At 33.3% G+C, this 72089-nt stretch overlaps 2 protein-coding genes across 3 annotated transcripts; both read right to left on the bottom strand.

Annotated features, from left to right (window-relative positions):
* Window positions 1-13735: 13735 nt before the first annotated feature.
* On the bottom strand, window positions 13736-28529 carry LOC128242375 (15-hydroxyprostaglandin dehydrogenase [NAD(+)]-like). 2 transcript variants are annotated; one of them, XM_052959507.1, is made up of 7 exons: window positions 28305-28529; window positions 18688-18811; window positions 16344-16456; window positions 15768-15864; window positions 15526-15602; window positions 15138-15301; window positions 13736-14925 (listed from the first exon to the last, which is right to left on the bottom strand). In XM_052959507.1, exons 1-7 carry the CDS (start codon window positions 28431-28433, stop codon window positions 14802-14804), a joined length of 828 nt encoding a protein of 275 aa, XP_052815467.1. In that variant the 5' UTR covers window positions 28434-28529; the 3' UTR covers window positions 13736-14801. The 2 variants fall into 2 exon arrangements, with proteins under 2 accessions (XP_052815467.1, XP_052815468.1); XM_052959508.1 differs by lacking the exon at window positions 28305-28529 and adding an exon at window positions 20494-21050.
* Window positions 28530-32359: 3830 nt separating this feature from the next.
* On the bottom strand, window positions 32360-63059 carry LOC128242376 (15-hydroxyprostaglandin dehydrogenase [NAD(+)]-like). The gene is made up of 8 exons (XM_052959509.1): window positions 62540-63059; window positions 62085-62286; window positions 37780-37903; window positions 35531-35643; window positions 35091-35187; window positions 34845-34921; window positions 34398-34561; window positions 32360-34182 (listed from the first exon to the last, which is right to left on the bottom strand). The coding sequence occupies exons 2-8, from the start codon at window positions 62175-62177 to the stop codon at window positions 34059-34061; spliced, it is 792 nt and encodes a 263-aa protein (XP_052815469.1). The 5' UTR covers window positions 62178-62286; window positions 62540-63059; the 3' UTR covers window positions 32360-34058.
* Between the last annotated feature and the right edge of the window lie 9030 nt (window positions 63060-72089).

The following is a 72089-nucleotide window of genomic DNA, read 5'->3' as shown; positions in this document are numbered from 1 at the left end:
TAAGATTAACGGCCAACACGCCCAATTCATATCGGTTTTAAGCACCAATGTTATTCCCACATATACGCCGAAATGCACCTGGAGTAGACGGACAATTACGACAATAATATTATCTCCTCAATTATTTCTGTACACCCTTTTTAATATGTATTCTCAAAAGTATCCGGTTCTGTGTTTCCTATCTACCTACAGCACCAAGCTCATGTAAAGTACACTAAAAAGCAAATTCTTATTTCGCTGTTTTGTGTGAATGAGATGTCAAGTGTAGGTCATAAAACTCTAGTGGTTCCTGTGTCTTTGCCAATTCAATTCATTTCATCCCGAGGTGACTGTCTATAAGCCGTTTAACAACTGTTGTTAAATTAGTTCTGAGTTTTATTCTTATTCAAAGCAATATTTTGATTTTTAAAGTGACACTCTTATTCAAAATCAATACAAACACATGTTTAACAAACATCAATTTTGACTGATAAACCTTGAACTACTTACAAAATAATGCATTTATGGAAACAATTAATTACTGATAACAAGATTGTAACCGTGTATTCAGTATCACAAAGCGCAAAAAATATTAAATGATTGGTGAATGCTAAAAGATTTACTGTGATCTGTTTTAGCCTCATAAGGTAGAAATACCGTGTTTTATGGTCATTTCTTTCAAATTAAACTCGATAACCTTTATAAGAACTATTGCTTTCGACATTCGTTCATCCTTTTTGGAATAATAAAACAATATTATTAATTGTGGTAAATGTTATCTGGGAGTAAGAGTGCATCTTTAATTGTATGCACCATCAAAAAGAAACTACGTTCGATTATACAATAAACGTTGATTTTTTACCTAAAGATCACTATTAATTAAGCTTTCGGGGCGTGAAAAAACAAAAGACCGACTAAAGATGATTGGTTTGGAAAGGCCAAATATTATTGTTTCCAAAGTTCATGTTTGATTCAGTTTTGAGGAATAATCTTTTAGGAGTAAAACATACATCCTTTAAGACATGTTAAGGGAACATAAGGAGCTGACCAAATTGTACGAAAAAAAATGATCTGAATTCGGATCAGGAAGCATTTGCTTTAAATATCGTCGACAATATAACATAAATACTTCTGCGTTCAAAAGCCCCAGATTACCCAATGAACTATCTATTGTTGTTTTTGATGATATCGTTAAAAAAGAAAGATAATCAATAGGAAAAAAGATAAAAAGGGGATTTGATTCATTTCCAAGTAACAATAATGCAATTATCTTGCATAAGATAGCTCCAATTATCACAAAGCCACCGCTATACAACAACATATGGCGACCAAATCCGCCGTCATAAACATCGTAAAGACGGCTTGCGGTCGTCATACCATTCCAGAACTTCGGGAGTTTAAGCTCATAACACCCAAAATGAGTTTTAAAGATGTAGAGATAATGTTTTTTGTGCGAGTCGGGGTTTATATCGGACATGTCAACATCCGACATGGGGCCATGGACCCGTTTGAATGAAGAACAGCTGTAGGACATTCCTGTCGTTCAGTTAACCGGGAAATTCTCCGGCTTTTGGTTCTTTAGAGTAAGGTATATACAATGAAACAAAATGTTTCTGGTTAATAGTATACAATGCAAATTTTCCCAAACATAAGATTAACTTAACTTAGAGAATGGTATAGAAATGTTTTTTTTAAGTGCTGACACAGGTCAATATTGTCACTTTTAATTATTAATATAGTTTGCTTTCGGAAGGTATGTTACGAATGACAATGAAACTCGGCTAGCTTACCTGGGAGAGCGCCGGTCAATCAATTTAAGGGTTTGTTTATCTGGAAAAGCATAGTTACCGAATATTAATATAACTGAAATACTGTTGAAAAAGGACAAACACAAGGCAATCAAACCTGTACCAAACTAAAAACCAAAAACCAAAAAAAATTAAAAAAATCCCTACCTACGCTACCTATTTTTTTTGGGCCATATTACCCTAATCACAAAAAAAAAAATTATGCCTAAGTATAAATAAGTGCAAAACATTTTTATTGTGCTATGTTTTGCAGCTAAACTCGAAGCTTCTGATTTGCCTTTAAAGCATGTTGCAATAAATGTTTCGATACGTATGCTGAAGTTTACGATCTGAACTTAAAATATTGTGGAGAAGGAGACATTAAAGATAAACAAAATGCAACAATCTCTTTCGCCTGTCTTAAAATGATCAAGTTTTAGGTTTTGACAGACGCGTCCTGGTTACGCAGATACTCCAGATCTATCAACGCGAAACGAAAGCGTCTGACTGAAGATATTCCTAATTGAATATGTCATTTTCCGCGATTTTTATGAGAACAATTTTCTTGAAACGGAAGGCTTTCGATCCTTTTCTTTCAGACCGAGGCGTACAAATACGAATGAATCAAACGCAAATAGTTATACTTATTAATGAAAAGTGCAAGTAGAAGCGGGCCAAGAAATTATTTGTCAATGGACAGCAGTCGATTGTATAAAACTGATCAATTCGTGGCATTGGTTTAAGTTAGCCAAAATAAATCTCATAATTTGCCCATCACCATTACAGACGGAGAAAATGTTTGTTCAATTGATAATTATAAACCTCTAAATTTTATATTTTCTATGAGTCATTTCTGTCTAAATTTATGATACCATTGTACTAAAATACTCATTCCCTGCACACTTCATATAAAATGAACCATCTTTGTTTCTCCAAACACAGTATTACCTTTAAACTGTTCCTGTCACGTGACATTACACGGACATAAGAAAACGTTATTGCTGCCGTATTTTTCAGACAGTTTTATTCAATAGCTCGTCTAACCTCCTACTCACCTGCACGTGTACAGCTAATTTATTTTTAAAAAATGTCTTTGGGTCTTTACGTCGCTATTATTTCTACACGAGTCATGTCATGTGAGTTTTGTCTTTTGCATTTTCTAAGATCCCAAATACTTAATTATATTAGCAGTATTTTGTAAAGTTTGATGTTTCATGTAATGACTCGGTGGAATATAATACCATGTATTGAAAATATAAGTAACAGTGATTTAATTTATTGAAGTTGTCTTGTTTTAATAACTAACAGGACGGTTATGATATAAGTATTTGTATATGGTATACAAGTTATATGAATAAAATAACAAACAAACTGTTGATGTGATCGGTATTCGAACATGTTACATGTTGACAAAATTTTAGAAGTCCTGCACGCTAACCAGTTGGCTACAAACGATTACTTCATAATGCGTGCTTTGTACTGATTGAAATAACTGAATAGAATAAGTCTTCCAAATGTTCACGAAAGTGACCGGAAATGCACGGAAACAATGTATAATACATTCATGCATAAAGGTCACAATCGGGTTATATTGGCAGGCAATACCAAAACATTATCTAATCATTTATAAATTTCCAAATGAACAAATTATATATCTTTACGACCCTGTACCCGCGGCGATTTAAGTTTTACAGAATGCTCAAGATATAGTCATTGTATTAACATTGTCGAATTCAATCGAAAATATTTGTTATAATTCATTTCATTTAAGATTTTCAAGTGCGGTACGTGATTGATGAAATTGAGATAGCAACATATTGAAAATAATATAAATAAATAAATAAAGAACAGTATTACAATATTACTAGAAGTTATTCGATGAATGTTGAAGAACTGAATAAATAATATAAACTACGATACAGAAGCATGTAGGTTTTCTTTTTCAATTGGGTGTATTTATACAGATGACATTTCCATGGACATTGAATTAAAAATCTGCTATTTAAACTTACAATATGCGTACTTTGACAATATCTTCGGGTTAGAGATCTTTGAGGAAATTGAACAGGACATCGCGTTGCTGGATTTCGAGCCTTATGGTCTGTGTTCTCTTTCCTCTTTTTTTGTCTCCCCATTTTTGCCCCGTTCTCTATTCACTCCTATTCACTTTTATCGCAGCTTACTACTCTCTCTTTATTCTACATATATATCCCATATCCCTCCAATCTTTATCATTCATCGTGCTGTCGATGTGATAAATTTTGTGTCGGTTTTACCAATAACATTTAATAACAACTAGGGGCATACAGTAGGTAATGCAACTCCATCACGCTTAATAATTGTATTGTTTTACTTTTATATTGACCGATTTAAACCACTATTTCTTTGTTTTTAAAGGTAGGAATTCGGTCTATGATTTTACTTCAATAATATTCAAAATAGACAATTATAAACTTAGTCAGAATGCTCACAATAAGTGAATAGCGTTTTGCATTAAAACAGAAGTTAGAACGCAATACGCCTGTCTGAACGAACTTTCTATATCACTTGCTTAAAAGCATTTTCAAAAATCTTTTCCAATACAAGGAAAAAAAAATAAAAACTTACACATATTGAGATAATCTTATATAAAAAAATATAATGCGGGCTCTTGGGGCAAATGCGGCTGTGCTTAGGAAACATTTTTATATTTTATGTAAAACGACACACATCTGCCAATTTCTTTTCAGGAAATATACAGATAAATTCAATCTTCATCATATCTCTAAATCTATGAAACTTTTCCCCCACAGATGAATATATATTTGCAAAAAAGTCTATAAAAATATTATTTCACATATGACAGCTAGTGGATATGGTTTGATTCTTCTCAGTTTTCAAAGAAGAAATATAATTCGACAATTTGGAATGCCAACAATGACAGAATGGAAATGAGGCGCAACATATTCGCAAGTCAGCTTAATGAGCATAAATGAACTATTCGCTCACGTCAAATTTAAGCAGAAAAGCTGATTAGAATAAATAGAGGCAGTCAGGAAAATATTTATCTTCATTGAATTGCACGGAAATAAAAGCTCTATGACGCCAACCTCATGTCTACAGGATTTAAGTTTTACAATGCTGTAAATGCTGTAAAAGAAAAGTCATTTTCAAAAAGGGACATGTCATTTCAAACTCGACTGTCGATCAAAACCAACAGAAGAACTCCATATGCATTTTATTGCATTGCTCGTAATTGGTAAAACAAAAACAAAAACCATGATTGCACGAATATATATGTGTGAAAAATTGTATATGTTGTTGCGAAAATGAAATAACAGACCACTTAAAGAGTATTAATTCGTCTACTTCGACTCCCCATAATAAGCACAATCGAAGTAATGGGATAATAAATGCCAATCTGCACTTACATATACCGCTTACTTGGAATGTCAGGTAGCTGGACAAATAGTATATTGCCTAGATACGGCAACTTCTAGTATTCGATTATTTTTATTTTCGCCTAATTATTTTATGATCATCAACGCGCTTGCACAAAATGTCCAAAGTCATAAAAGAGGGATGTAAACATTGTTTTGTATTGGCATCATTTATCATCATTCATTCATAATTGTTTTGATAAAAATTTGCATGTCCATTGGAATATAACGCTTGTTTATGTTATAGGTTCTAAAGTACCTGAATGCATTGTTGGAATACATTATAATTTATGATGATTTATTTACTAAGCTATAGTTTTTTGCATCATGCTTATGCAAAACAAATCGTTAAGTGAAGCAAATACATATATTATTTCACTTAGTGTTGGCACATATGCGACTGAGTTTGCCAGCGCGCATGCGTGAGCCAGTTGATAACTCATTTATTAAAACCAATTAATGAATCAATGGTCATTAGACGGTTGCTTTCGTCAGAGGTTTATATTTTTTGTAAATTTGAATTAGCCCTGTTATATTGATTTGGAAGCAAGAGCGTAAATAATAATTATATGAAACAACGGTACAACATCTCATAGCTGCGGAGAAGGCAGTGATAATTCGACTATCATCTCTTCTGCATTTATTATCAAGGAAATGATGAAAAAACGATTCCCAAGTCAGCATGAAATGGTTTTCTGTTTTAAATCAACGGAAGATAAAGGCGTTACATTCAATCCAAAATGTCATTTAGTTTTCTATTTCTGTAAAACCAATGCATTAAGCGTATCTTAATGCAGAAAAAAAGAGTAATGAGTGCTATAGGATAATTATAGCTACCGTCCAACTTTTGAAACGCAACCCTAATCTTTTGACTAAATTTAAGATCGAATTTGACAGCAGGATTTGAATTACTGCTCTTATCAGCAATTGTGTCTTGACTACCCGGTATAAAGAGAACCTTTTTGAAGCGAAATAAACATGCTCATTTATTCATACAAAACGAACTCTTTGAACCAGTTTACCACATTTGAAGATTATATTTTAAAGTGATTGAAACAAAATATTGCCATAGAATTATTGATACCTACAGATGATTTTTGTTATAAAGATTTTTCATTTATAGCAAAACTATGTGAATGTATCGTTGTTTAAATATCAACAACTAATGACATGAGTATTATTGACATCAAGCTAAAATGAATTCATGCAGTATTCAAACAACCATTTGCGTGAATGAAATGCGTGTTTTTTTAGCTTTATATTGGAACCAATTTAAATAACGATTCACGTACAATAAGAACTCCATTTGAAGCAAAGAAAATAAATCGAAAATATCCCTGTGAATCAAGTTTAAGGAAAACTAATTTAAACAAAAAGAAAAATAAATATATAAATAGATAGACACTTACTAATCATATATCCATCAGTAGGGATTGAAAATCGGACCAAAGTCATAATCGATCATCAAAAATAATCGGACGAGCCATTTCGATCAATCATATTATATTATTATATAATCGAAACGGAACAAGTGAATATATTACAAATATATCCCAAACTATATTGGTTTGTACATACATGTCTTTAAATGAATAAACATATTACATTCAGTTATGTTTTATATGCTGTTTTGTGATACATTCCAGGTTACAATTGATAATTTAGTAAAATGTTTTTAGGCGATAACTTAATTCTAAAATAATTGAGAATAAATTGCCGTATAACCCCGTATAAGTCCGTACCGTTTCCCGTTATAAAGAAATTCAGTACATACACAACACGGTTAATTCCCTTTGCCGTACATTAGCAATTATCGATAATGGAATAATAAAATCGAATATCGCCGACCTCGGACACAAATAATCGACTTTCGACAATACTCGATCATAGTTTAATCCCTATCCATCAGTATGTTACATAAATACAAATGACTTTTCTACACCGAACAAGATGTTTAACGTGTTTTATTTAAATATCAAAATGAATTCAAAAAAAAAAGATCTCAAATTTGTATAATACACACGCATTGTATTGAAAACATTTTAATATAATTTTATTTTATTAGAATAATTAATTCTTTTGAAATGACAATATTAAAGTTAGTCACCCATAAAAGTACTGTCCAGGAGAAAGTGTTGAATTTAGTAGCTTGTATGACCTTGACCTAATTGAATGTCCAACATCCAACAGATATAAAGCCTAAGTTCATCGGCATGGTGTTGTGTTTGGCATGCCTTAACTTTCCTCTTTAGCAAGTCCAGCCCATTTTCTATCGGATTCAAATCTGGCCTTTTTGCCGGAAAATCTAGAACATGTAATTTGTGGTTTGTTGCCAGCATATTCTGAGTTATCCGTGCAACATGACACTGCGCATTGTCTTGCAGTAGCATTATGCTTCGATTAACATGAATGTGCGGTACAATTTGAATGTCGGTCTGATACCTCACTGCGTTTAAATTACCACTGATAGGAAAAATTGGAGTCTTGCTGTGCATTAAAATTCCTTCTCAGACTATCACGAGACAAGCGCCGAAATAAACTGCGTTAACCAGACAAAATTTTCTGTTTCGTTCTCTTTTCCATCAGCTCCATCTGTTTTTTTCACAAAAACGAAATTAGTACAGATTGCTAATGCTCACAGTAAATACAGGTACCTTCCGTGGTAGACGGGCGCAAATACCAATAGCTCGAAGCCCATCCACGCAACCTTAACTTTAATGATACTTATGCATCATTGGTTAAAACAATACACTTTTTATATTATTTCCCACGTTATATCGGAATGTATTTATTCATTTACAAAATTGGGCATACCTGCAAAATTGGGATACCTGCAACAATCGTGTCATCCTAACCATTTTTTTGGGTTAAAATTTCAACATGTTTTGCGCCGAAATGAAATTTAGCGCTATACTCATAGCCCTCGTCTTTCTCGTGGCAAAAAAAGGAAATCGCAGCTTTCGTCTCGCATTGTCAACATCGATAGTAGAGTAATATTTTCTTTAGAAAAGCTTCGATATATTCAGTGGTTTTCCTAAAAATGAATTCCATAAAATGGACGTTTGGAAATTTTGTTCAGTGTATAAGCATGTGTCAATGCAGTACAATAGCACCTTCATCTAGAATGTCATGTACTAATCCCTGTTTATGAAAATCAGTAAAATATTAGTTTCAGGAAACTCAAAACATTCATTCAATACTATTATTGTAAATGCTTCGTACAGATAGTACATCTACAGTAGATCCGCTAAAAAGCATCGCTGTTTGTATGTTTTTGAATGTATTGTAATTTGTTTTATGTTATGTGTGAAAGATATTAAATGAGTGTGCTAGATATTTAACCTTGAATCACAGAGACCCTGAATACCGTGAATTATTGACACTTGACACTTATGCAAGTGAAATTTTTACATATGATAAGTAAAATACCAATTATGTATTAAAGGTGGCTATATTAACCATGTGAATCTAATAAAATACGGGAATAACCTAGTATTAAGAAAACCATCTATCACATTAAAATCTCATTTATTCCTGCGTGTTTCAGTTTCGCTACACGATGTTACCTTGCTTTTCAGCTAAGTAATGAAGCTAATGCTGTGATATAATTCAAATCGAATTACAGGGTAGAGATACCGAACAATCTGCCACCACGTGCACCTGACGAATTCTCCTGATTTTCGTTTAAGATTTTTTTTCTTTTTTAAAAACCATGTTTGCAATGACTCTTTCTAACTCAATTTTAGTTGGAATGAAAAGCAATAATACTACTCAGAAAAAAATGACTTCACATGTCACGTGTTTGTTGGGGTTACACCGATGAAAGGTTCAAAATGAAAATAGTGTGTTGTTTTGAGTTTATTTATACCCGCACTTGGGTTCGGCCCACTCGGTGAGTGCCCCAGTAAGAATGATAGTCATATAAGCTTCTAGAGCACAATGATAGCACGGATAGAATGATACCTTGGTACGAGCCTACCGGGTACTTGAATGTTTAATTGGTGCGGCGAGAAATCCAACCTGCGACCCCTGATTTGACAGTCAAGTATGTTACAAATCCACATCCAATCTTTAAAACCCCTCCAGTTACCAACACAACAATACCGCTTAATTCCATCAGCCAGTGCACAACATATAATTCAGATCTTCTCAAACCCATCACTTTCTAAAGCATTGGTTGGTTGCGTTATGTTCATATTATCCTTCTTCAGTTTTATTTTCTTTCAGAAATAACTTATATGCCTAAACCTTATCATGTAGCTGATGATTGAGCGCCTGCATGCTTTAGTTTAGGAAGGTTACCCCTTTTTATGTCCATATTTTGTAATGGTGATGTCATTTCAGATGAAATCCTATTTTGGTTATGAGATATTTTTGTATTGTTAAGTTCATTTGCTCTAGACCTATACATAAGGAACTGTTTGAACAAATGAACAGCGGCTTCGAGTACGACTTTGTTTTCATTTAATGCATTTAGTGATAGACATCTGACGCTTATTATTGCAAAGTTTAGAAAAATAAACAATTTAGTTAAAAACAAACTAGATCTAATTGAATAAAGATAATTTTGAGCCAAATTATTTGATTAGATTCAATCTGTTTTGTGCTTATCTAAAACACACGTTGTATATACGAATCAGTACGTAGTATCGCTTATATCTGTATTTAAGATATAACATTTATCGTGATCAAATACTTGAAAAGGTCTGGCTTAGATAAGGTATTTACTGACTATTTTTAAATTCTTATATTAAATCATTTCATTTTTCTCGTTAGCCATTGATGCTGCCAACATTAATATATTTAGAAATATGTTCATCTTACTTCATTTAAAAAGTGTTCTAACACCGAAGGTATTTATCTATAATTAACTAGTTGAAGTTGTGGCTAAAATTCGTTGACATCCGATTCTATGTTTTGAGTATCTATAGAACAAGCGATTAAAAACTAAACGTTTTGATATTGTATCAATATTTCAAATTGTTTAAATTTCGATGAGTAGATATCCTTTTCAGGAGACTCATCCTAAAAAAAACACATATACGAACAATTTTTGAAATTGTGCAAAGGAAAATAAACGGAAATAGTCATAACCATAAAAATATGAATGCATTATCAAATAATAAGAAATATTTTTGTATTGTTTCAAGCTATTCACTAGTCTAAACAACAAATACACATTAACTTTATGCTGTTTATGACTTTATAATGGCAACATACAACATTGTAATAATGAAAAACACAATACAACATGGAAATATAAAACATTTATTACGATTTTGAATTCAAGAACGTTTGATTTAAATGTATTTATTTCAGGAAAATATACTAGTGCCAACACATATTTCATTCTTATTATATTAAATGAGTTTGATCGGATGCTAAAAGCTTATAAAGATCATCTTCTTTCGTTGTCTCTGGGCAATTACGTTTGTTAGTAATATGCCAAAATAACGGCCAAATGATATTCACCAACGGCACCTGCACCTTGTCTGTACCGATTCAACATGAACGGTTCTATAAAGTCCATAACTATTTGTCTGTATTCACATATTCAATACCAGTAGCATAGGGACCAACCGTGCTCCTTTAGACAACAAAGTCACTACAAATCCACGGGCATGTTCTTTGTAGACCTTTATTTAGGTGGTTCAAAGGAAATCTCCTATAACGTTTAATACGGAAAAAGTATTCGCATTTTGTAAACATCCTGTTTGGAAATAGAAAATACATCATAAAAACTGCAGTAGTGAAACAGTTTCTGGAATTATTCCCTCTAAATCAGGTAATAGAACCAACACAGAATTGTATACTTCCGATCTGTTACTTCAAGAGGTAACGCTATGATCTAACAAAGATCACAAAAGATTACAAGCAAAGTATTTGTGGCATTGAATCTTAGATACAGGCATTTAAACCATTCCTGACATATCGTACACAAAACTTCAATTTGAATTACTTTCTAAAATGTTCAAGTAGATTTTAACAAAATGACAATAATTAAAACAAAAAACAAAAAATTCGTTTGGAATGGATGGAATGCCATCATTATATATATTGTCACCTGAGTCCAAGTACTCAATATCTGCTTCTATTTTTATATGCAGTTATTGAGTTATTGTACTAGGGTTCCGATATGTATAACATACATTGTCCTGTTGAATGTCATCAATGGATAACGATTCATTTATTGTGCATGCATTTAACACAAATATAATTATATGGACATGATAATGCATAACACGTTTTTATTATACTCTTTCCACATGTTTATAGAGTTTTATCAGTGAAACAAAAATGGTGTTTCACTGATACAATTTTTTTCGCTTTTTTTAAGGAATTAGCCTGCTATCTTTTTCAAATCAACGTCAAAGTGCAGGGGGGCATGTTTTGGTGCTTCAAATCATCTTAAAAGTTCATTGGGGCGATATTTGATGAATAATACAATGTTAACCTCAAAAGCGAACCAAATGTACAGGGGCAAGCCAGTAGAAAGAGGCAATCCCAATGTTCAGTTGGCCATGTCAAATATTCATTAAATATATACTAACAAACAGTGATATTTACCGCATCAAATATGCACTGCATCCTCCCCCCTCAATAAAATGTATTTATATTAGACTAAATTTGCATTTGCTACCTCTGTCAGAAGGGCTTAATCAAATATACATTCAATCCCTGAGGCCCCACGAGTTACCAACGCACTTTTACCATATGACTCCATTTCAGCGCACGACATAAAACCGAAAACGTTTCGATTCCGTTCAGACTAAAGGCATCCTCTGAAACACATTTTTTTCTATATTCCGATATTATCAACCAGACATCTGATATTCCTAGATATGCTTAAATAACAGTTTTTACTGAAATGTAATTAATAGGCACTCACAAACACCATTTCTAGGAAAGTCGTTTTTGTAGGTTTAAGTTGTGCAGCTCTCTTTAGTATAAGAGTGCTGACCCAAGTTTAGATAGAGTATTGATAAAACGCTTAAATTCTCATGTACTTTTGAAACAGCTTTATATCAATGTTTGCACGGATAGTGAGCGTTTGTTTTATGGTAGATAAACGGTGTTTATGAGTAAATTTCTAAAATGGTTTGTCTGCCTTCATTTATTTTTGTATTGTGACTGGTTAACTATCTATAAGCCATTTCTTCTTCTTCTAAACATAGTCTTCGTTAAATTTTGAATTCCAGGCATGTCCATTTCATTTCTTATTATTCTTGCAGCTTTTTTATACTTCCAATATCATTATTTAACTGACTGGCGGCTTTTATGAATTCGTAGTATGATAAAAAAAGCAGGCAGCGCATATTATAATTGTCAAAATCTTTTTGATTTCGAGGCAATATTAAGAATCCAAGCCGTAAATACCATTATTCTGTTTTATTTTCTCGAAAAGGTTTGTTTGATATTGCTGTTTTGTGAAGTTGTGTGTCACCAGTCTTTTACGAAATTTACGAAATTTGGCCCTTAAAAGGCATGAGTAACACAACTCCCCAATACAACATACGCATATTACATTCAATTTTAACATCAATCAAATCATCGTTATAAATGAAAGGTTGCCGTTTTGGAATGTCCACATATTCACTTCATTGGGTTTATGAGTTTCATGAATATTCTTAATATCATAATTGCATGGTTCTAGATGTTGTCAATTCGTAAATTACTAGAATCAAAATTACAAATCGACGAGTAATATTAAAAGGGAACACCAGTTATTGTATTTTCATTATTTATCTTTTAAGTGTTTCGCAATTTCAGGGTCTCTCTGGCAGCCCAAAACCCATGTTACAACATTGAATCGAGAACGCCTCAACGGTCTCTGATTCGTTTAAACCGGCCCACATTTACTTCATTGAGCAGGTACAATTCCTAGCGACAGCATCGACTATACTTCAAGGACGCCGTCAGAAGACTGTACATGATGTACACGAGCCAAACAACCTTGTAAACATCAGCGCCGACTTATGTATTCGTAAGGGTGATCCACAAATTGGCGGTCAACACATACTTAAGCAGAAGGGCATTAAATACTTGATCTGCCTACTGTAGTAACATTGAAAACATCGGGCGCTTTTAAGTCTCTCCCGTTGGACTGACCAGCCAACGTTTTGAATAAGTTTCAAATGTTAATTTAATAGACTGAGTAACAAAAGTCTCTTTGAGCTAATTATGCCGTATTCATACTTATCAGAGTTGTATTGAAGAAGAAGAAGAAGAAGAAGAAGAAGAAGAAGAAGAAGAAGAAGAAGAAGAAGAAGAAGAAGAAGAAGAAGAAGAAGAAGAAGAAGGAGAAGAAGAAGAAGAAGAAGAAGAAGAAGAAGAAGGAGAAGGAGGAGGAGGAGGAGGAGGAGGAGGAGGAGAAGAAGAAGAAGAAGAAGAAGAAGAAGAAGAAGAAGAAGAAGAAGAAGAAGAAGAAGAAGAAGAAGAAGAAGAAGAAGAAGAAAAAGAAGAAGAAGAAGAAGAAGAAGAAGAAGAAGAAGAAGAAGAAGAAGAAGAAGAAGAAAAGAAGAAGAAAAAGAAGAAGAATAAGAAGAGCGTATACACCTAGCTGTAATTCATAGTTGTTGTTATAAGTACATACCAGCTACAACATACAGTTGTGATAATCCTTTTAGTGCCAAAATTACACTGTTCTATTTTATATCTATTGCAATATATAAAGCAACGGCTATGATTGTTGACTGCTGTGTTTAATTCTATCTTAACCTGTGATATGAAAGGCAATTCTAATATATGCATAACGGCAGTTACAGTTCTAAATACAGTTAAGCAGCAGTTGTAAAGTACAGCTTTATGTACAAATGTTCAGCTGTTAAAGTAGATATGTTTGATATGCACCATATAGTTGTTTAATGTACAGCCATTTGGAAATCCCAATGCAGAGAATATTATTTGCGTGGACTATGGTTGTTATCAAATGTTATACAAATCAAAGCACTGAGAGTGCATATCGTGTTGTGAATATGGCAAAACATAAATATTGATAAAAAGTCATATAGTTAAACATGCTTTTTAAAACGAAACAATAACAACTTCACAAGAAATGTGAACGGTTAATAGCTGAAATGAATATGTTTCCATTATCATTTCACAGTGAGATACACGAATGCTACTTATGTAATGCTGTATTAGTAATTTTGTTATAAAATGTGACCAATTGGTATAATATATATTCTTTTTTCTAAAAGAAAGAAAATATTAATACTGACAAACCGATTTGGTCGCTACATTGAACCACACCTGAACAATGATACTGCTACTGAAAGCTATGTGGTTTGAACTGAGGCTAGTCGGTTAGAAACCCCTGAGAACAACACCACCATTTTGTGCATTAACTCATTGTCACAACAAATGCAAATCTGATTTTGATCATTCCGATAGGTATGATAGCAAGAACATTTTACTCATTGTAGATTGTTCGCTGTCATTCCCTTCGATTTTTAGAAGTGTCTAAGTAATGCTTTGTCCTACGCAAAGATCTCCCTTGACGATCCAAGAAGATGTATCAAAAAGGAAAGTCACCGTTAAATTGAGCTTGATACATTATGAGGAAACAATACAAATTTCCTTTCAGAGTTGGCACGAATCCTTGTGTCAGTACCGACTATACATCTTGTACAGCTAGAGTACTATATTGGATTCCGGTTTTCTTAGCACACCGCAAAATGATTCCGTTTTTTGTTTCGTCTTTGACTAAATCCAAAAAAGCCGCTGCAACCTCTTCAACGCTGAAATGAAAAGAATAAGAAGCTTGTAATTCTGAGAAAATCCAAAATAATTTTGAAATATATCGTAATAACACGTATGCACATGACATACATCTTATGTTAATCAATTTATATGCAATAAAAGGGTGTCACTCCGTCTGAATACATTTATATTATTCCATGTTATCAGTAAAATTTAAAGAATGTTTATACAAATCGGTCCCTGCCATCACCTCATAACACCGATATGGTCTACAAATGCCTTCACCGCCGCCAGGTTTGAACCGGAAATCTGCGAGGCGTCACCGGAAGCCATGTTCCTGAACATCGGCGTGTCCACGAATGCGGGACACAGGACATTCAGACGGATACGGGACTTTTGAACTTCAGGTGATATCTAGAACATGATCATTATTCACCTAAATACAGCTTCGTATCATATATACATGGTAAACATACCATATCAATTGAAAGTCGAACCGCATATATATATCATAATGAAAAAAGACTGTGATTAGCTTGGTTAAAACATTTTTCGTATAGAACTTATCTCATGAAATGATCAAATTATAACATAAGTATGTGATCTATTAAGTGAAAAGGTAGGTACACTTTACTCACTGCTAGAGATCGTGTCGCATGAATAATACCGGCTTTCGATGCACCGTAAACGGGGGAAAAGGGATTTGGATTTACCCCTGAAAAGAGAAGGTCAAAATCAAAAGGATTTATGAAACATCAAAAGGGCAAAGAAATAATAATGCTCAGATTTTTACGCCTTATTGTCTTCTGTTTGAATGTACTAGATGTATATAAGATCACACATTTTAGGTATGCGAGTCAACTGTTCTCGTTTTGCTTACCTGCCATACTTGCCATGTTGATGATGACACCGCCGCTGCCACCTTCCGCCTCACTCATATATCTCAGTGCAAGTCGTGTGCCCCGTAATGTCCCCTTCTAAATGCAAGAAAAAGAAGAGTTTCAACGGCATTTAAAAGGCGTATTTAAATAATAGTTTTCATAATAATTGAACTACCAGCTACTGTAAGTTTTTCATTTGTGCCAAGAAGAGTTACCACCTTTTTTTGTAACAGGTACACCTTGTTGGCGTAATGATTCTTATATGAATATCATGTGGACCATGTACCTACGACAAACAGGCAATCAAATGTTAATGAAGATTGATTATTGGCAGTTGCTCAGGCAATTACACTGTCATCTTAAAATAGTGTAGTCAATGGTCACAGTAATTAAATTCCTCTACTCGAACCCTCATATAAAAAGATTAGTGTTATCCGTAATAAAATATATGCAAAAAGCTACAGAAACATGCTCAGTAGCAAAAAGTTTAAACATAAACCCGGTTTAGTGGCAATGGGCATATAAGGTTGACATTCTGTTTGCTAATATATTTAAGGAACTGGAAATTTCCTCACCAGGTTGATGTCGATAACTGCTTCCCACTTATCGTCCGTTTCCCCACCGACACCAGCATTGTTAACTACAATATCAAGGCCACCAAGCACCTCCCGCGTACGTCGGAAAGCCTCTGCAAAAGTGTAGACAATTTCCCTTACATAAATAACGGAATGTTACCTCTCGTTCAATATTGTATTATCCTGCACCGCTGTTATTCCCCCAAGTATGACGAAATGCAACTAGAATTAGAGGTCAATTACAGCAAGTGTCCCTGTTTTTTTCAATAATGTCTTATTCTTTCTATCACAATTGTTTTGATGCGAATGAGATCTCAATATATGTATGTATTGCATTTTCCATCCTATTAATTCATTACTAGTGATTTGCATGTAGCTTTGATGCTCTTTGAGGCTCTGTGCCGTATGCATTCAGGCTTGAGAACCGCAAATCGAAATCAGGTTTAGTCAGATCTACTTTTTGGCATGACATTTTGAAACAATTAATGCAGTGGGGTCACAAAAGGAGTCGTATGGTGTTATAGAAAGCAATATTCATGCAATCTGAATAATCTTAAATATTTATTGGCGAGGAACCAAAGGATAAAGAAAAATACGCAGAAAAAGGAAATTTGACGACTTACTTCAACTACACAAACAATCAAAACATTCTCAGCCGATTTCGAATTTCATTTAATTAATTTAACACCAGCAATAATCATGCGAAATGAAATAATTGTTTATGTATATCCTAGTACATATAGGTTTATCAATTACTGTTATGAAAATTGTAGTTAAACGTCAAGTAACGTTACCTGTTCGTAGGTAATGACGGGCACTTATCGGTTACAGTTTAGGGCTACTGAATACTTTTTTCTTGATTCTTTTTTATTGCATGTGAACATAATTGTAAAAAGAAAAATGAATGCTTGTCGCGCCAACAGTCTTTCAGCGCTTTAAAGATGCAATCTCACAGGTTGAACGTTTTAACAACTTTTGTTTGTCTTGGAACGAGCAGTTTTTTGCGTAAATATCTGAAAACCAGTGAAAAAAGTATGATGACAAAAGATCAGATCGCAGATGTTCATATTTCCTCTCCAAATGATGTTTTATGCATTTTTTTAAAACCGTTAGTAACGGTTTAACTACAAAACATTAAATTTGGAATGGAAATATGAATATCTGCGATCTGATTTTTTGTCATCAGTATTTCATTACTTGTTTGCAGATAATAAGGCAAAAATTTGCTAATTCCAAGACAACAAATAAAAACGTTGGAAAAACGGTAAATGTGTGAGAGTGCAGCTTTAAGTGTTTCCATTCTTACTTAGTAGGTAGTTCATTTTCCATCCAAATAATATATAAATAGTGACTTCCGTGTAGTTTCATTGCTAGTTGCTAATGAGTTTTTTTCTCGAGGTTTGTTAAAAACTGTCTTTAAACTGTTTAGAAACTGTTGTTATATTGTGAAAGATATTGTATTTAATAATAATAACAATAATAATAATAATAATAATAATAATAATAATAATAATAATAATAATAATAATATGATGATAATTGTTCTTAAATCTCAGCACGTACTTTAATTTCAGATAAAAAGACAACAACTATGTTACGATGCGAATTATTTTGAACGACCATTTTTTAAAAATCATTTAAAGATGTCATCCATATCATTTAATATGTAAGTGTGGGCTTTTAACAATAAGTTTGAAAATTTAAAAATGTTCATTCAAAAACCATTTGCAACAAAACCAATTTGATGACTTCTTCAAACAGCTGCAACACAGATTTCTTTTTGCCAATATTTTCCGCTTTATTCAAAGTCGCCAATTTGCATTGGAATTAGTTTTGCAATAACCGTTTCGATACACTTACTGAAGTTTACGATCTGATATTATCATATTGTCGGGAAAGAGACAGTTAAGATAAGCAAAATGCTACAATCTGGTTCGTCTATCTTAGAAATATCATGTTTTAGATTTGACAGACGCGTCATGGTTACGTTAATGTTATACATCTATCAACACGAGCAAAAGCGTCTGACAGATGATATTTCTAATAGAGAATGTCATTTCCCACCATTTTATGGGAACGATTTTCTTGAAACGGGACCATTTCAATCGTTTTCTATCAGACCGAGGCATTTGATAATTATCTTTGACGGATAGAAACAAATACGAAAGAGTCAAACGCAAATATTTGGTGGAAAAGCTTCACAATAAATTGGGCAAGTAGAAGCGGGTACGGAGTATGCGATTACAGAGCGTTTTGATAAAGTAACTGTTGGTTACATCATTTCTTCAGTGTAGAAATTGGCAAGATAATATCCATATTAATTTTCCTTAATATATGCTATCACCTTCAAACTGTTCCGGTGAGGTAACATTGCACGGACAGAAGATGACGTTACTGCTGCCGTACTTTTCCACAAGATCCTTCTCAGTAGCACGTCCAGCTTCCTCGTTGTAATCTACGATACTCACCTGAAATTACATGTGGAATGCTAATTTGTTAGAAAGCATAACAATACACGAATTTTACATGCGTTACACGTGTCAAAATGTAAATAATATGTAGGTCTACATTATTATCAACGATACTAGCCAATAATGACAAAAATGAAATTTGTTAACATGTATATTAGATTATAATTCCCGGAAGACATTAAACCTGTCTTTCTCTGATCTTACTACAAACATACAATACATTCGATTCTTCAGACCCACAACATTCAAGAAACGCACATTCCACGCACATGGCTAAAACGTCATGGGTCATACAGAGAATGACATACACATGGCGACAGGGAAATACATGCAGTGGACTTATCCACAACAGAGGTACCACAATATCATAAAACATGAAAGTGTTGGTCAAAGTGTTCTAGATAACGACATTAACATGAATTTAACACATATAAACCAATAAACAACGATGAGGATCATATTGTATTTAAAGGACCGGCTAGCTAAGGAGTAAGTGACTAAAAATGTGATACTACTGAAGACAAAAACTACAAAAGCACAGGTAATTCCAACACGAGGTATGAATGTCAAAACAAATCAAATGATCTAATGGATGGACCTTTGTGTATTCCCTATTGTATTGGTCATTTCCAATAAACATTAAAACTATGGAGGCAGTTGCTGGTGATTTTTTGTCTGTTGTCTTTAACTTTATTAAATCCCGATTTATGTTTCATTTAGTGACGAACTCGAGGAATGTCTGATGGAGAAGATTGTTAAAGTATTGATGGCTCTGTTATGATTTTATATATCTGAGGTGCAAAAGTTCATAGGCATAAAAAAACGAATATTTGGAAAAAAAGGAAAACTTTTAAAACGCAACTGAAATCCATCAACTTAATTCAAGATCAATTTTGACAAAATTTATCAAATGAAGGATTAGATTTACAACTCTTATCAGTCATATTGTCTCTATCGACGTATTTAAGCAGGCCAAGTTTGGAGCAAAATAAATTTGTTATCAAACGAGATGTTTAAACCATCTTAAATTATTGACACAATAATTTTTGAATTAAGATTTGTTTTGCTAGCTAAATGCATGCCTTTTTATGAAATTGGTTTCTGTAATAAAAACACGTTTGAAAAGAAGGTTTCAGTGTTAAACTATCAACAACTAATGACATGAGTATTGTAAACATCAACATAAATATTTTATGTAGTATTCAAACGACTTTAAGTGAATACAGTGTTCGATTATTTAATTTGCCATTTGTTTATTTAAACCCGACGAAAATATTTGCACATTGCATATGAGCTATATTTTAAGCCAAAAATCAATCCAAACTATCATTGATAAAACACATTTGGTAAAAATATAATTACCGCAGAAATAAAACAAAAAAGGTAAAATTAAAAGGTAGCACTTATAAATCATACTTTAATTAGTATACTCAAATCTGCCAATATATATATAAAAAACGCACTCTTTACATACATATATACTAAAACAGTAATCCAATTAGAACCAAGAACGATGAATACATCCAACATTTAAAAAATGTTTGGTTTTAATTGACAAATGATAAGCAAACACTCTAAAATCTCCAAGCTACCGCCAGTATATGTGTTTTCTTTCGTTCTTTTTTCAAAACAAAATGGCTTATATTAAACCGTACACAAAGCAGTACAAAATAGCTCACCTTTGCACTTCCAGCCAGAAGGGCCTCCACAAATCCCTGTCCTATTCCCGAGGCTCCTCCGGTAACCAACGCAACTTTATCAGTTATATTCATGCTTAGATATCACCGAAAAAAACAAACTGCAAGTATCCTTTGTTTGATATTATTCAATTGCAGTAAAATATTACATTCAGAAAGTTTAACACATGCACCACTCTTTTTGTATATGTTTCTTATGAACTGAACATCTTCAGTAGATCTGGTCAAAAGCACGCACTTGTAATGTTAAAAGTGTTGATTTGGCTACCAGTTAATATCCCCTCAAAATATTGAAAAAAATACACATTCCAATTTCTTCAGAGATTTTCACAACTCCACAAGCTTTCACCTAGTGTTTGAACGGACTCATAACGGACTTTTATCTTCAATCAGCAGAAAAATATATATTTCAGTAGACACAGTAATTATGAAGGTTAAACATAACAAATACTTTCCCCATTTAAAAGCACTTTACAGAAATCATATATAAAATATTTTAAATTCCGACCTTGTGTCTCAGAATCAAGATACTAAAAGAAAATATTAAAGCAAACTAGATAGCATCCTATCGAATTATTGGCTATCGCTTCCCATCTTTCCGCCCCTCAACTAGCACTATTGGTTGCCGGCAGATCCTCAGCTGTAGGTTAATAAACCTTTTACTCATCTTGTCTTTTAATAAAGATCTACATTTATATAACATTTACCATTGCAAACGAATAAAATCAAAAATCATAAAGTGTTATATAAACAATCGATTAGGTGATGTTCTATGCGAAATGAACATGTTAAGATGTTATTTAAAGTTATCATAACAAGGACTTCCTCAAACTTTCGTTTGAGTGTTTGAACAAAGCGAAAACGGACTTTCTCTTCAATCAGCAGAATGAGATTCCTTCAGCATGAAGTAGGTAGGATATAAATCCGATATACTTTCTCCAAAAGCATTTTGGTTTCTGCATATTTTTTTCAAGTACGTACTTATGAATGGATACAACATTGACAATCCCTGAAGAAATAATAAAACAAACGAAAGCCTTGATTGCAGGCCTATGGCTACGGCCGAACATAACTAAACAAGATATACACAACGTCGCAACACGGCAAAGAAAGACCGTACATGCATCATCAAAGCATATCAATAAACATAATCATCTGGCAAATACAAGATGAATGAAGTACAATGTGATGGAATACGTGAGTATCCGACGATAGTCTAAAAGAAATATTAAGACACGTTTAAGGAACGATTGAAGCTAACAAGTGATGATACTTTACTATAAAGAAGAAACGGCAACATGGAAGAAAAAACAACAACACACTTTCAACGTGATTTTTTGATTGTTGCACATTCTTATCAAAGAAAATATTTTGCTACCTTACAAATATCGATCGACATATATTTAGGCAGTCCCTCCTTAAGGTAACACTGACCTTCGCACCTTCTGCCAAAAGGGTTGTAGCAAACTGTTGCCCCATTCCTGCGGTTCCGCCAGTAATTAGCGCAACTTTACCACTTAGTTCCATATTTTAATACGTACTTAACACAGAAAAATATATAAATATATACTCGTATCTTAACTATATCAAACTCCTCACTAGTTTTAATCACCTGCGTTTGCACTGATTTTAATCCTTGTACTATATGTATTGTCGTACAATGGTATCTTTCGAACTATAAATCAAGACCTCCCTCGGTTCATTGATAAGTATACGTTCAGTTGCTTCACATTGTTAGAATGCAATGTCATTATCAATGGTCATGTGAGATCTACATGGTCAATGTTTGTTTGAATAACCTTACACTGGAGACTGGTATTGACGAAGTAAGTTATTATATCCTTGCTTTTGTCCATATGTTTTAACATTTTTTCATTTCTTTAAGCTTATTCTGTAGGATTATAGTGGAATGGAATTTTACATATTGAACATAATAGTTTTGTGAAATGCAATGCCTAATGTTCTTTAAATGGCATAACATTCATATTTGACAACATTTAAAATATGTTAATAGAACATTAGTAAGATAGATTGCTATTTTTCCCATTTGAATAAAATACAACCAGAAATAGGCTAAACAGTATTACGCAAAACATCAACATCATTAAAATCAAAACCATTTCTCACTTTCACCAAACGACGTTTTGCAGCGAAGTAGCAAATCTAATGTCGTGATAGAAGTAATATGAAACTGCTGGATACAGATACCGTCGAACAATCTGCCACCACGTGTATCCTTGATTGTATGCGGAATTTGATAGCGCTTTGGATTTTAGAGTTCATTATTTTTCTTCAAAACAATCGTTTAATTTGTTTTCTTGAAATATTATGAAATTGTAGTTTAAATGAAAGCAAAATATAACTAAAAAATAATGGGTTTATTTGGACCACCTATCAATTACCGTTTCGTGATTGTTGTTGTGACATGGATGCCTTGTTTTAATTATCATCCCTGTTTATAAGTTGCAATAAGATATGCTGACATGTAAGGTCTAAACTTTCTAGACATATAAATGTCTTGAAATGTGCAAGATGACCAGATGTAAATAGGACATGAAACTACCAAATTGACCATTAATACAATACAATGTGTTAACATGAGAAGAAAAAACATACTAGTTATATATTTGGCATGAAATTTCCAAACTGACCAGACAAATATAGGACATGACAATACAAAACCGGGGTGACATACAATACCATGTGGTGACATGAAAGGTCCAAACTGACCAGACATATAAACGACATGACACTTCTAAACCGGCGTGATATACATTACAATGTGGTGACATGAAAGGTCCAAACTGACCAGACATATATCGAACCAAACTAGCCAGATATATAAAACCCTTTAGTGACATGTAATGTCCAAACTGACAAGGCTTGTATATGACATATGAGGACCAAACTGACCAGATATAATACCTTATGGTAACATGAAATGTCCAAACTGACCAGATATTATACCTTATGTTAACATGAAATGTCCAAACTGACCGGATATAGACGGGAAATAAAGGAACAAACTGTCCAATTTTCTAAGTTTCTAACGACAACTTACCATTTTTACAAGCTTCTTTCTCATTACGCATGGAATTAAAATGTTCGATGTCTGAACTTATAAAACGTGGTTGAGTCCCTTTAAACCAACCCTAATAACAACTGTTTTAAAATTACGATAAAAACATCTGAAAAAGTACTACTAGTATTTTGCAATATAATTTAAGTGTGATGATATTGAATAACAAAATACAAAAGCAAAAGTAATCAAAGCACCTGGTACGAATGTCTAAACAAATTAAATGATCTAAATATGTGTTTCCTATTGTATTGTTCATCGTCAAGTAACATTATCACTATGGAAGCCTTTGCTTCCGTTGAAGCCGACCTGCTGACTTATTTTATCTTTATCAACGCATGGCCTCTTCCATAACCAGTATTTTGGATTGCCCATCACGACTTAAACTGTATTTAAATGTGAAAAAGGACACAAGTGATAAGTAACTTCAATTCCCCGTTAAATTTTGAAATGCCTATAAGAATGAATTTTAAATTTGAAGCTTTAATTCCACTGGAGTTAATTAAACTCAAAACTGGATCTTATAATTGACGTGTAATAAAATGCCTTACTTTATTTTGCTATAGATACAAGTATATTAATTAAATTTTATTATATGTAATATGCTTAATGCATAATTTGATGAAGGAGTCGATGAAAGTGTGCTGGAATAGACTATTAAACTACATATGGTTCTTTCATTCACCGTAAGTGCAAAAGTACATAATCATAAAACAACCAAATATTTTGAAAATAGGAAAACATTTTAAAACGCAACTGAAATCCATAGACTAAATTCAATATCAATTTTGACAGAATTTATCAAATGAAGGATTAGTATTACTACTCTTATCAGAAATATTGTCTTTATTGACGTGTTTAAGCAAGGTATTTCTGTAGCAATATAAATATGTTATCAAACGAAATAGTAAAACCATTTTTTTCCATAAAAGAACACATTGAAAAAGACCAAGTGTTATCATACCTTCTGAAATGAGAATTGTGAACATCAAGACAAAATGTTTTTTGTAGTATTCAAACGACCCCGTAAATAGTACAATGTATGATTATTGACATGCACAATCAAATACAAAACATTCTTTACAAACTTATTTTAGAACAGTCATCCAAATGAAAGCGATGATTAAATTCAACATTAAAAATCTCATGTTTGGTCTTGATTGACATTGATAGAAAAGTGATAAGTAAAACGCTCTCAAATATCCAAACAACCAGTATCTGTGTTTAATCTTTTTAACACAACGAAATAACTTAAATAAAAGCATACACAAATACAATACAATATAGCTCACCTTTGCACCTCCAGCCAGAAGGGCCTCCACAAATCCCTGTCCTATTTCCGAGGCCCCTCCGGTAACCAACGCAACTATATCAGTTATTTGCATGGTTAGATTTCCACGAACAATTCAGAGGAACCTCAGACTGATTTAATTGTAGGAAAATATTACATTCACAAGTTAAACACGTACAACACTCTTAATGATAAAATGGTTCTTATAGACAATCCGGTGTATAACCCGATAAAAAGCACGAACTTGTAAAGTTTAAAAGTTCCCAACGAAATATTGAAAAAAGACAACCGATTTCTTCAAATAGAGCTTTTCACAAATCCACAAGCTTTCCTCTAGTGTTTGAACAGATTGATAACGGACTTTTCTCTTCAATCTGCAGAAAATATATATCTGCGGTAAAGAGAAGTCATTATATAGGTTATATATAACACACGACCTCCCCATTACAGGGTGCTTTACAGAAATTATATTTAAAATATTTGAAAATCCATCCTTGTATCTCAGAATCAAGATTTTAATAAAACATATTAAAGTAAACTAGATCACATCCAATCGAATTATTTGCTTTCGCCTCTCATTTTTCCGCCCCTCACCCAGCTCTATTGGTTGCATGCAGCTCCTCAGCTGTAGGTAAATAAAGGTTTTACTTATCTTGTCTAATATCTATATTTATATTACATAAATCATTGCAAACGAATAAAATCAAACATATTTTTTTTGGAAAAAAACAAGGGCGACTTTACTACTTAATTCCAAATTCTAATACGTCCCTAACATATGCTAGATATATACTCGTATCTAAATGGTATTAAACTCCTGACTTGTTTAAATCAGCTTTGTTTACATTAATTTTTATCCTAACTTGTACTCTATGTATTGTGGTACAATGGTTCGTTTGAACTAAAAATCAAGACATCTGTTCACAGATACATATACATTCAGTTGCTTCACATTGTAAGAATGCAGTTTCATTACCAGTGGTCATAAAATATCTATATGGTCAAGGTATGTTTAAATTACCTTTCAATGGAGACTGACAAAAGTTAGAATAGTCCTGCTTTTGTCCATAAGTGTGATCAATTTTTCATTTCCTTAACAGCAGTGCCATCTGATATCCTGAATTGACCATGTAATGCCTAATTATGTTTAACAGGTATAACATTGAATTAGACAACCTTCAAAAAATGTAAATAGAGTAAGACTGCTATATTTCCAATTTGAATTAATGTAAATAGAAATAAGCTAAACAGAATTTAACAAAACATCCACAACATTAAAATCAGAACTAATCTCAATTTAATCAAACGATGTTTCACAGCGTAGTTATGAAGCTAATGTTTTATATGATTGAAATTACTGGGTACAGATACCGTCGAAGTATCTCTCACCACGTGTGTCCTTATGTTTCTGCAAAGTTTGATATCGTTTTAGATTTTAGAGGTTATTTTTCAATTTGTTTTTAAGGAATCTTTTTACCCTGTATTATAAATGAAAATATAACTCCGAAGGAATGGCTTTGAATTGAACCACCTCCTATTGTCTACCGTTACGTGACTTTCTTTGTGACATGGTTGCTTTACTTTGTATCTTCCCTACGCATAAGATACAATAACATATGGTGACATCAAAGAACCAAACTTACTAGACATATATATGATGTGAAATACCCTAGCTGGCAATACATAAATAGGACACGAAACTACCAAACAAATCAAATATATAATATCTTATATATAATTCAATATGTTGACATGAAAGAACTGATCAGACACATAATAAAAAGACAGCAAAAGACGCCGTAATTAGTCTTACAGCCAATGTTATTGTTTGTGAAACTGTGTAGGAAATCATTTCAGGATGGAATTGTTAAAAAAAGAAAACAGAAAAGGACACACACTAATAAGATCTATGTATAAGAAATATCGTTTGATTATACAGTTGAAGAATGCACATTATGGCTTCACGTAATTACAATAAATGATTGAATAATGCAATTATCGAGCTTTGTTCAAAGGTGACATTTTGTCATCAATTTTTAAATAAACAATTACGGTCACTGCATTAGGGACACGTGTACGAAATTATTAATCTGTGTTACGACTTATTAGCTCTTTTTCAATTCATACATTTACGTTATCACCGTTAAATTGGCTTATAACTGTAATTGCAGCAATGGCTATTCTTTGTTAGATTGTATTTACTTAAACATTATAGAGTAAAGCACTTTATACATCGAACATGTCATTAATAATATTCTTGCATTGGACATATTATTTTCAAGTACAGCAACGTAATGCAATCATTGATTTTTTGTTGTACTAGTGCGATGCAATCCAGTATTCATTTATCAATATGAAACGGCTTAACAGCTCTTTGCAAATGTTTTCTTTGGTTTAAAATGTCTCTTATCAATGGAATATGACACGGGTTAAAACTGATTAATGGCAATGCCAAATAGTCAGGAAAGTAATAAACAAGGCCAGATAAACATGAATAGCAAAACAATATTCGAAAAAGCATTTGAAATGATTTTATTGATAACTGTTCTTTACAATACAATTGCATTTGAGAAACAAGCCTAATTTAGTAGCATTATCTCAAAATTATATGAAACTATAATGTATATTGTATGGAATAAAAAGTGGATATTATATAATTCTTAATGAACTATGCGTTTTAAAAATAAGTCTCTGGCACTGCAAATACCACTTGAATGATTTAAAGAAGGCTTCTTCATTCACATAACCTTGAACTTCAACTGTAGCAAAACTCTAAAGCAATACAAGTGATATTGCCGGGTCAAACCCATTAGACAAGGGCCATCCCAGTAGACAAGGGCCATCCCAGTAGACAAGGCCTTAGAGCAATTACAGTAGATCGTTTCGCAAATTATAGCGTATAATATTAGTAAACATTGAAAATGATTTATCTGGCTATTGTTTGTATTCTGTCAGCAGGCCACGGACAACTTTAATCAAAAAGTTGGAAAGAGTACATTTACGATATCTCTAATGTATTGTTGTCTTTAGCGGTACAATTTTCGTTTAAAGTGATTTAACGTTTCAGCTATAAAGTGATTACTCTTTTCTGCGTTATGTTACGTAATATGATAAACTGTTTGCGGTTACGGTCGGGTCGTTCGAATTATGTTTGAGCAAGAATTACTGCAAGTGTTTTTTTCAAATGAAACAAATAAGCTTTTAACAATTCAGGAAATAAATGATGAACTACCGGTGTAAATAAAATGAATGAAATGCGTGATTAATGTCATTACCGGGATTATGAAGGCAGTTTATCTTATGAAAGTACGAGTTAAGTACTTCAGACTCCACACACTTTAACCAGCCATCAAGTCAGATATTGACATCAATCACGCATGACTTAAATAAACCGCCAATGTATTTTATACTGAATCAACCAACCTTTGCTCCCTCTGTCAGTAATGCATCGGCAAATCCACGACCCATTCCCGAGGCCCCGCCAGTTACCAAAGCAACTTTATAACTTAAATCCATTCTGTGGCACACAAGAAATAACCGAATATCATCCATGAACGTCCTAAAGCAATGATTTGATAGATAACATTTTATCGGCGTTGTATCCTGTTATGATCGTTGTCTCATTTCCACCAATTCATTCCTTTCCAAATCTACTTCACTCAATACCTTTAAGTTATCGTTTAGTTGACACTTAAAGAACTACCTACAAACTTTAGTTTATTTAAGTATCCTCATTTCAAAGATTCCTTTGTGATGATTTTTATTCAGATGTATTCGGATTTGGTCCTTAAACAAATCATATTTTCAAGTTAAGTCGCTTTTGACCTATAAATCAAAAACTACTTTAACGGATAAACAGCGCTTTCACGTTTATTGTTCGAATATAATGAATATTAAAAATGACATTTGATATTTAGCATTGCAATGTTTTGAATAGTTTACAATTTGGGTTAACACATACGCCTCCCACTCAAATCAATTATTTACAGGAGCTGGTGAATTCGCTTTATCAACGAGTAATTTGAAAGGTTTCTATTTTTATGTGTTAAATTAAACACCCACATTTTGTATAAGACTCGGGAGGTAGCGTCTCGGATATTTGTATTTTTAATATATAATTACAGCTGAGCAAATTCGTTATAAATCACTTTTCATCAATCCACTGTTTGCGTTTACTGTTTTAGTCGCTCGAATGCGTAGTATTTTGTTTAACGTTCTGATTATCAACCTATAACACATACAACAAGATTTATTTATAAAACAAACGTTTTGATATAAAATTAACAATTTCAAGTTAGTGAAGTTTAAGTATAGCTTATCACAAACTGTTTTCTACGAGACCACATGTATACACATACGTACATTTAAAATAAATGCAACAAAGTAAATGTCCAACCGAAAAAGTTACAATTCAGTGTTTACTAAAAGCAAATTCCAAAACTTGTACGATTATCGTGTATTCCAGTATTAACCACCAGACATTTGATATTTGTATCGTAGTTTACGCTACAGTTTTCTTCTGTATAATTTAAGGAACCAGTTCTTGTGAAATCGCGGTTTCAAGCAAAAGTTGGGCGGCTAATTTCAATAAAAGAGAGATTGACTTGGTTATGATCAAATATTAAAAAAAAACATTCAATTTATAATGTACATATATCAAATCATGAACATTTGGCGTGCTAATTATGGTTTATTTCAATGTCAAATTGTTTGACACGTGGAAGAGCTGAGCTTATGAACACATTACTAAAAAGGTGTTGTCTGTCTATGTTGTTTTTGTTAACCTTTACACTACTTATTACTGTCCGTGAAATGTCCATTTCTACTCGCTTTGAATGTTGCATAAGTTCAGTATCACGTTTAAACCAAATTTTAAGATGCCTTTGCTGGCATCGAATCTTCATAATCTTAAATATGAGCTAGCTGCTTTGACCTCCACCGAATTGTCTTCGAATTAAAAAACAAACAAACAAGGTGTAAGTGAATTTACCTGTCAATTTGACAATACAATGTGGAAGTGAACAATACACACCAATTAACAATACACTGTAAACTACCATGACGAGACTATTAGTTTTGAAGTTTGTATACTTTCAATATCATATTTCACTGCCTGTCATTATTATTATTAGTAGTATCAAAAATTCAAATTTGCACGTGCTAGGCTCGCTTTTTATGATCTGTAATATACTGGGCTAGTCGCTTTCATCGCATTGCCTGTAAAAATAAAGTAAACGTGAATTTATCTGGTAGTTTAATAATACAATGCTCACTACCAAGACGAGGCCAGCAGTCAATATTTGAATCATGTGCTTTGATCAAAGCCACGAAACCACACCACAACGCCGCACGACAACAACCACATTTACATACGTATTTATATATTTATATCAATAAAAGTTACCGACATCAATAGGTCATTTGAAAAAAATCACATAGTTGTTAAACGAATTAATGAGAGTTTATGTTCATACTTGTCCAAACAGTTATCAGTATAAGAGCAAAAACATGTGTAAAATACTTGAACTCGACACATAAAGGGTTCTCAAAGATGGAGTAGATTATGTTAAATACATGAACAATTAAGGGTTCTCAGGGAATGGGTAAATTATGTAAAATACGTGATCTTGAACTACAAGATTTATCAAAAATGGGGTGTATTATGTAAATTCGTGAACTCGAACTACCAAGCCATGATATGCCTCAAATCAAATTTTCCTGCATGTTTCATTAAAAAGTCCTCGAACGGTATAAGGGAAAATTAAATTGCAAACATGAAAATATGTCATAATGGGGTTAGTATTGTGAACAGGTAACAAATTAAAAAACCCACCTGTAAGAGTTGCATTAACATGTTTTTGTGTACCAGTAGTATCGTCGAAGGGCCGTTACTTATACTAACTGTGTCGACAAACCTGAATTAATTCTTCTTTTTTTGAACTCATATCATAGTTTAAATGAAAGTATCATGAATAATTCACTTCATATTTGCACGGTTTCCGATGTTATCAATGTGCAACTAGACTATTACAAAAAACGTTTCGAGCTTTTAACAATTTGGTAGCTTTGTTATTTAGTTAAGCAACAGTATTACACGGTTTAAGTTTCTCTTTGGTCCTAGCATTGTGCATCAAGACAAGTTGTTTCTTCTGATTTACATACTACCTGACTTGTATTTTCCAATGTATTATTAGTGTAGATTGTTTTTTGTTCTAAATTTAATTAAGTTAGGCATTTAGAACACGCATTTTCCTTTGAATTCCACCCACTATTATACAATTGGCTTCAGAATCTATAAGATACAAGAAGAATTTGGGCAGAATGTTTCAAACCATTATAATTCATTATTAAGGATAACACCTTGTCATCGTAAATCTTGACGCACAGTATATTCTTCATGGCCACGTTGACGCGAACAGGAATAAGAATATAATTTTAAATTGTTCTTTTATTCAATAACGGCATCCTAGTTATATCTTGAATCAAGTTTAGAATTGACACAGTACGGGCTAAGACCCGTAACAATTCGTGCTACCTTAAGGAAGTTTTACGAGTGTTTATTTTTCATATCTAGTGCTTATTATCTCAATAACGAAAGGCGACAGCTCATATCATCAACAATTTCAGTTCATATTCAGTGTACATTATCACCATCACGGAGAGTGACAATGAATAAATTCACCATTTGCATATTATAAGGAGACAGTACATATCGTTACCATCACGGAAGGCAATCGTCCATGTTGTCAACATCAAGGAAGTCGACAGTGCATATTGTCACCATTGCGGAATGCGACAGCGCATGGTATCATCATCATGGCAAGCGATAGTTCATAATTATCATAATCACGGAGGGTAATATCTATATACTATATATCTTTCTGCAAAATCAATACTCAATGTGTTCATAGTGTATGATGAACGTAAGCATATAATGTATATTTTACTTTCAGAAATAAAAACTATTTAGTGGCATACGAGGGTCCTTAAAAAAACTCTGTTATAATATATGTATATAACATGTTAAACTTCGCCATTTTACTCAAAGTTCTATCAGAAAATGCCAGCGCTCATAAGTTTCGTTTTGGCTTCACACTGCCTTATGGCTAATCACAAAGTTGCGTATTTATAAATGCTAAAATTGACACGAAGTTACTGCAACTCCCAGTCACCTTGAGACATGTTTAAATTTGAACAATAGCCCCACGGAAGAAAATGTAACTCAAATCGTGGTCACAGTATATATTTATCATACACTATATTCAATGCCCGTGGTCATTGCTCAACTATGATTATTTATGTTTTAGTTTATTTTATATCTTAAAAGATTCACTCCGTGAATGCCTCGAAGTTATTTGTTCTTTTTCAAGAAGAAAGTGATATCATACATAATAGACCCTAGATTACATTGACATTTTTTTAAGATCAAAGCTGGGTCAATTTTACATTTTTTAATGATTGTTAATCACATTTGGTACAACATGTATTTTCTTAAATTATAAAAAAAGAAAATGGTGTATTGAGATATGTTTAATTGATTCGTTTCGCCATTAACAATAAATTAATTCGATGCAAGAACCAAAACCTTTCCATAATTAATAAAACTTATAGAATAAATTATGTTTGAACATGTTCGTTGTGTGTCTTTATGCTATTGGAAAGGCATACAAGTTAGAAAATGCAGGTAATTATCAACTAAGTAAACATTACCTCAATACCAACATGCAGAAACAACCCAATACATTTACACTATAATTAAAATATCATATAGTTAAATAACAATTGATTTGAGCACCTAATGAGACCAGAAAGGTTCTAGTTGATTCAGAAATTTTCCTCAGTTTTTGTTTATCAATTAGATACCTGAGTTCTGTCAATGTGATTGGGCGCTTATAAATCCATATACAGCTGGCAAACATTTATAAACCAAGAGAAAGTTGATGATTGATGTTCGAAGGCATATAATGAAAAAACATACAAGCACATAAAAAGGAAACTTGTTCTTTAAAAGTGTTTAGTAAACACATGATTAACATTTGTATGTATAAATTGTTGAAGAAGTAGTTTGTAGGTTGGCCAAATCATCCTATATAATCTCAATGTTCGGTATAACGCTGAATACTCAGTAAGCATAACAACAACAGCATTGACTTGACGTTCAGTAAGAGCTCTTCATCATGATTATGCGATTCAAGTCCTTATTTGCATTAAAAAATGTCATAGAAGTTTGATTACAAAGCCGTCATACGGAATAAGATAAATTACGTTATTCAAAACATGCACATATCTCATCAAGAAGCCGGTACTTTGTGAACAGGTAGCATACAAACTTTTAAGTTTAAGACGCCAAAGTACAGCTAAATCTAGAAATGTATCGCTGTTTAAGAAGATATATTTGTTTTGCATAATACAATTGTTAAATGTATAGATTATAGTCCCTTTGAATCCCGTTGCACAGAACCTACTTTGCGCGGACAATGGCTGTAACTAAATGTTATATATATATCAAAGCACTGAAAGTCTCTTCGGTCTGCAAGGAGGGCGAAGATAATAAGTATTGATAGATATGTTAAATAATAAAGCATGCTTATAAAACAAAACAATAAAAACTGTACTAGTAATGTCAACAGTCAAAAGCTGAAATGAATATGTTTTTAATTTTCAGTTCACAGACAGATATATGAATGTTATTTTTGTAATGCTGTCTTAGTAATTTTGACATGATATTCGACCATTTTAATACATAAATTGGTCCCACAGAAAGGTGATAAAACACAATGAATACTGTCCGATCTGCACGCTTCATCGATTCACACTTGATACTGTTACAGAAAGCTTAGATGGTTTAAACTGAGGCAATTAGGTAATTTATAGACACCTGAGAACAATACCACCATTTTAGGCATGAACTGATTGTCGCCCCAAATGCCAATCTTATTTGGGTAATATCGAAAGGCCTGTTACCAAGAGCAATTCACTCATTGTAGATCGTTAGATATCATTCCTTTTGTTTTTCACTAGTCACTAACTACTGCATTGGCCTACGCAGTCAGCTACCTTGACGATCCGTGAAGATGTATCAAGAGGAGAGTTACCGCTAAATGGACTTTGATACATAATAGGGAAACAATTTAAATTTTCTCTCAGATTTGGCACGATTCCTGGCGTCCGTATCGATTATACATCCTGTACAGCTAGAGTACTATATTGGATTCCAGTTTTCTTAGCACACCGCAAAATGATTCCGTTTTTTGTTTCGTCTTTGACTAAATCAAGAAAAGCAGCTGCAACCTCTTCCACGCTAAAATGAAAAAACAACAAAAAAACTTGTATATCTGGGAAAAACCAAAATTGTTTTGAAATATCGTAATAATACGTTTGCACATGGCATAACTCATATGTTAAGCAATTTTATGCAATAAATGGGTGTCACTCCGTCTGAGTACATTTAATATATTATTCCATTATTTCAGAGAAATTAAAATAATGTTTATACTAATCGGCCCCTGCCGTCACCTCATAACACCGATATGGTCCACAAATGCCTTCACCGCCGCCTGGTTTGAACCGGAAGTCTGCGAGGCGTCACCGGAAGCCATATTCCTGAACATCGGCGTGTCCACGAATGCGGGACACAATACATTTAGACGGATACCGGACTTTTGAACATCAGGTGATATCTAGAACATGATCAATATTCACCTAAATATAGCCTTGTACTATATGTACTCACGGTATACATACCATGTCATATATAAACCGTAGGTGGGTTGAGTATTTTTGACATTATTTAGCCCCATATGGCTGCTTATACTATTTCAAAACATCAGAATTATAATGTAAACAGACTGTTTTTTGTTTGGCTAATATATTTTTTTTGTATCAAACTCATCTCTAGAAATGATAAAATTATGATGTAAGTATGTGAACTAATCAGTGAAAAGATCGAGACATTTTACTAACTGCTAGAGATCTTGTCGCATGAATAATACCAGCTTTCGATGCCCCGTAAACGGGGGAAAACGGATTTGGATTTACCCCTGAAAAGAGTAAAAATAGGAAATCATTATTGTTTTTAAGGAACATCGAAAGTACAAATATATAATAATGCTTTGATTCTTACGCTTTGTTGTCTTCTGCTTTAATGTACTAGATGCAAATTAAATCGCAATCTTAAGTTAACGAGTTAACTGTTCTCGTTTTGCTTACCCGCCATACTGGCCATGTTGATGATGACACCGCCGCTGCCAGCTCCCGCCTCACTCATATATCTCAGTGCAAGTCGTGTGCCCCGTAACGTCCCCTTCTACAAGAAAGAAAATATTGCTTCAATGGCATTAAAAAGTGGTATTACAATTTTCATAATAATTGAAATATCGCTACTGCAAGTTTCCATATGGCCCAAGAAGAATTATCACCTTTTTGTACTAGATACATCTTATTGTCGTTATGACTCTTATATGAAATCCATGTGGACCATGTACCTACGACAAACAGGCAATTTTATTATCATTCTAAAATAGTTTAGTCAATGGACATAGTTATTAAATTACACTACTCGAACATTCATATAAAAAAGATAAGTGTTGGCCGTATTAATGTTGACATTCTGTTTGCTAATATATTTAAGGAACTGTAAATTTCCTCACCAGGTTGATGTCGATAACTGCTTCCCACTTATCGTCCGTTTCCCCACCGACACCAGCATTGTTAACCACAATATCCGGGCCACCAAGCACCTCCCGCGTACGTCGGAATGCTTCTGCAAAAGTGTAGACAATTTCCTTTACATAAATAACGGAACGTTACCCACCAAGACTCGTCCAATAGTGTGATCCTGCACCGCTCTTATTCCCCAAAATTTGCCGAAATGCAACTGGAATAGAAGGACAGCAAGTGTATCAACTCTCAACAATTAAAGCGGTAATGCCTTTTTGATTTTTTTCTCAATAATGTCTTGGTTTTTTTATCACAATTGTTTTAATGCTTCATGTAAATGAGATCTCGAGAGTATGTATTGCAGTTTCTATCCTATTTATTAATTACAAGTTGCATATAGCTGTGCCGTATGCATACAGACTTCAGAATCGCAAATCGAAATCAATTAAAGTCAGATCTACTTTTTGGCATGATATTTCAAAACAATTTATGCGACGGGGTAGCAAAATGGGACGTATTGTGTTATGCGTTTTAAAATAGTTATTAAAAGACCATACCATTTTAAAATGTTCATAATATTTGCAACGTTAATGTGAATTTGAATTGAAAGAAGTCCGAAGAATCTTAAATAGATATTGGCGAGGATCAAAGAGATAAAGATAATTTCGCGGAAAAGGGAAATTTGATGATTAAGAGACCGTGTCTTTCTTCACCTACACAAACAATCAAAACGTTCTATCGGGTTTAATTAAATTAACTTTACACTAGCAATAATCATGCGTGATAAAGGAAATGTTTATTCAATGTATATCCTAGTACATATAAGTTTATCAATTACTGTTTTTACTGTTATGACACTAGCCAATTGTATTAAAAATATCAATTAACATTACCTGTTCTTATATAATAAGATGCACTTATCGGTTACAATTTGGCTACTCAAAATTTTTCTTGAGTCTTTTTTAGATTGCATTTGTATATAATTTTAAAAATGACAAAGATTAATGCTTGTCGCGCCAACAGTCTTTCAACGCTTTCAGCGCTTTCATTCTTACTTAGTAGGTTGTTTATGTGCCATCCGACTAATTAACTAAAACATAATAGTGATTTCCATGTAGTTTTATTGCTAATGTGTTTTATCTGGAGGTTTGATTTATATTAACTGTCTTTAAACCTTTAAGAAACTGATGTAATATTTATTCTGAGTGTTGTTCTCATCAAAGAAAATTGTGAAAGATATTGTAATGTGTTTATTATCTAGAATGAAAGTGAGCAGATATACAATAATGTAATATAATTAAGACTATTTGGGGCAACAATCAATAAACAGTCAAAATACCGCCAAAATTATATAATAATAATAATAATAATAATAATAATAATAATAATAATAATAATAATAATTATAATTATAAAAATAATGATAATAATTGTTCTAAAACCGATGCATGTACTCAAATATCAGATATACAGACTAACGCTATATAACTATGCGGATTATTATGCAACGACTATTTTTTAAACCACATAAAGATGTCATCCATTCATTTAATATGTAAGTGCGGGCTTTTAACAATACGTTGGATATCTTAAAATATTTTTTATTCATTCAAAAACCAACTGCAACAAAAACAACTTTGCCGACTTCTTTAAACAGCTGCGAAACATATTCCTTTTGTCAATATTTTCAGCTTTACTCAAAGTTGCTGATTTGCATCGAGATTAGTTTTGCAATAACCGTTTCGATACACTTACTTAAATTTACGATCTGATATTATCATATTGTCGGAAAAATGACAGTCAAGATAAACAAAAAGCTACAATCAGGATTGTCTATCTTAGAACTAACGTGTTTTAGATTTGTCAGACGAGTCATGGTAATGTTATGTAAATGTTCTACATCTATCAACACGAGCAAAAGGGTGACTGATGATATTTCTAATAGAGAATGTCATTTCCCACCAATTTTATGAGAACAATTTTCTTGAAACAGAACATTTCGATCGCTTTCTATCAGACCGAGGCATTTGACATTTATCTCTGATGGATGGAAACAAGTACGATAGAGTCAAACGCAAATAGTTGGTGGAAAAGCTTCACAATAACATTGGCAGGAAGAAGCGGGTACGGAGTATGCGATTACAGAGCGTATTGATACAATATAACTATTGGTTTCAGCCTTTTATCAGATTAGCAATTGTCAAGATAATCTCCATCTTTCCGTAATATATGTTTTTACCTTCAAACTGTTCCTGTGAGGTAACATTACACGGACAGAAGATGACGTTACTGCTGCCGTACTTTTCCGCAAGATCCTTTTCAGTTGAGCGCCCAGCCTCCTCGTTGTAATCTACGATACTCACCTGAAATTACAATAACAACTGTAAAGCTGATTTATTAAAAACATTACATTTCACAATTATCATATGCGTATCATGTGTCAAACGTGTACATACTATGTTTGAAAACATTGTTATCAATGACACAAGCCTGCAACGATAACAATGACACCTGTAAAAATAAAGATTGGTTTATATTTTACGGAAGTCATTAAACTTATCTTTATTGGATATAGCTACAAAGATACAATACATTTTGGATCCTTCAGACCCAAAACATTAAAGAAATGCACCTTCCTTAGTGCAACACTCTGAACAATCTTCATGGGTCATACAGAGAATGACATACAATTAGCAAAACGGAAATATATGCAGTGGACTTATCCATAGAGGTACCAATAAACAATAAACAACAATGAGGATCATATGGTATTAACAGGACCGGCTTCAAAGTGTATATGGACCTAGGCGTTTGCCACCATCTCTCTTATGGAACGTGTGGGTATCTATCGAGCGGTCAAAGGTCATTTTATTAATGCATAACTAAGTATGTGGACAATATTATCACCACTTCTTTAGGACAAATCGATGGCAAGGTCTAAACGGTGAAAAGGGAAGAATATCATGCCAATATTTCAAACTTTTAACGACGACATACCATTCTAAAAAGCAGCCTATGATAGACCTATGGAAGCCATTGCTTACGTTCAAAGCCGATCTGCTGATTTTTTTCTTTTAAACAACGCATGCCCTCTTCCATAACACATATTTTGGATTGCCCATCACGACATAAAGTGTATTGAGATGTCAAAAATGTCAAAAATGATAAGTAACTTCAATTTCCAGTTACATTTTGAAAAGCCTGTAAGATTGAATTTAAATTTGAAGCTTTTATTCCACTGGAGTTAATCTAACTCTAATCTAATGCAGAAGTTATAAAGGCATAAAAAAGAATATTAGGAAAATACGAAAACATTTTAAAACGCAACTGGAAGTCATCAACTTTGAGAAAAAAATGTCAAATGAAGGATTATACTTACTACTCTTATCAGTTAGATAGTCTCTATCGACGTGTTTTAGCAGGCCATGTTGAAAATGAATTTGTTATCATGTGAAGTGTTTAAACCATTTGAAATGCGTTATGTATCATTATTTACACAATAGATTTTGAATAAGGATTTGTTTTGCTAGTTTACAAATGCAAGACTGTATTATTATGAAAAGGAATTTGGTTTCTGTAATAAAACACGTTTAAAAAGGTTTCCGTGTTCAACTATCAACAACTAGTGACATGAGTATTTTGAACATCAACGTAAAAAACATTTATGTAGTATTCAAACGACTTTTAGTAAATACAGTGTTTGATTATTTAATTTGCCATCTGCTTATTTAAACCCGACGAAAATTTTTGCACGTTGCATATGAGCAATATTTTATGCCAAATAAATCAATCCAAACTATCTTTTAGAAAACTTATTTGGTAAAAATATAATTACCGCAGCAATAAAATAAAAAAGGAAGCAATTAAAATCATACTTGAATTAGTATCCTCAAATCTGCTACAAAAATTAAAAACGCACTCTTACATATATATATATAAATATATATACTAAAACAGTAATCCAATTAGGAGCAGGAACGATGAATACATCCAACATTTGAAAAAATGTTCGGTTTTAATTGACAAATGATAAGCAAAACACTCTCAAATCTCCAGGCTACCGTCAGAATGTGTGTTTTCTTTCTTTCTTTTTTTCAAAACGAAATGTCTTATATTAAACCGTACACAAATGCAGTACACAATAGCTCACCTTTGCACCTCCAGCCAGAAGGGCCTCCACAAACCCCTGTCCTATTCCCGAGGCTCCTCCGGTAACCAACGCAACTTTATCAGTTATATTCATGCTTAGATATCAACGACAAAAACCTGCAAGTATCCTTTGTTTGATATTATTCAACTGGAGTAAAATATTACTTTCATAAAGTTTAACACATACACCACTCTTTTTGTATATGTTTCTTTTTAACTGAACATCTCCAGTAGATCTGCTCAAAAGCTCGCACTTGTAATGTTTAAAGGGTTGATTTGGCTACCAGTTAATATCCCCACGTAATATTGAAAAATACAAGTTGCAATTTCTTCAAACAGAGGTTTTCACAACTCCACAAGCTTTCACCTAGTGTTTGAACAGACTGATAACAGACTTCTCTCTTCAATCAGCAGAAAAATATATCTCTTCAGTAAAGACACAGTAATAATGTAGGTTATACAGAACAAATAATTTCTCCATTTAAGAGCACTTTACAGAAATCATATTTAAAATATTTTAAAATCCGACCTTGTATCTCAGAATCAAGATACTAAAAGAAAATATTAAAGCAAACAAGATCACATCCAATCGAATTATTGGTTTTCGCTTCTCAATTTCCCGCCCCTCAACTAGCACTATTGGTTGCCGGCAGCTCCTCAGTTGTAGGTAAATAAACCTTTTACTCATCTTGTCTTTTAATAAAGATCTACATTTATATAACATTAACCATTGCAAACGAATAAAGCTAAAAATCAAAAAGTGTTATATAAACAATCGTTAAGCGAAAAGAATGTTTTAAGATGTTATTTAAAGTTATCATAACAAGGACTTGGGGAGTTTTTGAACAAAGTGATAACGGACTTTCTCTTCAATCAGCAGAATAAGATTCCTTCAGTATAAAGTAGGTAGGATAAAAACAAATATACTTTCTCCAAAAGCATATTGGTTTCTGCATATTTTTATCAAGTACGTACTAATGAATGGAAACTACATTGACAATCCCTAAAGAAATAATAAAACAAACGAAAGCCTTGATTGCAGGCATAAGGCTACGGCTTAACAGAACTAAACAAGATACACACAGCGTTGCAACACGGCAAAAAAAGACCGCATATGCATCATCAAAGCATATCAATAAACACAATCATCTGGTCAATACATGTTGAATGAAGAACAATGTGATGGAATACGTGAGTATCCGACGATAGTCCAAAAGTAGTATTAGGACACGTTGAAGGAACGATTGAAGCTGACAAGTGATGATCCTTTACTACAAAGAAGAAACGGCAACATGCAAGAAAAAAACACGTTCAACGTGATTATTTGATTGTTGCACATTCTTACCAAGCAAAATATTTTACTACCTACATACCGCTTGACATATATTTAGGCAGTCCCTCCTTAAGGTAACACTGACCTTCGCACCTTCTGCCAAAAGGCTTGTAGCAAACTGTTGCCCCATTCCTGCGGCTCCGCCAGTAATTAGCGCAACTTTACCACTTAGTTCCATATTTTAATACGTCCCTAACACAGAAAAATATATAAATATATACTCGTATCTCAACTATATCAAACTCCTCACTAGTTTAAATCACCTGCGTTTACACTGATTTTAATCCTTGTACTATATGTATTGTCGTACAATGGTATCTTTCGAACTATAAATCAAGACCTCGGTTCATTGATAAATACGTTCAGTTGCTTCACATTGTTAGAATGCAATGTCATTATCAATGGTCATGTGAGATCTACATGGTCGATGTTTGTTTGAATAACCTTACAATGGAGACTGACACTGATGAAGATATTCTATCCTTGCTTTTGTCCATAAGGTTTAATAATTTTTCATTTCTTTTAGCGTATACTGTAGGATTATTGTAGAATGGAATATTTAAATTTTAGCAATGTTCTTAACAGCGGTACTATCTGATATCCTGAACTTGAACATTATAGTTTTGTGAAATGCAATGCCTAATGTTCTTTAAATGGCAAAACATTGATATTTGACAACAATTGGAACACGAAAATAATGTAAATAGAACATTAGTAAGATAGATTGCTATGTTTCCCAGTTAAATAAAATACAACCAGAAATAGGCTAAACAGTATTACGCAAAACATCCAGAGCATTAAAATCAAAACCATTTCCCACTTTTACCAATCGACGTTTTGCAGCGAAGTAGCAAATCTAATGTCGTGATAGGATTAATATGAAAATGCTGGGTACAGATACCGTCGAACTATCTGCCACCACGTGTATCATTGATTTTAAGCGGAATTTGATAGCGCTTTGGTTTTAAGAGTTCATAAATTTTCTTCATAATAATCGTTTAATTTGTTTTCTAGAAATATTATTGAATTGTATTTTAATAAAGCAATATATAATTAAGAAAGAATGGGGTTATTTGGACCACCTCCTGTTCATTACCGTTTCGTGATTTTTGTTGTGACAGGGATGCTTTGTTGTTTATTATCATCCCTGTTCATATGTTGCAATAAGATATGCTGACATGTAAGGTCTAAACTTACTGGACATATTTATGATATGAAATGTCCAAGAAGACAAGATATAAATAGGACACGAAACTACCAAGTTGACTATTTATACAATACAATATGTTAACATGATAAGAAAAATACTTAGCAGATATATATTTGGTATTAAATTTCCAAACTGACCAAACATATATAGAACATGACACTACAAAACCGGCGATATTTACAATACATTGTGGTGAAATGAAAGGTCCAAACTGACCAGACATATAAATGACCAACTAGCCAGATATTTAAAACCCTTTAGTGACATGAAATGTCCAAACTGACCAGGCTTGTATATGACATATACGGACGAAACTGACCAGATATATACCTAATGATAACATAAAATGTCCAAACTGACCGGACATATACAGGAAATAAAGGATCAAACTGTCCAATGTTATAAGTTTCTAACGACGACTTACCAATTTTACAAGCTACTCTCACATTACGCATGGAATTAAAATGTTCGATGTCTGAACCTAAAAAAACGAGGTTGAGCCCTTTTAAACCAATCCAAATAACAACTGTTTGGAATTTAAGATAAAAAAAAAATCTGATAAAGTACTACTAGTATGTTGCAATATGATTTAAGTATGATAATATTGAAGAATAAAATACAAAAGCAAAGGTAATCAAATCACATGTTACGAAGGTCCAAAAAATCAAATGATCTGCATTTGTGTATTTTCTATTGTATTGTTCATCGTTAAGTAACATAAGAACTATGGAAGCCCATGCTAACGTTTAAAGCCAATCTGCTGTTCTTAAAACAAATTTTAGGTGTAAGACCGCAATCATGCAATGCTGCAGTTTATGGTGAATTGGCAAGATTCCCACTAAGTTTGTTTAGGAAAATACGAATTATCAAGTACTGGTTCAAGGTTAAACGTTATCCTGAGTCTCTTATGTATAAGGTTATGTTAATGGTGAATATATAAACACTTGGACAGTTAATCTGAAACAGTTGTTGAACGAGCTTTTATTTGCTTATTTATTTACATGTGATAATGTAACAAATATACAGATAGAAGCTCTCGTTACAAGAATATATGATACTTACTTACAACAATGGTATACAACTGTTAGAAATTCAGACAAGCTACAGTGTTATGTTAATTTAAACAAGATTTTGCAATTAAAAAATATTTATTTTGTATTAATAGCAATAAGTTAAGGATACTTCTTACCATATTTAGATGTTCGGCACACAACCTTAATATTGAAGAAGGAAGATATAGAAATATAAACCGAGAAGATAGAAAATGTAATAAATGTAATATGAATGTTATAGAAAATGAATATCACTTTTTGTTAGTGTGTCCTCATTATTTGGATTTACGTACAAAATATATACCCAGGTATTATATTCACTGGCCTAATATGACCAAATTTATTAACGTGATGTCCTGTAATAATGATAAAATATTGATGAATATTGCTATTTATTTATCATTCGCTACGGATAGAAGAAATGCTGCTTAGCATAAATAACATGTCTAAATACATTTCATGTATAGTTATAGTTCATGCTTTTCTCCTCAAGATTAATTTTTGTAAAAATGACCTCATATTCATTTCATATCTATATTTTACTCTATTTTGTTGTTATTAATGCCATCTAGTATGTTCTTTGTGTACTGGCAATGTTCTAATTGAATTTGCTAATAAAAAAAAATAAAATAAAAAAAAACTGACTTGATTTATTGTAACTTTATGCCCTCTTCCATAACTAGTATTTAGGCTTGCCAATCACGACCTAAAATGTATTTATATGTGAAAAAAGACACAAGTGATAAGTAACTTCGATTCCCCGGTACATTTTCATAAGCCTTTAAATGTGTAGCTTTAATTTACATCAAAACTGGATACTCTTATAAACTTATAATGCAATGCTTTGTTTTATTTAGCTATTGATACAAATATATTAATACATTTTTATTATATATTATATCCTTAATGTATCATTTGATAAAGGACTCGATGAAAGTCTGCTGGAATAGTCTATTAAACTACATATGGTTTTTTTCATATATCTAAGGTGCAAAAGTACATAATCTTAAAACAACCAAATATTTTGAAAATACGAAAACAGTTTGAAACGAAACTGAAATCCATAGACTAAATTTAAGATTAATTTTGACAGAATTGATCAAATGAAGGATTAGTATTACTACTCTTATCAGTAATATTGTCTTTATCGACGTGTTTAAGCAAGGCGTCTGTTGCAATATACATTTGTTATCAAACGAAATATTTAAACCATTTGAAGTGCGTGACATATCAAAATCTTAGTGACACATTTTTTTTTTTTAAATAATGTGTTTGCTAGTTTACAAATGCAAGTCTTTTTATCACATTTTTTGGGGTAAAATAACACATTGGAAAATACCTTTTCAGTGTTAACATATCTACTGACATGAGAATTGTGAACATCAACGTAGTATGTACTTTTGTAGTATTCATACCACACTTTAGTGAATACAATGTTTGATTAATTACTTTGAAAACTGTTTATCTAAACCCGATGACACTAAACAATATTTGTACTGGGCATATGATCGACACTTTAAGCAATAGCATCAATCCAAACTGTCATTGAAGTACATAATTGGGTAAAATATTGTAAGCGTAGCTATAAAATAAAAATGTAAAACAAAAAAGAAACCCTTATAAATCATACTTCCATAAGTATACCTTGAACTGAAATACACACATAAACAATCAAATACAAAATCATTCTATACATACGTATTTAAGAACAGTCATCCAAATAGGAGCAAGAACGATGAATAAATTCAACATTTGAAAACACATGTTTGGTTTTGATTGACCATAATAAAAAAGGGATTAGAAAAGTACTCTCAAATCTTCAATCAACCAGTACCTGTGTTTAATCTTTTTTACAAAACGAAATAACTTATTTGAAAGCATACACAAATGCAATTCAATATAGCTCACCTTTGCACCTCCAATCAGAAGGGCCTCCACAAATCCTTGTCCTATTCCCGAGGCTCCCCCGGTAACCAACGCAACTTTATCAGTTATTTGCATTCTATGATTTTCAGGACAAAATTGAGAGTTACCTTAGTCTGTTTCAATTGTAAGAAAATATTACATTTAGAAAGCTAAACACGTACAACACTCTCTTTGATAATGTTTCTTATATTCAATACACTCCGGTGTGAAGCACGCACTTGTAAAGTTGAAAAAGTTTGTTTTAGCTAAGGGTTAATATCCGAACGAAATATTGAAAAAATATAAATTCCAAATTCTTCAAATAAAGGGTTTCATTAATCCACAAGCTTTCCTCTGGTGTTTGAACAGATTGATAACGACCTTTTCTCTTCAATCAGCAGGAAAAGATGTCTTCAATAAAGTGACAGTAATTATTTAAGTTATACGTATCATATACGTTCTCCATTAAAGAGCGATTTTACAGAAATTATATTCAAAATATAATCCGACCTTGTGCCTCAGAATCAAGATATTGATAAAAATATAAAAGCAAACTAGATCCTATCCAATTAATTATTGGCTTTCGTCTCTCATTTTTCGCCCGTTACCTAGCTCTATTGGTTGCCGGCAGCTCTTCAGCTGTAGGTAAGTAAACCTTTTATCCACCATGTCTTTTAGTAAAAATTTATATTTATATCACTTTTATCATTGCAAACGAATGGAGTAAAAATAAAAAGTATTATATATACAAGTATTATATATACACACGTTTAGTCTAAGAGTTGTATTTTTTTAGCAGTTATTCTATAAAATTATCATGACAAGGACTTCCTCAAACTCACAGTAAGTGTTTGAACTAAGTGATAATGGACTATCTCTTCAATCAGTAGAGTAAGATTACTTCAGTATAAATAAGATCGGATATAAATCGCATATATATACTTTCTTCAAAAGCATTTTGATTTCTGAGCATTTTAAATAAAGTATGTAGTTATAGATGAAAACTACAGAAACGATCCCTGAAGCCATAATACAACAAGCGAAGGTCATGATTTGAAGCCTACGGCTACGGTTTACACACAACGTCGCAAATCGACAATGAAAGACCGCATATGCAACATCAAATTATTATCAATAAACATAATCATCTGGTCAATACATGATGAATTAGGTTCGAATAAATGGAATATGTGAGTATCCGACGATGGTGTAAATGTAATTTTAAAGACACTTTTAAGGAAGTGAAACGTCAAAATTCACGAACAAACAACTACACAAGTTTAACATGATTATTTCAAATACTAACCAAGCAAAATATTTTTTCTACCTACAAATATAAATTGGCATACATTTAGGCAGTACCTCCTTAATGTAACTCTGACCTTTGCACGTTCTGCCAAAGGGTTTATGCAAACCGTCGCCCTATTCCTGCGGCCCCACCAGTAATCAGCGTAACTGTACTACTTAGTTCCATATTTTAATAAAAAGCAGTTTCATTATCAAGAGTTTCAAGAGTTTCAAGAGTTAGACTGTCATCTCATTCACTGGAAATAGAGACTGGTCGATATACGAATATTAACAGAGACAACAGAAAATGTAAACTCTGTTCACATGACACTGTGGAGTCTGAATACCATTTTCTACTTTGTTGTACAGCCTATTCAGATCTTAGAAAAAATATCATATTAAATTAAGTTTATCAATGTTAAAGAGAGATCTACATGGTCAATGTTTTTTAAATAACCTAACAATTGAGACTTATATTGATAAAGTAAGTTATTCTATACCTGCTTTTTGTCCATTAGTGTTAAAAAGTTTTTTGTATTTCTTTTATACATTATTTAAGGAGTAAAGTGAAATGGGATAGTTTCTGTTTGAGCAGTGTTCTTAACAGCTGTAATATCTGATATCCTGAACTTGAACATAATAGTTTTGTGGAATGCAATGTCTAATATATATATATATATACACATTTAAATACCATAAAATTGATTTTTGACAAACATACAAGTGGAACCTGCAAATAATGTAAGTAGATCAAAAGTTAGATAGATTGCTATATTTCCCATTTGAATTAAATACAATCAGAAATAGACTAAAAGGTATTTAGCAAAACATCCACAAACATAAGTTCGGAACTATTTATGGAATTTTAGCACACGATGTTTCACAGCGTAGTCATTAAGCAATTGTTTTATAACATTTATATAAAATTGCTTCGTACAAATACCGTCGAACTATCTCCCAGCACGTGTGTTCTTACTTTTCGGCGGAGTTTGATATCGGTTTAGATATTTGAGTTTATTTTTCATATTTTAAAATAGACATTATCTTTTTACCTTGTATTATAAATAAAAATATAACTAATTAATTATTTAATCAAACCACCTTCTATTTTCTTCCATAACATGATTTTCGTTGTGATAGGGATGCTTTGTTGTTATTATCTTCCCTACGCATAAGATAACACAACATATGATGACATCAAAGGACCATACTTACTAGACACTAGCTGGCCAGACATAAATAGGAGATGAAACTACCAAACTTATGAAACATATATAATACCTTATGATGTCAGGAAATGTCCAATCTAACCAGACATATAATATTGAAAAATAACCAGATATATATTACCATAGGATGAGAAGAAGGGTCCAAACTGACCACACGTATATAAGACAAGCAAGGACTAATCTTACTAGACACATATACCATATGGCAACACCAAGGACGAAATTGGCCAAATATAGATAGATACATGATACAAAATGGCAACATGAAAGAACCAAGCTAAACAGACAACTATAATAAAAACTAAGACAGCGAATAGACGCTGTAATTAGTCTAGGTATAATATATTTGTTAGTAAAACTGAGTTGGAAATCATTTCTGGGTGGAATTGTAAAAACTAAACAGAAAAAAATCCACATTAAAAAGGTCTATGTATATGTGTTATTTGCATAGTATTTTGTTGAAATGTTTGATCAGGGATCACATTGACCTATTTCAAACACATCGTCTGTATATACTTTTTCGATGAATAAACGTTCTTCTTCTTCTTCTATAAGAATTACGGTTTAATTATACAGACCTGTGACGTTTAGAAGAATGCACATTATGGCTCCACGTAATTATATTATATTAATTGATTGAAAAATGCAATTGATTTAAACAAAATTTATTAAACATATACAAACAAACTACACAGAATATGTACACACACACAAGTTGTCTATAATATTGAAATGGATTTGAACGAAAGCATAGCTCATAGAGTTCTTCTCCCTAGGAATTAAATGCAATTATCGAGCCTTGTTCAGAGATGACATTTTGTCATCAATTTTTAAATTAACAATTATAGCCACTGCATTAGGGACACGTGTACGAATTCATTAATTTGTGTTACGACTTATTAGCTCTTTATAAATTTATACATAAACACTATCACAGTTAATTGGCTTATAACTGTAATTGCAACAATGGCTATTCTTTGTTAGATGGTTTTTACTAAACCATAATAGAATTCACCACTCCACAAATCGAACATTTATCAATATGAAACGTCTTAACAGCTCTTTGCAATTTTTTTATTTGGTTTAAAAAGTTTCTTATCAATGAAATATAACACGGGTTAAAACTGATTAATGGCAATGCCAAATAGTTAGGGAATTAATAAACAAGGCCAGATAAACGTGAATAGCAAAACAAAATTCGAAAAAGCATTTGAAATGAAATTATTGATAACTGTTCTTTTCTGTACAATTGCGAGAGCCTAACTAAGTATCATTATTTCAATTTGTTTGAAACTATTATATACATCGTATGAAATAACAAGTGGGTATTAAATAACACTTTATGAAATAAGCATTTTAATAATACGTCTCAAGCACTGAAAATAATACTTTCATGATACATAACAGACTCTTCATCTTAAAAGTTTATGATTCGTCATTTACATCACCTTGTAATTCAATTCAGGTGATACACTAAATTTATACTGAATTGCTGGGCAAGTCCATAAGACAAGGCAAGCCCAGTCGACAAGGGCAATCACAGTAGACCGATTCGCGAACCATCCCGTATAAACTTAGTTTACATTGAACAGTTTATCTTGCTATTGTTTGTATTCAGCCAGCAGGCCACAAGCACTCTTAATCACCAAGATAAAGAGTGTTAAATTATGATATCATTCTGTAATGTATTGTTGTCGTTAGCGTTTGAATATTACGTTTAAAAGTGATTTATCGTATCATCTTCGAAGTGATTAATCGTTCATGCGTTATAGTGGCGTAATATGTTAAACTGTTTTAGGTTACGGTCGGGTCGTTCAATTTATAGTATATTTGAGAAACAATAACTCTAAGTTTTCTAAAATGAAATTGATTAGCTTTTAACAATTGGGAAAGAAATTATCATTATAAATATAATTACTGAATTACGTGAATGATGTCATTTTCGGGATTATGAAAGCAGTTGAGCTGTTTAAATAACGCGTAAAGTACATCGAACTCCGCACACTTTAACCAGCCAAACTGAGTTAATACTCCGATGTTGACATCCATAGCGCAATTCATCAATAAATCACCAATGCAATTATTTAACACTGATTAAACAAACCTTTACTCCCTCGGTCAGAAGGGCATCAGCAAATCCACGACCTATACCTGAGGCCCCGCCTGTTACCAAAGCAACTTTATCACTTAAATCCATTCTGTGGCGCACAATAAATAACCGAATATTATCCATACACGTCCTAAAGCAATGAATGATTTGAAAGATAACGTTTTATACTGTTTTGATCGTTGTCTCTTTTCACCAATTCATATCTTTCCAAATCTAGTTCGCTCAATATCCTTACGTTATCGTTTAGTTGATCTTTAAAGAACTACCTACAAACTTTAGTTTAATAAGGTAACCCAATGGCAAAAATGTGTTTGTGTTGACTTTTATTCAGATGTATTCCGATTTGCTCCTTAATCTAATCGCATTGTCAAGTTAAGTCGTTTTCGACCTATAAATCAAAAGCCCATTTAACAGATAAACAGCGCTTTCACGTACATTGATCGAATGTTATGCATTTCGAAATTGACATTTGACATTAATATTAACTTTGCAATCTTTAGAATAGTAAACAATATGGGTTAAAACGTACGCCTCCCACTCAAATCAATTCTTTACAGTGGATGATGAATTCGCTTAAATGAGTTTAACTAAACATTTTGTATAAGAGTCGAAACGTATTATCTCGGATGTTTATATTTTAAATATATGATTTACGCTAAGCAGTTAAATTATAACTCACTATTCATCACATCCCTGATTGCGTTTAATGATTTAATCACTCAAATGCGTAATACATAAAAGAGGTTCTCTTGATAATGAACGTACTGATATACAATTCCAAGTAATTGTAGTAATTATATAAGTACGTTTTACTGCTTGGTACTGTGTAATTTCCATTTGTACTAGCATTTTGTATTTTGTGTACTTTCGGTATATTGTTCCATGTCTGTATCATAACCAAAATGAAAGTTGACATTGCTAGCATTTAATTTTTATAATCGTAAATATTGGCTAGGTGCTTTGACTTCCAGCGCATTGTCTGTAAAGAAAGAAAACAAAGTGGAAGTGGATTTAAATGGTAGTTTAACAATACAATGTAAACTATCAAGACGATATTAGCAGTTAGCAGTTTTAAGAATTCAAATTTTCACTTACTGGCCTCGAAATTGTATAATCTTCAATATAATGGGCTAGTCTCTTTGAGCGCATTACCTTTAAAAATTATGTAAAAGTGAAAGATTTTCTAAAATACGTGAACTCGAACTATCAAGGGTTCTCAGGGATGTGAAATATTTTCTAAAATACGTGAACTCGAACTATCAAGGGTTCTCAGAGATTTTCTAAAATACGTGAACTCGAACTATAAAGGGTTCTAAGGGATGTGAACGATTTTCTAAAATACGTGAACTCGAACTATCAAGGGATCTCAAGGAGGTGAACGATTTTCTAAAATACGTGAACTCGAACTATAAAGGGTTCTCAGGGATGTGAACGATTTTCTAAAATACGTGAACTCGAACTATCAAGGGTTCTCAGGGATGTGAACGATTTTCTAAAATACGTGAACTCGAACTATAAAGGGTTGTAAGGGATGTGAACGATTTTCTAAAATACGTGAACTCAAACTATCAAGGGTTCTCAGGGATGTGAACGATTTTCTAAAATACGTGAACTCGAACTGTCTAGGGCTCTCAGGGATGTGAACGATTTTCTAAAATACGTGTACTCGAACTATAAAGGGTTCTTAGGGATGTGAACGATTTTCTAAAATACGTGAACTCGAACTATCAAGTGTTCTCAGGGAAGTGAAATATTTTCTAAAATACGTGTACTCGAACTATAAAGGGTTCTTAGGGATGTGAACGATTTTCTAAAATACGTGAACTCGAACTATCAAGTGTTCTCAGGGAAGTGAAATATTTTCTAAAATACGTGAACTTGAACTATAAAGGGTTCTCAGGGATGTGAACGATTTTCTAAAATACGTGAACTCGAACTATCAATGGTTCTCAGGGATGTGAACGATTTTCTAAAATACGTGAACTCGAACTATAAAGGGTTGTAAGGGATGTGAACGATTTTCTAAAATACGTGAACTCGAACTATCAAGGGTTCTCAGGGAAGTGAAATATTTTCTAAAATACGTGAACTCGAACTATAAAGGGTTCTCAGGGATGTGAACGATTTTCTAAAATACGTGAACTCGAACTATCAATGGTTCTCAGGGATGTGAACGATTTTTTAAAATACGTGAACTCGAACTATAAAGGGTTGTAAGGGATGTGAACGATTTTCTAAAATACGTGAACTCGAACTGTCAAGGGCTCTCAGGGATGTGAACGATTTTCTAAAATACGTGAACTCGAACTATAAAGGGTTCTCAGTGATGTGAACGATTTTCTAAAATACGTGGACTCGAACTATCAAAGGGTTCTCAGGGATGTGAACGATTTTCTAAAATACGTGTACTCGAACTATAAAGGGTTCTCAGGGATGTGAAAGATTTTCTAAAATACGTAAACTCGAACTATCAAGGGCTCTCAGGGATGTGAACGATTTTCTAAAATACGTGAACTCGAACTATCAAGGGTTCTCAGGGATGTGAACGATTTTATAAAATACGTGAACTCGAACTGTCAAGGGCTCTCAGGGATGTGAACGATTTTCTAAAATACGTGAACTCGAACTATAAAGGGTTCTCAGGGATGTGAACGATTTTCTAAAATACGTGAACTCGAACTATCAAAGGGTTCTCAGGGATGTGAACGATTTTCTAAAATACGTGAACTCGAACTATAAAGGGTTCTCAGGGATGTGAACGATTTTCTAAAATACGTAAACTCGAACTATCAAGGGCTCTCAGGGATGTGAACGATTTTCTAAAATACGTGTACTCGAACTATAAAGGGTTCTAAGGGATATGAAAGATTTTCTAAAATACGTGAACTCGAACTATCAAGGGCTCTCAGGAATGTGAACGATTTTCTAAAATACGTGAACTCGAACTATCAAGGGCTCTCAGGGAATGGGTAAATTAGGTAAAATACGTGATATTTAACTACCAAGGTTTATCAAAAATGATGATAGCAGGAAAACAAAATTATCTTGATAAGGTTTTCTGGGGTCAAATCCACAGACAAAGAGTTCACAATTTGTGGGAAAGAAGTGTGAAAGCTGATTCTTTTCTGCAATTTCATAATAAAGTGGTGAACTGGAGTAACTTTACATATAACAAAGAAGAGAATCTCGTCGACCATATCAAAGCTTAGACCTGGTGATTAGTCGCTTATCAAAATATTTACATCTGGCAAGCATTTCTAAACACAAGGAAAATTATTGATAAATAATTCGAAGAAAAAAAATGAAAACATTTTGTAATCACATAAACATGAAACTTGTTTTTCAACAGTGTTTAGTAAATACTCGAATGTGTATCGTGATGGGGTGTCAGATATGTGTAAGATAGTAAGATAAGCGCAATGTTCTGTAACACGCTGATGTTTACAAGTTAAAGCGCAGATTGGTCGCACGATGTAAGTTGAGATTTGAGCTATTATATGCCTTAAACCAAATTTCCCGGCATGTTTCATTTAAAATTCCTCGAACGGTATAAGAGAAAATTAAAACTGCAAACATGAAATATATCATCATGAGGTTAGTATTGTGAACAGGTAACATATACAGTTTAAGTTGCCACCTCTAAGAGTTGCGTTTACAAGTTTTTTATACAAGTATTATCGTCGAAGGGCCATTTCTAATACTAACTTTGTGTCGACTTACTTTAATTTATTCTTTTGTTTTACATCGTCTTGACTTCATATCATAGTTTTAATAAAAACCATTACAAAATAATTTCCTAATAGTTAAGAAACAGTATTACACGGTTTAAGTGTCTCTTTGGTCCTAGCAGTGCATCAACACAGGTTGTTCGTTCAGCTTTAAATACTGTCTGGCCTGTACTTGTCAGTGTATTATTAGTGTTTTTTTCTTTAATTTAATTAAGTGAGTTAGTTACGACAGGCCTTTTTCTTTGAATTTCGTCCAGTATTATACAACTGGGTTCTGTAAAATACAAGAAGAAATTTAGCAAAATGATTCGAGCCATTAGAATTATTTAAGGATAGCACCTCATCATCGTCAAACCTTGACACACTATATATTCCTCATGGCCACGTTGACACAAACAAGAAGTAGAAGGGCTTTTGCATTTTTCTTTTATCCAATAACAACATCCTAATTATTTCTTGAGTCAAGTTAATAATTGACACAGTGTGGGTAAGTCCCGTAATAATTTTTGCTGCCATAAGGAAGTTTTACGAGTGTTTATTGTTCATATTCAGTGCATATTATCTCAATCACGGAAATGGACAGTTCATATCATCAACAATTTCAGTTCATATTCAGTACACATACGCGTTATCACGGAGAGTGACAATGAATATATCAACCCTCTGCATATTATAAGGCTACAGTACCTATCATTAACATCACGGAAGGCAAACGTGTCTATTGTCAACAACAAAAGGTGGCAGTGCACATTGTTACCATTGCGGAAGATGACATTGCATATAATTTTCATCACGGCAAGCGATAGTTCATAATGATCATAATCACGTAGCGTAATATCTACATGATATACTTTCTGCAGAAAACAATACTCAATGTGTGCATAGTGTATGGTGAACGTAAAGTATATAGTGTATTTAATACGTTAAAAAATGAAAAGAATGTTATTAAAATGGATAAAACATGTTAAACTACGCAATTTACTCAAACTTCTATCAGAAAATGGCTGCGCTCATTGGTTCCATCTTGGCTTCACACTGCCTTTTGGCTAATCACGAAGTTAAGTGTATTTATATGCCAAAAAAGACACGAATTAGAAGTGACTGCAATTCCTAATCACTTTGATACATTTTTAAACTTGAGCAACAGCCCAACTGAGGTGAACGTAACTCAAAATGTGGTCCTATAATAGATTTATCATACACTTTTTTTTCTCTGGTCATAGCTGAACAACTATAACTTATATTTTCGCTTTTTTATATGTTGAATGATTCATTTCTTGAAAGATTCGTAGACATTTTGCTGGTGCAGATTGTTAAACTATCATACATACATGTACATACATTGTTATATGATCATATATCTAAGGTGCAAAGTTCGTAAGCGAACTAACAACAACAGATATGTCAAGAAGACGAAAACATATTGCAACGCATCCATAATCCACAGACAAAGGACCCCCGTATTTGACAATAATTATGTGTATAAATTAAAAATTTGAAGTACATCCGTTATCACCAATGTTTACTTAGTCGAAGTGTACAAATACAGAGACCAGTTTTGAGAGAACTAATTTTGCTAATTTATTACTATCAAAAGTACAAACGACATTGTTTAACCATTTGAAGTGCGCAATATATCATCACATTTGAAGTTATTAACAAAGATAAATGATTTATATTTTATAAATGAAAGTTTTGAACTTTCTCTTTGGTTATAAATATTACGGTTTTCTTTTAAATAGCATGTACACAAAGAAAGTCTTAATGCATAAATAGCAAGAAATGATAACATACGCAGGGTGAACATGGACATAACATGTTGATTTAGTATCTTTAGATTATTTACTGAATGAAGTGTTTGATTGTCTACCTTGCAAATCATGTATTTAAACAATCCGGTTAAATTACACTACGTTAGTACGTTGACAATGAACTATATTTTTTAATATATGGTGTTGTCAATGTGCAACCTAGCTATAACAAAAGTTTTCGGGGTTTTAATAACTTGCTAGCTTTGTTGTTTGGTTAGGAAATAGTAACACACAGTGTTATAACTAAAACCTCAATAATTTAAATTAATATATTCACGAGTCCGTTGTGATTTTAAATAAACACTTGCATACTCCAACAATTTATTAAAAATGCATAATGCATTGTATATTTATATTCCAGAAGTGTGATCGAATTAGGAACATTAAAGATAGATCCATCTAACATTGCATAGCAAACAGGTGGGTACATCCAATATTTTAGAGCAATAAAGATGAATGCATCCAATATATTGGAGTACGAAAGATGGATCCATCTTACGCTTGAAAAAGCATGCTTGTTTTTGGTTAAAAGAAATGTTACTTGACAAATGAAATTTCAAACAATGTCAAAGCTCCATATAACCTATCATCAGCATGAATATTTTATTCTGAAATCATAAACTTATATAAACCCATGCATCGTTTTACCTAAATATAGCCCATCTTTGCACCACCAGCCAGAAGGGCGTTTACCAATCCCCGTCCTATTCCCGAAGCCCCTCTGCTGACCATCGCAACTTTATCAGCTAATTGCATGCTTAGAATTCCAAGAGAAAATTACGAAAAATGGCTTCGGCCTGATATAAAGTTAATTTAGAAAAACACCAACGCCTACAACACACTTTTAGTTAATGTGTCACCAGTTTCAAAGCAAATTGACGGCAGCTATTTATTAGACAATACATATGCAGTAGAGCCGCTCTAAAGTTACACTTCTTATGTGTAAAAGTTTGGTGGAGTTATGAGTTAATATCCCAACGAAATATTGCACAATACAAATTTTAAATTCTTCCCAAAATCCACAACTTTCCTCTAGCTTTTAAATCAATTGATAACAAACTTTTCTCTTCAGGAAAGGCACTGTAATACAGTTAGATATCACACACTCGTGCAAGGAATAATGTTCTAAATAATTTGAAATACGATCGTGTAAATCAGAAGTAAGAGCAAACAAGCTCACATCCAATCGAAAAAAATATGAAATAAGAACCAAAAAAAAGATCACACAGTTTCTGTATAATAAACATATTCAAAATGACACTACTGAAATAAAACATAAACATATATGGGAAAATTCTTTAAACGAAACACTTAATTGGAAGGAAGTATATTCACTGCAACAATCGACACATGTATACGAGCCTTCAGCTTAAGATAATAAATAGAATTCTACCAACAAATAAATATCTTTTTAAATGCAAATTATCCAATTCTAGTTTATGCAACTTGTGTTCCAGCTTTGAGGAAACAATAAACCACATGTGCTGGGAGTGTTATATCATACAAGACCTGTGGAATGAATTGAAACGCTTTATCCACTCAAAAAATATTAGAATCGAACTAAATTTAAAAAATGTTTTATTAGGAATAAACGTCGAAAAAAGCTGTAGCTGCATTAACTTCATATTTATACTTCGAAAATACTACATTTTCTGTTCAAAACACAGAGAAACAATTCCTTACTTCCAAATTTTTGAAAAATACTTATATATTCGAATCAATATCGAACGTGAAATAGCTATTATGAAAGATAATCTAAATGTCCATTTGCAAAAATGGGCTTTTCTTTTATAATCATCAGATATATAATACATTTTTAGAAAGCCAGTTTGTCTCTTCGTTTTATCTTAATCCTTTTATGGGCATTTTTTTTTCTTTTTTTTTCTTTTTTTAGCCCAATCCCCCCTTTTTTATATCAGAAAATCGCAAAACAACAGGTGTCTTCATATGAAATATACTTTTTTGTATACATGTCAAATGTTTTTTCTACGTATAGCTGTATGAAGTGCTTTTTGTATACGTTTGAATAAAAAAAGACCTTAGTGAATATGGTGCGTGTACCCCTTTCCCCATGGCCAAGACTTTAGTAAATCTGGAGCGTGTGAACCTTTTTCCTGTGGCTAAGACCTTAGTGAATATGGAGCATGTGACCATTTTTCTATGGCAAAGACCTTAGTGAGTATGGAGCATATGACCCTTTCCCTATGGCCAAGACTTTAGTGAATATTGAGCGTGTACCCGTTTCCCCATGGACAAGCCCTTAGTGAATATGGAGCGTGTAACCCTTTCCCCATGAACAATACCTTAGTAAATATGGAGCGTGTACCCCTTTCCTTATGGCCAAGACCTTAGTGAATATGGAGCGTATACCCCTTTCCCTATGGCCAAGACCTTAGTGAATATGGAGCGTGTACCCCTTTCCCCATGACAAAGACCGTAGTGAATATGGAGCAATTATCCCTTTCCCCATGATCCAAGACCAAGTGAAATTGAGCAAGAACCTTTTCCCCAATGACTCATATAGGACACTACACATGGTGACATGAAAGGAGAAAACTGACCAGACATATTTAGGACATTTTATCCTGCCATTTGCATATAAATCGGTCCAACAACCAGGTGCCGTGTTAATATTAGTTTATTAGGATAGTTGACCACGTGATGTTTATCTACAGTCAGTTGACCATGTGACCGCGGATCTCTTTTCTATTATGAAAAATCAGAGGAAAAACACAAAGAAATGCCTCAGTATTTTAACAATAAACCGCTAACAACCACCCTCAACAACCACTCGCCCAGAAAGGTCTATCACACTGTCTGATAATGATACTGTCAAAGAAAATCGGACAGAAAATTTACATGCGAACTTACCCCACCCGCAAAAGCTACAAACTGAATGTGCAGCAACCAAGGATAGTAACTTCTGTTTTGAATGACAAAATCTCACCAACAACAGAAATGAATTCACTCTTTGACGTAATCTTAAACCATGACCTGTGTACCGTAGTATGTGACTTGCCAAATGGTTGTAAAATAATTAGAACACGTTTGTTGACTGATCCATGATCATCCTTTTTTAAAAAGTACTTGATATTTTAAGGTAAATTATCGTGTTTTAATAAACTAAGTATTATGATAATTCGTATACTAGGTTTGTGATACTCATAGTTTCAAACAATGACTGCATCGTATCTGTGAAAAGTATTTGCATCAGGTGCTCTTAATTGTATTCCATCGTCTGCAGAAAGAGTTGGGATCTGTAATCATAGAAGTACTTTAGGTTTACATCTAAGTTTATCAATATTTGTTTTATTATTAAGCTTCCTCAAGTTAATGCACACTTTGATAAGATTTACCTTTTACGTTTTTGTCTTTATTTAGGTTTGTTGGGATAAGAGTGAGGTTTGTGCACTTAAAATGGTTTAAACCCCCAATAAATTTACATTTTACTGACTGTTCCAAGACGGTACCTATTAATCCTTGATTAACATATTTTTTTTATACATAGTATGTATGCACTGTGCTGTTTGTGGAGTTTTGTGCTGTTCTTCCATGTTTTTTGTTTGTGATATTTTGTTTTTACGTTCTATGTCTTGGGCGTTTACCCAGTGCCATTAAACCGGGTTTATGTTTAAACTTTTTGCTACTGAGCTTGTTTCTGTAGTTTTTCGCATATATATTGTGCCGTGGATGGACAAAGTTTTTCTGGCAACCCTACGGCTCATCCGAGAATTTCCAACGACTTGCCAGATAAACTTCCTCTAGCCATGACACTAACTTAGTAGTATTCTCTATACACATGACGACATGAAAGGAGCAAGCTGACCGGACAAAAATACAATATAAGGGACCGAACTAACAAGACACATATATGACCTTACATATGGCGACATGAAAGGACGAAACAGACCTGACCTATAAAAAGGACATAAAAGGACCAAACTGACCGTAAATAAATCTTTAACATGAAATGGCAACACTAACTATACATACATAGTAAATTCGATGCACACCAAACACTAAACACTAATGAAAAAAATCACCGTATAACAAACAAATATGGTTAAGATATAAAGATGGCGACTTTTCGAATGATCATTATAGCTTCAAGTATCGGCGTTATACCATGGGATGATTGTAAATACTTTTGGGTTATCAATGCAATATGACAAGGTATTAAAATAATAATTCCTTTGTAATTGTGCAAGGCATAAAATAAATAGATGATACTGTAAAATACTTTATACATAAGACAAAAATAAGAATATTGCATTTCCATTATTTTCAGGGACGTATATGTATTTAAAAGTATATGGTACTAGTACGATGCAATCCATAATCCATACTTAATATGAAACGGCTTGACAGATCTTTGTAAATGCTTTCCTTTGTATGAAAGGTCTATATTCTATGTAATATGACCAGGTTTAAAATGATAAATTACAATGCCTAATACGAGGTATGTTCGGAAAGTTCCCGGACTGTACTTATAACTTTGTTATTTTTAAACGTAGAGCTTTGAAACTTCGGCCAAGTTGAGACACATATATATTCATTTTAATAATAAGCGGAGATTCGCCTAAGTCAATACATACTAAAAATATTGTATCCATAGCAACATAATATTTGCTTTTGTGGAGCAAGCCATATATTTTCCTATAATGTTCACATTAAACGCATTTTGTAACGTTAAAAAACGCGGGAAACGTCATCTTGACGTTGAACCACAACATGACGTCATTAGTAAAATACGCATGACGTCATTTAAGCATACACCGCCTCGCAAAACAAACTCAAAAACAGGTGCTCAAAGCAAACATGCAACGCGAAATTATTGAAAAACAGCGTGTCGTGATACAGTTTCTCTAGAGTTTAGATGTTTCACCGTCGAAAACATTGATACAGTTGAAGAAATCGTTTGGAGACCAAACTCTGAGTCGCACAGCTGTTTTTGAGTGGCACAGACGCCTAAAGGAGGGGCGCGAGTCAACATCCGACGAGAGATGTGGGAAGCCGGCACTTGTGGCGAAAAAGCGCGAAATGGTAAAGTCGATGCTTGATAGGGGCCGACGTGGAAGTGGCCGAGGAATGTGACATTGGGGTAGCAACAGCGTATAAGTTAATTACTGAAGAGGTTAAGGTGTGCGCACGTTGGATACCAAGGCTGTTGGATGACAATCAGATGCAGAATAGGGTGAATAAATCATTGAACTTTTTGAGGTCCTATTGACGTGAAGGGGACAGATTTCTTCAAAGAATAATCACAACGGATGAAACGTGGTTTCATCTGTTCGACCCAGAAACTAAACAGCAAAGTATGGTCTGGAAAACATCGTCTTCACCACCACCAAAGAAGGCCCGGGTGACGAAATCGAAAGGAAAATTCATGTTCATCGTATTTATGGACAACAACGGAGTAGTCTTGATACATGCGGTCCCGGCGGGCGTTACCGTAAATGCAGCGTATTATTCAAAGGTAAACATTTTACAAACATATTTATAAACGAAATTACACATTTATATAATCATGCTATGAATCAAATATAGAGAATTGATGCATAAATTCAATAATAACAGCAGTGAAACGGTGTAACCTCACAATGCATTATTTTTCAAATAGACAACTTATTATTTAATTTTGTGTTATTTATTGAACAGGTCGTGAGGCGGGATATGGTCCAAGCACTGCGCAAGAAGAGGCCCGGCATGGAAGAGAACATAGAAAATGTTCTCTTACACCAGGACAATGCCCAAGCGCATAGGGCCCGGTACACAGAGTTGGAGCTGGATGTTCTCGGGATCGGCAGGTTGGAGCACGCCCCCTACAGCCCAGACCTTGCGCCACTTGATTTTGCGCTTTTCTCGGCCTTCAAAGCCCAGCTATGCGGAATCCGATTCGACGATCTCGAGAGCCTACGTTGTCACGTGCAGACAATCATGTCTTCATTTGATAAACAATGGTTTCAAACTGTTTACACATCATGGGTCAGGAGACATGAACGTTGCATGCAAGCACATGGCCGCTATTTCGAGAAAGAGTAAACTGAATTGACGTTGACGTTATAAGTTTTAACGTCGGGTTGCTCCACCATATCGTTGGTACATGTTTTAAATTTATTGTAACTTTTTTACTGTTATATGTATGGAATCGAAATTTTAGAGTGATATGGAATAAAAGGTGTAGTAAATCTGTACTTAGTTTCATTATAATACAATGAGCCTTTTAAAAGGAATGCGTTCAGTCCGGGAACTTTCCGAACATACCTCGTAGATTAACATAAACTGACAAAATGACATCCAAACAATGGCATTTGGTTGTAATTTAGTGTAACTGCTCTTCACCTTGCGTGCACTTAACATAAACACATTTGATAAAAACGAACCTAACAGAAACGAAACCTAAAACTGAATTAAGACTAGTATGTATACGATATGGTCTCGAATAATACATTGATAGTGAATTGAAAACACTCCATGAACTAGGCAATTCAATAGAAAGCCTCTATCACTGAAACATTTATCTTTCATATGATATGGTAACAACGACCTCTCTTCATCAATAGAATGGTGTTTTTACTTTTAATTGTGCTTATTCTTTAAATATTCTTTCGGAAACTACACCGGCATCCAGAAACAAATATTACATTGGCGAATCGAAACATTCTTTAGATAAAGTAACTCTCAGTAGCATGTTAAACATCAAATATATAATAAAAAGTATTAAACTAACCTTTGCTCCTTCTGTCAGGAGGGCTTCTGCAAATCCGCTTCCCATTCCTGAGGTTCCACCAGTTACCAACGCCACTTTACCTCTTAATTCCATCCTTAGGAGAACGAGATATAACTGTATAGTTATCCAGTTCTTCTAAAATCCGTCGCGTCCTATAGCAATGCAGTTAATACAGCACTGTTTGATGTTTTGATCATTTTCTCTGAATTGCAAATACATTTACTTTCAAAAATTACATCACGCATATATCTTTACTCTATCCTTTAGCTGAATATAAAACATCGAAACGCTTTCATTAAAAAAAACCCCAAACTATTTCAATGTCTACATTTTTTCTTAATGTTTATTCAGATGCATTCCAATCTAGACCTCATACTGCTCGTATTGTGAAAGTTTTGTTTCTTTTACTAATAAATCAGAAACTTCTTTAACTGAAACACAGCGGCTTCACGTACTTTTTTCGAGTGTTATGCCTTCAAGACGCAGAACATGGTATCCATGGTAATTTTATTTTAGATATAACATTTCCACTGAGCAAATATTTCGTGAAAAGGAACGAATTGAGGTAAAGTATTTACTTGCTTTATTTAAATCACTATAAATTATTCCACTTTTTTACGTTAACTGTTAAAATCGCCAAAAAAAATATTTTTTCTTCTTGTTACCATGAAACAAGTATTCCAATGATAAACGACGTGCTGATATATAATTAACTATTCCAAGCTGTTGAAATGAATATGCGAAAACAGTTTAATATGGTTGTATTTATAAGCGCACACATATACATATATTTTAAGTTATATTGGTGCAAGATGTAGTAAATGTCAAAGCGCAAATATTAAAATAAATTCCCAACAAAGAGAAGATCTCAAAACGCCTAGTTATTCCAATATTATCCAGCAGACATCTGATATTTCTAATGTTGTTTAGACAACATCTTTCTACTGGAACGTAATGGATATACAATCTTAGAAACCAGTTCTAGGGAAATCGTATTTCTAGGTAAAGGTTGAGCAGCTTTCTTCATTCTAAGAGAACTGAGCTGGGTTTCGATAAAATATTGTTAAAAACAATCAATTTCTCCTGTACGTTCTACGCAGATTCATATATACGTTTGTTTACAGGAACATTTGGTTTAAGTAACATGGTTTATATCAAACATTGTAAAACATTGTAAAACACGGTATATTTACGACCCGATCTGATGGGTAAACACTTAAAATGTGTCGTCTGTTTTTTTTGTTGGTTGTACAGTATAAACTCCTTTGCTCGAACTCACTCAGCTCGATTTTCTCGTTGGCTCGATCTGTATGTAAAGGACCGACTTGTTTCAACAAATGTTAACATTCCTGCTTGGCTCGAATATCCCGATGCTCGAAATATTTTCGCCAGTTCCTGGGAGGTCGACCCACCGGGGTTAAACTTTATGTCTAGAGGTATGTGTTTGTTAGGCCTTAAACATAGTTTTCTTTAAATGTTTACTACTGGGCGTGTCCCTAAAGTTATCATTGTAATATTATTGTAGCGTTTATACCCAAAGTAGCATTATATCACTGCATCGTTTAATAAATACGACCTCTTGTTATGTACACAGAGTAAAATGTCAATAAATGCTGGTGTTACATCATTTGAAAGGTCATTAAAAACATGACGAAATGAAATAATTGGAAACCACCAGGACGATCCCATTAATCGATATTTGAAGTATGGGCTTGGATGAGAGGCACGAGACACACAGCGCCGTTCGACATGAGCCACATATTTCCTATATACTTTACATTAAAACATGGTTATTAATAAATGTTGTTATTACCGCCTGCATCGGTCGTAACAAGGGCGTAAGACGGGGTTTCGACTCATTATTTTATCGGTATGCATTAATTACAGCAAACTTAAGTGTACAACTGTGAGCCTCATGTCCATATGAGATGTGTGAAATTTTAATACGTGAACACGAAATATTAAAGTTGCTCAGAAATAGGGTAAGATATTTTCATTGAGGAAAGGAAGAATTCATAGTAAAATAATAAAGAAGGCGTTTCCTGTTTTAATTAAGAGCATACATAACAGACAAATTTCTACCCTGACTTTGTATTGACATAATGCTAGGCTTATGATACATATTTTCATAATCGTCGTTCACGTGGCAGTCAAAACAGCATTTGCTTATTTTGAAAATGTCTAAAAAATCAAATCCTGTTTTGAGATCAAATAGATCGATGGGATAATCGTTTCGCCGTTAACTGTTAATAAATTGATTTCAAAAAGAAAAACTATTGCTTATGCACTAGAACACAAATTACCAAATACACAATAGCCTTGTATGTATACAAATTGAACAAGAGCTTTTGCACCTTAAGTTTTTGGGTTTTTAATATATCTTTTTTAATTGCCATTACACAGTACGGTATATTAATACTTTTTGTGTGATGCTGTATTAGTAATTTTGTTATAAAGTAGTGTGAACATAAAATTTAATCATTTTGATACTTTCAAAATCTTTCAAAGCAATGTTTAAAATCATAGTTAGTCCCAACCAACCGATTGGGTCGCAACATTTGGGCACACCAGAACGATGATAATGCTAGTGAGAGTCCATCTGGTTTCAAAGGCGCAGATCCCTAAATACACCATCACAATTGTTTACATAAACTCAATCTCGTACAAAATGCTAATCATACTTGAGACATTCTGAGAAGTCCGTAAACAAGAGCATTTCACTCATTTTAGACCGTTCTGTTCTATCTCACTCTAATTAACAAACCTATTTAAAGTGCCTTCCAGATTTTGTTTACACATTTGGGTTCTGAGCTTGTTTCTGTAGTTTTTCATATTAATAATGACCACGAACCATTGCGTAGTCATCGACTGTAAGTCCTGTAGAGATAGAGAACTACATTGGAATCCTTCTTTCTTAGCGAACTGCTAATGATTCCAATGTTAGCGTGCTTTTCACTAGTCAGAGAAACACTGCTGCAACCACTTCATCTCTGAAACAAATGAAACCTTCCTGCGTTTTGTTTAAGAAAAACAACACATTTGAATGCTCATTCCTGTGCATACTTGTACAAAGTTGATACTACTTCTGTTTTGTAAACCTATGCTGTATGCTGCTAATTTAGCTGTGTATGAATACCTATGTCAAAAACTACAGAGACAAGCTCAGTAGCAAAAAGTTATAACATAAACCAGGTTTAATGGCACTGGGTAAACGCCATAGGACACAAAATAAAAAATCACATACAAGAAACATGGAAGAACAGCACAAAACTCCACAAACAACACTGTGCAAATATATTGTATTTAGTCTTGCATTTTACACATATTACATATTTTGTTAAACAAGATTTACGTATATTACGGTATTTACCATTTAAAGTAAGGATTAAAACCTTGTGTGTACATTGAACGAGCCCTAATTAAACATTTAGATTTTAAACAAAAGGTAAAAACGTGTAAACAATGAAGACCGGGAATCTATGACAAGATTTACAATTGCAAGTCTTAATGATTTATCATAGTACTTATTTGAGACCGATAACTAAGTATCTAACTAACTTTCTTTTACAACTTATTTCATATAGACGCTTTCAACTATGTCAAAGTGTGCTCAACACATGTCTTAATAGCCGCATGATCCAGTCCGGCCTGTGAGGCGTCATTGTTATACATTTAGACCTATTGGTCTCCTACTTTAATTGTGTTATAATAATTCTGATATGAGATCAACATTTTCAGTAAACGACTGAACTGCATTCGACTTGTTTGCTCACCAGCCATTCTGGCCATGGTGTTGATGATGACACACGCCTATCACCTCAAGCCTCATTCATATCTTAGTCGCGTACCCAAATATTTTATCTTTTGGACATGTAAAAAAGGACCTGAATGACGTTTCACAGTGGTTCTTCATAGCAAAGTGTTCATAATCATGGATACATTTTTTCCTTCAGATTTTTCTTGGCAAAACAGGCTTATCCCGTTTCAAACAGACATGCACAATGTAGACGGCAGGTAGTTCGATAAATGTATCGTTTTTGAAGCTACACCTGAGAGAAAATAATTTATTCCCGAGAATTTATAAACTGTACATTCATTACATAAAGATGAAGTCAAGGTCAGTCTCCCACTTATCGTCCGTTCCCGGCTGAACCCTGCATAGTTTACCACAATATCCGGGCCACAATGTGCCTATCGCGTACTTCAGAACTGTGCAATGTAGAATTACAATTGGATGTCCCCATATTATATACGTATATACATGTATATACGTCGGTCTTCCTTAGCAAATTCAAACAATACCCGACAATTTATAAGCTTCATAGGTAATCTTATGTACGACATCATATTTCAGGTCTGTCATCATTCAATGTAACCTTTTTACAAAAAAAATCTTTCCCCCAAACTCTCAAGATCAATTTAGTAAAAACAATGTAATGCGCATTCATAAGAAACTCATGCAACAAAAAGTCTTTAAATGCTGTGACTGTTTTTGTTTTATCTTTCTAAGACTGCAATATCATTAAATATTTTTGTATGTGTTTTTTAATAATGGATGCTCATTTAATAACACAGCTAAGAGTAACAAAACATAATGTTGACGACTTTTTAGAAAGCTGCAAAACATTACCCATTACGTTTTTGCCGCTCAACTTAAGGTTGTTGATATGCTTTGTGATTATTGTTTTGCAATAACTGTTTCAATAAACCAACTACAGTTTACGATCTGATATTATCGTGGTGATGAGAAGTAGACATTTCAGATAAACAAAATGCTACAATCTTGTTTGCCTGTCTTAGAATGATAAGATTTTAGATTTTGACAGAGGCATCATGGATACGCGAATGTTCTAGATATATCGACACGAAATAAAAGCGTCTCATTGACTGACAACTTTATAATAGAATATGTCATATCAGCTATTTTTTATGCGAAATGTTTTCTTAAACCGGACGGCTTTCGATCTTGTTCTACCAGACCGAGGCGTTTGGTTATTACCTCTGATTGATAGAAACAAAAACAAAAGTGTCAAACGTAAATAGTTGCAAAACCTTCACATTGAAACAGACGCACGTAGAATCGGATGCAAAGCATGCGAGTTCAGAGCCTATTAATCAAAGAACTTTCTAAACTTTTAGCCAGTGTATTTAATAAATGTTTTCACCAGTTGTAGAAGGCTGAGTTTGTTTATGTTATGCTTTATTAACTTCTTAATGCCCAGGGCCCAATTTCTTGAAACTTATTAAGTCCCTTATAACAGGATTAAGCTAAGCCCGTTTTTTTTCTCAATAATTTGCGTAATAATTACTTATTTTAAAACTTTTATAGTTTAAATAGAAAATAAATTTATGATAATCAGATTTTCCTTCATAAAAGTTCAATTTAAGTATTATTTTAGCTAATTGAAATTAGCTTCTTAAGCATGTTAAGCTTAAAAAGTTTCGAGAAATCGGGACCTGTATATAAGGGTCCTTTGTATCAAAGTCAAAGTATGAGACATTTAACCCTTTATTCTGAAAAATGTGTTAATCATTGCCGTCACACTGACGTCAAAACGATTGTCATCGAGATTCCAATACGCGATATTATGTACGCGGTTCTAACCTGCAAATTGTTCCAGTTATGTGACAATACACGGACACAAAGTCTTGTTACTGCTGCCTATTTCATTTCCAAAAAAACCTGTCTCAATAGCGCTTCTAGGCACCTCATTGTTATCCACGATGTTTACCTGAAATTACAAATTGCACCATGTGAATATGTTTAAAAAGCATTAGGTTGCACGATGTGCACATAAACTACACGTGTCAAAATGTCAAATTGTTGAAAAGAATGGTCATAGCAGATACTTGCCCAAAATGAACATATTACGCAAATTGTAAAGCGTTTGCTGGCATTGTAATTAACGACTAGATCATAAGATAATAAAAATTACACGTATCAAAATGTAAAATAGTGTTTAATTCACAACGCATCGCCATTATTTTTACTGGTCCTCGCTGCAGAACCACAATAAATTTTGGAGAAAAGACAGATCATTAAAATAAATTCAAGACTTGGAAATCTCAGTATTGTGACTGTCAGCTTTTGCTAAATGCAACGCTGTTATAACTCACACCTTAAACATATGGTAGCAAATATCGAATACAATTCAATTGACAAGAAGGCAATAATGTATTGAACTATCACGCATCGTAGGTTTATTTCATGTAAAAAATATAAATGAAAAAGATTGAATGATGCTACATGCCCCGATAATTTCAAATTATGTTGTTGTTTTTTTTGTAATACTTCGGTATTCCTTCGACAAACTTTTATCCTCTCACAACATTAGACGAACTATTTCTAAAAACGACCTATTTAAGACAAAACCTCTGATATAAGACAAAAGATATCGTGAGTGATATTAGACCAGACGCAACGACTGCTAACACGACTGTGACGGTGGGACGGTCACACTACTATTAAATTATGTATGACCAGACACCAATACTGGTACCACAACTGGGACAGTTCAGCAGGTCACAATACAGATAAGTAATGCAAGAACAGACGCCGCGCCTGGTACGACGTAGATTGAGAGAGCCTTGGTGGTCTCAATGCTGGCTATTTATACAAGAGTCGCCGCAACGACTGGTGCCACGACTTACACAAGTTCGGAGGTCGAATGTCCTGATTGCAATGCAAGGTGCCAAGACTTGAACAACGACTAGGACAGGCCGGAAGATCTCAATACTAATACTTGGACCAATGTCACTTCCAGGGTGGTTATCAAAACATTAAGTTAAAAACAAATTGAAATGTCTTTGTAAACTATGCGTGCTTCTTTGTGTGTCTCTTGAGTGTCTATTTGGGCACTAAGTTCTTATTCTTAGTTATGGACTTTTCGCCGCTAGGCATTGTCCTGAATTGTTCTTTATTATACATATGCAAATGTAAACAAAACCAAGCCCTTATCATGACGTTTTTCCGACTTCAATGAATCTTATCTCGAGTACTTGCTAGGTATGGACAGTGGCACAGTTACCATTGCCGTCGATGCACATTTCCAATCAAGCCGAAAATGCCGTTTCCTTACTATGGATGTAGTTGGTGTCTCCGAAGGATTATCACTCTTTCACTATGCAGTGTCTGTGAGTGGGTCACATCTATGTCTATCATAGATTATAAGTATCTTCCATGGTCGAGAGTGTAAGATAGGTTCGTTCCGACCCGAGCGTAGGGTGTTTTACGGAAACGAGGTTTACCGAGTTTCCGCAAAAGACCCTGCGCGAGGGTCGGAATGAACCTATCTTACACGAGCGGCTATGGTAGATGTTTTTTCTCCCACCTCAGTTAAACAAAATTAAGTAAAAGTGTATTTTTTTGCTGGAACTCTTTTGTGCTTAGTGAACATAATTGTGTATGGATATGCGATAATTCGTAGTTGTCATGGATATGCGCACAGTGATACACATTATGTTAAAAGCCAAATAGTTCTAAGGAGAGAGAAGCATTATTTCTTGAAAGGTGCGTGAAAACTGTTTTATGGTAACATTTGAAGCGAGAAACAATTAATTAGCGTTCTAAATATTGCCGTAAGACAAGGTTTCCATGATGTTACAGACGACAGTTTTCAACAAGGGAGGTAATTACAATGTGATGGCCATTAAAAAGGAGTTCCATACGGGCATTTTATCTTTGCCCGTGGGCAAGATAAGAATTTCTAGCATTGTTAAGTTATGGGATCTACTTATCTGAAGTGGGAGAAAAATGCTGCTCAAACTGTATTACACCAGTTATAGTATAATATACCATCTCTTGCGACATAATAAAATTATCTATGACTGAAGATCGTGGACAATCGTGCAAAACCAAATGGAAATACTGTGCTATCTCCGGCAGTATTTGACAATCGTATCATATCGTTCGAGTGATTACAATAGCAGCGAGATGTTTGCATATATCAAACAAAAATTTGGTTGCGACTGAACCAATTGTACATTATACAGTCGAAACTCGTTATGTCGAGTTCGTCGGGACATATTAAAACAGTCGAGATAACGAACATTCCACGTATCCGATTTACAAAAATATCACTAATCCCAACACATTTGAGTCCGATTTATTTCCGATGTTTACATCCGCAATTGAACGATCTTGTTTATATTATCGTCGTTAAAACGGCAAACTTACTATTGAAAGATGACATTAATTATATTTGTCAAATTTAATTAATTCACCTTTCACACAAACACAGATATAGTAATGGCTGTTTACCCACCCAGATATTGTATTGCGAACATAACGTAACACTTGTCAACAAGAATGTCAACTTATTCGTGTTGACTTTGATTTTATTTTATGGCATTTTGAATTAATGCCCATTATCAATCAACGCAGTGTTATTCCGTTATTATTTCCTACATTCATTACAAGATCAACCGGCCAGTGGTCGCCTTTATAACCTTATAAGTGTACAATATATAAATAAAACAATCACATTCATTTGTACATGGTAAAAACGATATAGCACATATGACAACAACTTTGATAACTTTGTAGTTTGGTCTCTATGTTTGTCACAGCATCCTCGTCACTTCTTCGTCGAATATAATCTTATGTTACCGACAAGATTTTTTACGACTATAAATATACCAGCTAGCCTCCAACCAGTCGTTAACTACATGCCAAGTGTTACTCATAATTGTAAAGTCGCTAGCGATAGCCACCAGCTAATTATCTCGGTTATGAATACATCGCTCGCGCTTAAGGTAAGTCTTAAGAAAGGGTACAAGTTTGATTGATACCTGATTAATTAATGATAGTATGTCAAATTCATGAATCATTGTCCCACAAGCGCTAAAGACGCTTACATTGCAGACATCATAAAAGGGTTAGGGTTAGGATTAGGGTTAGACAAATTCTGGGTGGTGATGTCATTTAATTTTGTTAAGTTAATGAATACATTTACTAAAATATCGCAATATAATTTCCTCCGTTAACTTCCACTAACGTTCATCTAGTTCACAGTGCTTGACAGACACATTTATTTTTAAACCACACATTATTAATTTAGTGAAATGGGTTTGTAACATTACGTGATTAATATACCACGCAAATAAAAAATCATCCCGTCAAAAACTTTATCTCCTATTAAAAGGTAATACAATACCAATTTTATATCACACAGCTAAGGAAATGAAATTGACTCCTCTTAATTTCCGGAAAAAGGGATGATTTCACTATATTATCATCCAACAATTACCAGGAAATGAAGAGAACAAATCTTCCATGTCAGCAAAAAATGATTACCTGCACTGAACCACAGGGACCCAGTCTGGGAAAACCAGCTAGAAACAAAATAATTATTTCAGCGTAGAACTGAATCCTACTGAGCACCTGATGAATATTTTCGTTTAAGATACTTATTTTCATTTCATATTAATGATATTTTGTAATGAAAAAGTACAATTTCCGATGTATAAAGTATTTTCCCTATTCATTTATAACGAAGTACCTTTTTCATCCACCGGACATCTGATATTCCCAGTGATGTTGAGGCAATATCTTTCTATTGGATCGTAATTGATGCAAACTGTGAGGAAACAAATCTTGCAAAATTGTATTTCAAGCAAAAATTATTTAAAAAATCGATCATTTTAAGAGGGATAAACCGCGTTTTGATAAAATGTTGATAAAATCTTTAATTTCTTTTGTACGTTTGACACAGAATCATATATTTGAGTTCTTGAACATTTCATGTGCGTTCTAAGTCCTCCTTAAGTGTATTATCTGACTTTATTTATGTTTATGACGTCGTGTGTCTCCTTTTATTGTCTGCAAGGCTTTAACTTTTCCTCGTGTATTCGCACAGTATAGGTTGATACAAACAACGTTTTTAGTATTAAAGCATTATCTCATTTGACTTTAGTTGTCTTACTCTAAAAATCATATGATTTGCATACGGATGAAAAAGCGACATTTTGGCGCTCGTTTGCTGGGGAATTTGTGGCCACGTAGCT

This window comes from Mya arenaria, chromosome 8, assembly GCF_026914265.1.
Source record: "Mya arenaria isolate MELC-2E11 chromosome 8, ASM2691426v1".
Lineage (NCBI taxonomy): Eukaryota > Metazoa > Mollusca > Bivalvia > Myida > Myidae > Mya > Mya arenaria.
This window is presented reverse-complemented; position numbering and strand designations above follow the sequence as displayed.

Excerpts from the sequence above, each read along its gene's own strand:
- LOC128242375 (XM_052959507.1), bottom strand. The coding sequence starts at position 28,433 with ATGGATGATATTCGGTTATTTCTTGTGTGCCACAGAATGGATTTAAGT. Across the intron at positions 15,603-15,767 it reads CAACATGGCAAGTATGGCAG|GGGTAAATCCAAATCCCTTT; the intron begins GTAAGCAAAACG and ends TTCTCTTTTCAG. Across the intron at positions 15,302-15,525 it reads ATGCGACACGATCTCTAGCA|ATATCACCTGAAGTTCAAAA; the intron begins GTGAGTAAAGTG and ends ATCATGTTCTAG.
- LOC128242376 (XM_052959509.1), bottom strand. The coding sequence starts at position 62,177 with ATGGAATTAAGAGGTAAAGTGGCGTTGGTAACTGGTGGAACCTCAGGA. Across the intron at positions 37,904-62,084 it reads TCCTGACAGAAGGAGCAAAG|GTGAGTATCGTAGATTACAA; the intron begins GTTAGTTTAATA and ends TTGTAATTTCAG. Across the intron at positions 35,188-35,530 it reads CAGTTATCGACATCAACCTG|AAGGGGACGTTACGGGGCAC; the intron begins GTGAGGAAATTT and ends TCTTTCTTGTAG.